This window comes from Wyeomyia smithii, chromosome 3 (genome assembly GCF_029784165.1).
Source record: "Wyeomyia smithii strain HCP4-BCI-WySm-NY-G18 chromosome 3, ASM2978416v1, whole genome shotgun sequence".
Taxonomy (NCBI): domain Eukaryota; kingdom Metazoa; phylum Arthropoda; class Insecta; order Diptera; family Culicidae; genus Wyeomyia; species Wyeomyia smithii.
In genome coordinates, this window is record NC_073696.1 from 76758936 (window position 1) to 76831024 (window position 72089).

At 37.9% G+C, this 72089-nt stretch overlaps 1 protein-coding gene across 1 annotated transcript; it reads right to left on the bottom strand.

Moving 5' to 3' along the window:
* Positions 1 to 33298: 33298 nt before the first annotated feature.
* Positions 33299 to 35712, bottom strand: LOC129732939 (uncharacterized). Its single transcript, XM_055694412.1, has 2 exons — positions 34408 to 35712; positions 33299 to 34172 (listed from the first exon to the last, which is right to left on the bottom strand). Exon 1 carries the CDS (start codon positions 35702 to 35704, stop codon positions 34685 to 34687), a length of 1020 nt encoding a protein of 339 aa, XP_055550387.1. The 5' UTR covers positions 35705 to 35712; the 3' UTR covers positions 33299 to 34172; positions 34408 to 34684.
* Between the last annotated feature and the right edge of the window lie 36377 nt (positions 35713 to 72089).

Genomic DNA, 72089 nt, shown 5'->3' on the forward strand with positions numbered 1-72089 from the left:
CGTCGAAAACCTTAGGGCATGAAGCCTCAGAAGGCTTTCCTTTCAAAATATTATTTATCATTTACCACTGTATATTCTAGATCCCAAAGCTGTTGGACACGCTGGACTCACAACCCTCCTCCTTTTCTTTGAAAGTCATCAGTGTACATAGAATAGGTGTACCAGTTTTTAAGGGGTTATATACCTTTTTGGTCGAGAAAAATAAGGGAAGTTTGAATCTATTTTTAAGTGCATAGCATCATTTTCATTTCATCAAAGGGGTATTTTTCTGAAAGTACAGTTTATCAACAACAAAAAAATACGTTTGATTTTGAGATATACTAATTATTACTGGAGTAATGGCCGTTTCCCCGAAACGCTATTTTTTGCAGAGGCTTGCGGTGATCCTGATAGAGACTTAGCGGGTCAACCGAAATCAAAAAACTCATATTATTTCATTAGTTTAGAAGTGTGCCGGGTCCTTGAACGATCGCTTTTATGAGTATTTTGTTTTCAGTGCAAACGAGAACGTTTTTCACAAAAAATGCACGTTTTGAGCGCTAAAAATTGCATTAAAAATTTTTTTGCGGCAAAATATAACTGTATGTTTCAAAAAGCGATCGTTCAAGGACCGGCGAATTTAATAACGAAAATTTAAAAAAAAGATGAAGGAAATCGGTTCAGTAGTTTTTCCGCAATCAGGATCACGGCTTATGCTTATGTTTAGCTTATGCGGCCGTGGCGAGGCGCGCTGCAAATCGCTCTAACTTTCTTCCTATTGCTCAGATCTTTATGAAAATTTGTGAAAATGTTCTCAAGAGGTTGTATTTGAAGGTAATACAATAAAATTATTTTCGGTTTTTTGAAAACTAAAAAGGTATATAACCCTTTAATACATTCCATTAGGCGTCGTACACAAATTACGTAACGCTAAAAATTTAGATTTCAAACCCCCTCCCCCTTCCTATGTAACGATAAGTAACGTTCGATATGACTCCCCCCGTCAAATTACGTAACGCTGAACAACCTGACCCCCCTCAAAATTTTCAATTTTAGCCAACATCGTAGTTACGTAACTGTCCCTACTGAGCATGAGCATGAGCATGAGCATGATTGACCGCCCGCGGTTGCTACTCCGTTATTGCCAGATCAGCTGTAATAACACAGAGAACCAGCGGATGATGTTTGGGATTAACATTCATCCTCAATGTGTTAAAACTGGTGACCTTAATCTTTATATTAGGCAATACCAGCGCCGGCCGCATCCGAATGCAGGTCAAAGAAGGAGTATGTATAGGAACATGTTGACGTGATACTCGCTTTGTTGGAAGCCGAGAACACCTCTGCACTTCCACGAGAAATCACTGGGATGTTGGAGGTGAGGGAAGGGTTTGCAGCTGGGTTCGTTTTGGTAAACGATGCGCTGATTTTGAGCACCGGGTTCATAACAACTAATATCGCGCCTATGAAATAATTATATTAAAACGGGTTCCGAACTCATCCTGTTTGATGATGTAACACTGAAAAAACGAAACGCACGCGACCTATAATTGAACGCACACTGGACCTATAATTGAGTTGATCCCGGACCTACAATTGAATTGAGACAACTCAAATGTTCGGACATCTCCTTACGAGGTCATAATGTAACTGTAGCCGTATGTAACCGTGAAACCGAAACGTATCTTTCATTGATTTATATTAGTCAACTATATAATGTTACTAAAGCTACGAATCACGAAAGTTGTATCCACGTTAATGCCCCCTTTTGGCTACCAACAACTATTACGCGTTGATGATCAATCTGTAGAAAATACGATCTCATGGATGGTATCGACGCGGAGTATCCAGATATTTGGTCACCAGCACATCTGGCTTTATGCCTAATAAATTTCTCGTATACTGTTCGTCTATTTTAAAAAAAAACTATTTCATGATTTGAGACCGATTTAAACACGAAAGACCATGGAAAAATGTGTCTGGTTTACTTGGAAGAAATACAAAATTTATAATTTCGTTCATGGAATCTAATTAAACCAACAAGTAATAAGTATGTTGTTGGGGCCACGTACACGTGTGCGTGGTTTGTATCATAAAATATACAATTTCTATATAGCGCTTGAACGAGTCCGTTGATACGATGAGTCACCTGTGACACCTATTAAGTATGAAAACTGGCAGAGTTGCATGCATTCAAAGCCTTATAACTTGAAAAATGCAAATATACAACCATACATAATACAAACAGTGTTTATTTAAAGGGCCAAATCAATCACAATCCGAGTATACATGAGCTAGTTTCATTTCCACCTATAAGATTACAATATGGTGAACTGAGAGAAAAGTTTATTTGTAACGATGTTTGGTTATAATTTCGGCTGAGCAGTCTTGAATAAGTAGAACGATCTGGTTTTTTACTGTCCGACGTTTCGTCACTGATCAGTGACGTCGGACAGTAAAAAACCAGATCGTTCTACTTATTCAAGACTGCTCAGCCGAAATTATAACCAAACATCGTACAATTCCCAACAGTCGAACTCTCATACAACAATCATTTATTTGTAACAATATTTGCGCAAAAGCTAGAAAAATCATAAATTGCAAAACGGTAACGATCATATATTTCCTAACCTCGCGCGCGGTAAATAAATATTTGACTATATAGTTAGACAATCGATATATAAGTGGAGCGGAATATTTAGCTGACCGATTCTGGCTCATTCATATTTACTAACGTTCTGCTTATCACGTTCAAAGATTTTTAGCACGCGCTCATTACGGAAAATAGTACATTTCGGTAAGCCGAGCTCGAGCGATTGATCGAACGGCTCAAGAGAATGAACCACGGTTCTTTGCGCGCTAAAACGGATGGTTCGCCCGAGACCGAAGTTTACCGAAACAGCACGATCCATCAATCTCGCGAATAATTGTTAACTATGAGGCGTTTATTGAGACGGTGAGTGACCGGTTCAGAGCCGCTTTCGGTAAAGAACTGTTTTGCCCACTTCTACTTCAGATTGCATGTAAAAGAACACAAACACCGATACTTATCTTCCAATTCCCTTCACATCTGTTAATCGTTGGGCCAGTAATTTGATACACATTATCCAGATATGCACACTACCACCACGAAACTGCGAAACAAAGAGCCGCGAGACAATTACACAATCTAAAGTTTTCTGAACAATTTAACCAATTCCGCTAGAACAATCATAATTTCACCGATAAAACGCACTAAATCGATTTCACTACACTCGATTCCCGTTTCGTCCAATTTTTCTCCCGAAAACTAGGTATATGAATTTTTCATCATCTCTCGACGTTCAATTTTCCAACTTGTTCAACTCTTTCTACACACACAACACACAGTGATGAGAAGCAAACTAAAACCAGCTGCAAGCGACGGTGGCGTAGTACCACTCTATATGCTATTGCAGCCATTTTGTCAATCCGTAGTTACGTAACTGTCCCTACTACCCAATAAGTAACGCAGGCTCAAACTCCCCCCCCCCCCCCCTTCAAGCGTTACGTAATTTGTGTACGACGCCTAAGTAATATCAGTCAATGTAAGTTTCCATTTAGAAACTGTTAATCTAAAGCTCTCAAACATTTAGTCTTTAATGAAACCATAGCTAGAACAACTGTATTTATTTCAACAATGCAAGTAATTGGGTGTACACTGAAAAAAATGTCTCTAAACTGAATTGGACACCTTTGCAGTTTGATGCAAAACAAATCGCATTGTCTTCTTAAATGCTTCCAAATGGTCTGTGAAATCCGTAATGGCAGCTGACCTTCAACGACAACGTCTTGAGCGACACTGTTATAAAATGCAAGAGTACCGTGAACCGATGAGAAGCACATGAATAGAGTGCACTTCTGCTACCGTCTGCTGTGGTGACATTGGGCCACGGGGCACACTGTGTCAGCCCCATACAAAAGCTTAGGCAAAACATAAGAATTTTTTTTCCGGAATTAGATTCGAAATCGATATTTTACAGAAACTAGAATGCCAACCGACCAAGAATCAAGCATAGGTTGTAAAGAATTCACATGTTTTAGTACATCGTGTGGTGGGAGAAGTTGGGGTTTATCATTTGATATAATAAACAAAAATATTTCGATCATCTTTACCACCCTGCAAAATGCAGGTTCTCCCAAATAATAATGATATGATGCATGTAATCACTTCAATATGAGTTATATTAAAGGAAAAAACCTAAGTTAATCCACATAGCGGTCAGACCCAGCCTTTCTCATTCAAACTTTTATTTGTAAAAATAGAGTTACATGAACGCTTGAAGCGTTCATGCAAATCTATTGAATGTATATTCACTCTTGAGGTTCTAAAATCTTGATGTTGTAATCTATACATATAAAAGTGTTGTCCGGTCTGTCAGTCTGTTTGATCCATATAGGCTCGAAAACTACCGAACCGATCGATGTGAAAATTTGTATGTAGGGGTTTTTGGTCCCGATAAAGGTTCCTATGATAGTATGAGACCCCTCCTTCTTCTGAAAAGGAGGGGTCCAATACAAATGAAACATACATTTCTGCACAACTCAAGAACAAACCAAGCAAATGAAACCGAATTTGGCATGTGGATGTTTTAAGGGGTAAAAAATATGTCCATAATGGTTCGGAATGGAATAGAAGCACATGTGTCTGCACAAATTTCTGCACATCTCGCGAACTAATCAACTAAATGGAACCATATTTGGCAGGTGAATGTTTTTAGTGGTAACAAATAATACACAGCTGCTGAAATCGACCACAGACCCCATTTTGGATTCTAGGTTGGCGACTTCCGGTTCCTGGGAAACAGCGGAAAATGATCGAATTACACCCAATATGGGTGTTTTTTCAACCAGAATGACGCTCAGAGGCCAGAAATTATATTAAATAACATTTTTAAATCCAAGATGGCGACTTCCGGTATGTGAAAAACAGCCTAAAATAACCAAATACCATCCAATATGAGTATCTCTGAAACCAGAATGATGCAATGAGCTAACAATTGACCTCAGGCATCATTTTGAATCGCTAAATGGCAACTTATAGGAAACAGTCGATAATGACCAAATAATACTCAATTTGGATATTTCCGTAATCGATGATGCATAGAAACCAAACATTGACCCTTGACACCATTTTGAATTTAAAGACGACCACTTTTAGTTTCTGGAAAACAACCAAAATAACTAAATACCTACCAATATCGGTATTTCCGGTGTCAGATTGATGCCAGAAAATCTGCTGAAAATGACCGAATACCACCCAATATGAATATATACAGAACTAGGGCGCCAAAAGCCAAAAGTCGAAGATTTTGTCATTTCGATAAAACCATTCATTTCAAACGATTTGTCTTTTGACTTTGATCATATCCTATGGCCGATCCGTCGTGCATTGGCAGACTTTAAACACATCGCAAGGAATCAATGAATTTGGAACGTTCAAAAAGTACAAAACCACATTTAAATTATGTTGAGACCACATATATCAATTAAAGCAAGTATAGTTTTAAATAGCCTTTGAATTTCTTTTCTTTCCATAACTTTTAAGCTACATATCAAATTGTTATGAAGTTTGTTATTTGTAAGTTTGAGAGATGGCTTGTTCGTATGATACTAGTTATGTTCGAGTAAGTCATGTAATCTTTGAAATAATAGACTTTTGTTGTTTTATTAACAATTTAATACATAACGGTTGCTTAAGTTCGATTATAATTAAATGAAATGGGAACGTATAGGGCAGCCAAACTTTGAAACCACGTGTTTAATTATAATTCATCAGTTAACCCTTAACTAGCCCGCTCATCTGATAATAATATTGATCTAATCGGTTGTGTAGTTTCTGAGATAATGAGGTTTCGTGATTTTCACATTTCGGTACATTACAGACGAAGTTACAGTTCGATTACAGTAAAATTCAATAGGGTGTTTCGAGGTAGCTAGACTTATTAATTGACACTAATTTTGTGGAAATCGGGTCAGCCATCTCTTAGGAAAGTGAGTGAGTCCAAGTAGTCTTCGGAATATGTTACTTTTCATAGCTGGATTTTACATTTTTAAACATAACAGGCAAACTAAGAGTCCGATTGCAAAACAAATCGATAGGGTCTTATGGGGCAATTAGACCTTCCATTTGACACTGATTTTATGAAAATCGGTGCAGCCATCTCTGAGAAACATGAAAAAATCCGATTACAATAAAATTCAATTGGGTCTTATGGGACAACAAGAGCTTTCATTTGCAATTAATTTCATAAAAATCAGTCCAGCCATCTCTGAGAAAAGTGAGTGAGAATAAAAATCTGCACATACACACACACATACACACACACACATACACACACACATACATACAGAAAATGCTCAGCTCGTCGAGCTGAGTCGAGTGATATATGCCATTCGGCCCTTTGGAGCACTTTTATACTTTCGGCTTTGCAAGTTATTGCTATACCTTTCTAGGAGAAAGGCAAAAACATAGATAGCTAAGTATATTCTACCATGCCACGATTGAGCACAACGTTTCACACAGATAAAAAAAACACAATTTTTCACTAATTTCAAACATTTGAAAAAGTGGTTTTCCAGAGAGTACCATCTCTATATTCTTCTCAAATTTCAAGATTTAAGTCAATTTTCAAAAAACCCAACTTTAACTGTCGCTTCAAAAGTTATTTGATTTTTGGTACAGCATGTTTTTACGTATAAATCATGCGTTTCGCGACAACTTTATATGACGACATCACATTTCCACAAATTCGTGAAGCACACAGCCAAAAATCCAGCAGAATTGAAACCATGCAAGATATTGAACGTTATGTTGGTTACATCTGACCCCCTTTTGTCCTGTTTAAGAACAAACTTCGATTCAACTGATACCCGCAAAACATAAAAAAAACTGTCGTGAAATTCCTTCACGTTGAAAATGATTTAAATTCATCTATTTGAATTCAATCTCTTTTGTTATATATCATGAATCATGATCAATACGTTTAGAATGTGTTTGTGTATGCGTGTGAAAAGAGTGACGTAAACTATTTTGTGCATGACGATAAACCACGATCCAAACACATAAACGATCCTAACAACTGATCTAAGGACACCAATCGCTCAGACTTGAACTTGAGTAGAAAAAAAAATCACTTTCAAAATTGAGCGATCTAGATCAAATAGTCATCTAGACATGTTGTATATGAATGTACAAGGAATCCGATCGAAAAATTTTCCTAAAAATGCCAAATATCCTAAACTCGAATTTAAGAAGACAGAAATTGTATTTTCTTAAAGTAAAGATTTCTGGATAAAAAAAGTCCTTTAGATCCAAACAGGATGTGCAAAAAGGTAAATCATATACAGTTGATCAACTTTGCATGACACTTGAGACCTCTATAATATGAACATAAAACTTGAACCTCTATAACATTAACATAAATAGTTATTAGGCTTATTCTTCGGAACAAAGTGATTTAGATAAGTAAAAACTGATCTGGACCAAACATTGAAGATAAATCACAATTATGTGAACAACTTTGTCGAAGACACCAATATGCTCTGAACTGAAATTTAGGAGTTATGGGGTTTTGTTTTGTGAATAATGAAAATAGTTATATTTCGTCAACGGTCAATCCTACAATTATATTTTTTTCGACAACTTTATGTCAATTGATGATATGAACAACTTTTCCGAACAAACAAAATGGCTAGCACCATTTGTTTAGAAGATACTTGTCAGCACCATTGTGGTCCCCGTGGCTCTGTGGTTAGCGATGTCGGTCGGCTAGCTCTCCCACACGGTTGTGATATCGGGTTCGATTCTCGATCGAGTCGAGGATCTTTTCGAGCTAGAAATTTTCTCGACTCAGCACTGGGATACGGCGTATCGTTGTACTTATCCTACACAGGCCAAATGTGCCAAAAATAATATCGATAACGAATTTCCTCAACTAATAATCTAGTTGATCGAGACCGCTATTAGCCCCCAGGCTAAGCGTGCGAGCACCATCTGTAGGAAGAAAATTAAATCTACCTGAATAAATTTTTCATACAGATATTTTTTTGCTGACATTGCCCAAGACATGAACACTGTGGATAAAACAATTTAGGAGTTATGAAGTTTTGTCGTACCAACAGACCAATTTGCCCCACTATGCGGGGGTAAGATTGAGCCAGTGATGCCACATTTTCATCTGTATTTTGGAGCTCAAAAAATCTTGTCACCTTGGTAAAATTTCAGAAAATTTGTATAAAAATCTGCATATGTACTGGGCATATCCTTCTCGAAAAAAAAAAATGCAAAATAGCTTGTTTAACATTTTTTCCGTGACTCATTCATGCACACGTTTATGTGTAGCATGTGAATTTAATAAAACCTCCGACACGCCCAACCGCATTTGAGTTAATTTATGTTTTTCAATTATATAAAGAAGTTTAATTTGCGACCCCATGAAAACCGAAAAAAACTGTATAAATCTGTATTATTTCCAGAAAATCTGTATTCTGTATATGCAGATATCTGTATAAAAAATACGCAAAAAATCTGTATGAATGTAGATAAATCTGAATATGTGGTATCACTGGATTGAGCCAAAACGCGAAACGTTTGCAAGTGAATTAACTTGAGATTTCTATCAGTCATGATTTTCGTGCTTCATTTTATAAAAATAAATAAATAAATAAAGGTACGAGGTGGCCTGCAAGGTGTAATGTAATGTAGAACCGGAGGGAGTGTAGAGAATAAGCTACAAATTTTTTTTTTTGTGTACAAAAACCCTGAAAATAGTTGATATTCGAGTAAAAAAGATAACTCAATTGCCAAAGATTTGTGATTGTTGCGGTGTATGAAAAGAGACTGTTTTAGTGGCTAAGACAAAAAATAGTTCAAATCTGACAGCCAAATTTAAATTGTACTCTCTGACTTTACTGTCATTCGACTGCACATAATTTACAGCTAATAGTTGAACACTTTAACTCCTCCTCAGAAACCAGAACCAACTAAAATTATGTTTTTAAATCGCTATGTAAATTCAAAGCTAGGAAGTTCTCATTTTGAGAATACCAATCAGTTTGGAAATGTTACCACTTCGCAAAGTCATCTTCGGAATTATGTGGAATTAGTTTAGAATGGTTTTCGCACGGTCAATTATATGTGGCATGTTTACGTATTGGGATGCCTCCAGCTTTATTATTTTTGAATAATTCTCCTTCTTCCATTAAATAATATTCGAGAAAACGCAAATATCAGACAAATAATAACATATGGAACCGTGAATGTTAAAAATTATTTGATTAAAGAGAAACATGGGTGAGACAAAATCTGCCGGGTCAGCTAGTATTCTATAAATGTTTTTAGCTTCTTCCGTAACATTAAAATTTTAATATTTTAACGTACACTGCTTTTTATAAATTTTACAAATTTACTTTTACTACCGTCCTAGTTTCAGCTATGAAATTTTAATGGTCATTTTCCGTAAGTACCCCACAAACTCAAAAATTTACCCTACCGCACGTTTGTGATATTTCTGCGAAAATAGTAACACAAAATTCCCGTACGCACGGTCTCTCGTCTGTCATCTATGAGCGAAAGGTCCGGTGTTCAGGTGAGTTAAGCGGCGACTATTCAATACCCTCGATTTTTTAACTCATCTAGGTTACTCGCGTACCGCTGTGTTCCTCGTGATATTACTGATCAGTCATTTTTTGACGTGGGACTACGTCTTTGTTTTCTATACTGGTATGCATTCTGTAAAATTGCAAATGAAACTGGCAAATGTTGCGTCAGATTTCAAACGATAATAACAGCATAACCACATGATGGATAACAATAACCAATATGTTATTGGATAGATAAAATGTTGAACAATTTTGTAATACGCTAGTTATCATCATTTTTTCATTGCAAAGCGGTCAAAATCGATAAAAAGTGTCAAGGACAATTTGCGCGAACAATGACCCAATCACATGCGTGTATTCCTAGCACAGACGACATGAATAGACACCAAACATTCCCTGCGATATTCTCTGTATCAATATAAAAAAAAAAACAGAGTCTCCTCGTCCCAATAGGTCAAGTTATGTTCGCTTCCATGAAAAAAAGGCAAAGCAAAGCCTTGGTGCTACACTCCGACTCGGAACTTGACCTACTGTTTATTATACACAGACTTCGCAGCCGACTGTTTAGTGTACAGGACAATTGCGGGGCTAGCGCTACGATCCTACTGACACTGACACAGTCTCTCCCGAGCTTAGACTCGAACCTACGACGACTGACTTGTTAGGCCAGCATCGTTCCTCAGGACCATCTGCGAGATGAAAGCTTCCATGAACCTAGACTAATTTGATGTCTCGAAGGTAAAGCTTTTTTGTAAAGTTTGAAACAACCCCTTTTCTTAAACAATTTCTAATCCTGCTGTTAGAGCGTAATAGAAACTGATGTCTTGAATGAAAACATGCTGGTAAAAGCAACAGTACCGTAGAGTATATGTGTAGCAGGGCGCCGCTAGTTTCTCGTCGTCTATCATTACAGCGGGCACGACTGCTATTCGCGTGCAATCAAAACTGCAATGCTGCTACTGATGGTGATTGAAAGTTTATCTCATGAATATGATTACCATAAAAATAAATCGTGGCCGACATAGTATCGAACGTGTAAGTTCCTAAAAATACTAATTTATAGAAGAGTAAGAGCCGGCGAGTGCTCGTGAATGTTTTTGTCCATTTACTAAGATCTATTCAGAATCTTTTTTTTTTACATTTCAACATTGTTAGATTTTTTTTAAAATTTTTAACTTTATAAATAAAATAATAATCTTTTATTTTTTTAAATTTTATCTCTCAGATGGTCTCGAGGAACGATGCTGGCCTAACAAGCCAGTTGTCGTAGGTTCGAGTTTCGGCACGGGAGAGACTGTTAGTGTCTGTAGGATCGTAGCGCTAGCCCCGCAAATGTCCTGTACATTGACTAGTCGGCTGCGAAGTCTGTGTATAAATAAACAGAAGGTCAAGTTCTGAATCGGAATGTAGCACCAAGGCTTTGCTTTGCTTTCAATAATCTTTCATTAGCTGTCTTTGTAGTACAGTGAATGTAATTATTGGCAAATGAAACAAACTTGTGAAGCAAAAAACAAAAATTAATCTTTAGAAACTTTAACATCGTTGTAACTTTTAAATGTTGTTTGCACAAAAAACACTACAGGCACAACATCACCAAGTGTAAATGACAATCTTTCGAGTGTAATTGAATATATTTCTGAAAAAATGAAGGGGAGGCTGTGACCTAAAATATGTAAATCACTGTACAAACGAATTTATTATGTCTATAATTACAGTTATTACAGTGTTTAGTCCCACGTCACCATTTCATACAACACTAGGACTGTATATTTTAATGTTTGTGTGCATGCACAAAAATGAGCAGGTGCTTGATTTTCCGAATGAACCTAGATACACTTAACAGAAGGTTCTGTTCTGGTATAATTTACAGACTCGGTTGAAGACCACTGCTCATACAGGTTCTAACTATTTCAAACAATGTAAATTGAAGTGAAAATTATGCTTCTGGTTGATCCATCATCAATGGACTTTTGCTCAATACTTTGTGAGTCGAGCGACGACAAAATTGAAAGGCGTGTCATGCCGTGGGAGGTTCTCGTCAGCTGTGGATAGTAATAAACGAAGAATGTTATTCTTTTTTGGCGCATATACGCATAATCGAGGCAATGCTCTTAACCGACTATGCAGGGCTTCCAATTACCTACGATTATGTGTGCCTTTCATTCGTTTACTGATGAAATAGTTTCGTCTCGGTATCCTAATGGGTTTCTGGTGCAATGTATTTCGCCTGCCACTTTGGTCGTATTATTTGTAGCTTCGCGGTATTCACTGTCGCGTTAAAGTTATGGTGAAGTTGCCTTTGCTTTTTAGTCACGTGTGCAGTCTTGAACTGCGTCGCTTCGCCTTCCTCGTAATCTTCTTCGTTGTCGTGAAAATTGTTCGCTTGGATCTAATCATCCCTCTCTTGAGTAATTCCCCTAACCTCTTTTCGGCCGTCGACATCCAACCGTTCAACTTCCTTGTAATTGACTCCTCCTTTTTAGTCATACACTGTGTTTCCATGGACCCACTCAGCATCCTTGTCCACCTCACGCCATTCCGAACGAACTTCTAAACCTAAGAATTCTCCTAGTCTTCAACTTACATACGTTTCGTGTTTTCTGTTTCTTTTTGTTAAAGAAAATTATTTTTCTACCCACTAAGATCAACTTTGACCTAATTTTTTCTCTAAGACATAAATATATTTAACTCTAACTTCCGTGTGCAGTTTTTTACAGTATTATACTTTAAGGTGCCAAAGCTATCTACAATATTTCACTTCGAAAAAAAGATTAAAGCTTTTCAACCAATTCTGGTGTTCCTTGTCACCAACATTTTTTCAGAGACTTAAATGAGTTTTCTCGTAAATATAATGTTAAAGTGAAGAACCCGGCGGTCAATTACTATGCGACATTTTGACGTAAGTTGACGTATTTCTACACTGGCTGGAGGCACCAAATTTCACAGGAATGGTTCAAAAGCTTAAATCTTTATTTTCATTCGAGTTTGCAAACTATAATTTTTCCAAACAAATTTACTAACTATGTATAGAGAATAGATATATTTTTAATTTTATTCTCAATTTTTCTCCAGCGTTTTGGTTAATTGCGACATTTAATATATACAATAAAGTACTATTACTTCGCGTCCTACATATTCCTAAAAAAGATGAAATGTTGTGCTTAGGTAAAAACTTTCATGACTCTGTAGCATAAAATAAATTAGTTTTTATCACAATTTTTAAAGACTGAATTTGCTTGCTTTTTGTTGAAATTGCTTGCTTTTTGTTGAAATGAAAAAAAAAACAATTGTAAACTTTTAGCTTAAGAATCTTTTAAATTCTTGGTGCAGGGAAATTATTTTGAATTACTCACTATCCAGAAAATATTGAATCTTTGTAATGTTTAGCGCTCCAGTAGCAAATTTTGTATTTCTTGATGTTATTTTTTTCCACAATTTAATTTTAATTTAATTATTATGCTCTAAGGATTTTTATGAATTCCCGAAACACCGTAAGTGTTCTGAGATGAAATTGGCTATTTCCGATTTTTAAAAGCAGTTTTTTCGCTTAAAATGAAGATCATGAAGATGATAACTAAATTCTTCCATCCAGTTGGTAAGAAAAAGGCAGATTTTTCTCATAGAAAATTGCTGACTGATGATTCTACCTTCATCGTAATGCATGCTTGGAATTCTGTACTTCAACTTTTTACGACCCAGAAGACTTTCTAAAACTTTTCTCAATAAAATGGATTAACAAATTATAACGTTCGTTTTCTAAATTTATTGCGTCAGTCGCGTGTCTTTTCCATTTACGTTGTCGAATGTTTTCATTATCAGCGCAATAATAATTTAATTATTGAAAGCGGTTTGCATTAATTTTGTTTGCCCTTAGAAGGATCGAAGGCCTATATTAGTTTATCTACCAAATAAAAAAAAAGCAAAATATAATATTGGAATATTTTATATAATTTGATTTTGTTTCTCGAATTTTTGATGTATTCTACTTTATTTATTTATTTTTTTCTGTGAGAGATCTACTGCCTTCCAAAGTGGAATCACCAGACTTGCCGGATGTGCTTCTCCGGTTACTTTCTCCATTTCCGACGATTGACTTGCTTTCGAGCGTCGACTTTCTGCTACCTTTTGTTACTGACTTTAGGCTGCAGCCCCAGACAAAATAATCCTATGCGGGCGGGCCACTGTTGGATGGTGATACAGCATGGAACTCTTTCATGTTTGCGCGTCATCACGACGAACTTGTTTGTTTCTGCGTTTGCACATCAATCTTTTTCTATCAGCGCTCCCACACATTTGTCAACAAAGCACTGGACCGTTACTATGCCAATTTTAGGAGTGCTGTCACTAATCTGATAAAAGCGACGTTACTAATAGGTAGCACTAACGTCATGATAGCAAGTTAAACACCTTCTAAGCACCGTGAAATTTCAATCGGGTTATTTCAATTTTTTAGTTGAATTAAACTGATCAGTATACTTTCATTTCTACTCAAATCTATTTATGTGACTTTGTACAAAGTTTAGAATTAATGTCGTGAAGGTTTCTAATTTGAGGCTCAATAAAAAAGCGGGAATCTAAATGGTAATTCAACTAAAGCTTCACTCGCAAGTTTAACTTTTTCCATTTCGTATCAAACCGAAGCAACGCAAAGCAAGTGAGCAACCGCCTGCAAATTAGCTCGGTTAATTATACACTTAGTGCTCTCGATTCTGACAACTCTTTTAGTATTCTAGTGTTGAAAGCGAACGCCTTCTTGAATAGTTTAGTCGGCAGTGAAAGCTCGTGAACACAGAGAGTTGCACGATGATGTTGTTGGCGGTGTCCCAGAACATGTAAAAAAAACACCCAGCCGCACAGTTAATGTTGGCTCGGAATAATTCATCCGCGTAATATTTTATCCGGTCCAATGTGGGCGGGTGGATGTTTTGTTCGGCATGTAGATAAAGATAAATTCTGCCGCTCACTATGCCCGCTATATGTGAGGAAACGGCGGTAGGATGTGGCAACGGAGAACGGTAGAATAGACTGAAATTACCGACTACCGCATGCAAATATGGGCAACCTAGCCGACCGAGTGGAAGCAAAACTTGGTTTTCATGAAATTTCGGAGTGCTGCTCGGTAAAACCAGTCTACTATTCTGGCCACAGAACTGAGGAATAAAACTTGTCTGTTCGTGCATGAATAAGTTATGGCAGCACATGATCATATATTATCTTATTATGGCGCCGAAATGGCAATCTGGTTAATGTTTTTTTAAAGTTTAGCGAAACGGAAGAGAGTTTTTCGGGATGTTTTATTTCGTATTTCGTAATCCTTCGGTTTTGTTTACACCGTACCATTGAGCAATAAAATCTGTTTTTCTGCTGATGCGCTCTCGTAACTTGGCTGGAATGATGTTGAAAATTCTGTGTATCGCGGAAATTATGATTCATGTTGAATTTTGGAATAAAGGATTTTTTCTCTTCTTTTAACGTTTTTTGGTTTAAACAACTAATTTCGAAATTGTTAAAAACATTCAAATCGGTGATTATAATGTATTATGCATTGATAGAGACAAATGTGCACCCACAAATAATAGTGCGGCTCCATTAGTTTAAATTGGATGGAGAAGCTCAGTCTATAATCCGAACTGCGTGGCGTTCCAAGGGAATTGGATATTACAATTCAGAATTAATTTGCGTACATGGGCGTTACGTCAATCCAATTTGGTTGGCAGCGATGTTGAATAGCTTTTAACGCCAAATTAAAAGCAAAAAAAGTTCAGTCTGCGATTCAAACACATCGAGCCTACAAAATTTTAAAATGTCCTCCGCATCAAAGTTCGAATTTCCTATCAATTATATTTTTTATATTATTGCATACGGTAAAACCCAAATTTTAAGAACAATATGTCAAAATTTGTGTTACTAATGGCTTATTCATGTTATCTGGAAGATTGCAGATTGCTTTCAATAGTTTATGTATATTTTTAAACTAAATACACTAAACGCCCCCCTTTTTATGAAAATAAGATAGGCCGTATATTATTGTATTGTTTAGTTTATAGCTATCGGAACGTGGATCATCATTTTTTGCCATCGGATTTCATTGTGAATTGTTGGGCGTTTAAGCTTCATGATGAATACTCTATCCGTCAATCAGAAAGATAGCATTGTTGTCTTGGTTTAAGTTTACAACCAATAATATAAATTGTAATTACGAGTAAGGAAATTCCCCCATGAATAACAATAATTACAAATCCCGACAAAGGAATTGAATGTCGCGGTTGGGGTGCCAAGCGGGTAAAAAGTTCAGTTTAATTATATTTATCAATCACCACACAGCAGGGCATCAGGGATGATTTCGATCTGAATTCACAATTATGGGAAGCCGGTGATAGGAAAAATACACTAGAGTGACACGGCGGTGACGGCGACGGCGGCACAATACAATCGAAGCTGATGGAAAAGTTCAGTTCGTCTCTTTTGTCAAACGCCGAAAGTGGTCATGATTAATGAAATGTTTTCAACAGACTCTGGCTGTTTCGCAAATGTTTTGTTCGGTGGTAACATAGATTAATCGGTATAGCAGTGCAATGGTACAGGAAGCCAACTTTCTACCATAGGAAATGAACGAAATGAAAAGTTCACATGTAACATAAAGCTTACATTAATGTGAATTCGAAGTTAGGCATGAAATGGATTGAAATGTATTATCCAAACTACGTGGCGTTCCTAGGAAATTGGGTATTACGATTCAGAATTAATTTGCGTACATGGGCGTTACGTCAATCCAATTTGGTGGCAGCAATGTTGAATAGCTTATAACGTCAATTAAAAAGAGACAAGTTCAGTCTGCGATTCAAACGCATCGAGCCTATAAAATTTTAAAATGTCTTTCGCACGAGAGATCGAATTTCCTATCAATTATATTTTTGATATTATTGCATACGGTAAAACCCGAAGAAAAATATGTCAAAATTTGTGTTGTTAATGACTTTTAATGGTTAAAAAAGAAGTGAGAACAGATTGCTTTCAATGGTTTATATATATTATCGTGCTTGGTTTGTGATTGAAATGGTTTTAAACTATTCGAAACAGTATGGAAGCACAAGTGAGAATGAGAAGAACTACAAGACCTCTTATGACTATTTCATGTGTAATTTGAGTGATTATGATGATAACTATGACAGTTACATTATAAATTCATGATAAACTCAAAATCCACTTTCCTATTATATCTCATCAAATCCGAAAAGAAATCTAAATCTTCTTTTCAATGTTCTTTTCTAATCGAAGAGCTGAGTAGCATATCTAAGAATGTGAATATTCACAGCAAATGGGAACAGTCACTACTTCATGAGCTTATTACATTTTTCAGTCCTATGACTTACATTTCTAGTTATCAAGTAGGCAATGTATGTAATTTTTTGTCGAGGATGCTAAAAATGAACACAGGCTGAGGTTGTGATTTAGGCACACTTGGGTGTGGCTCCAACAGCATTCTTCCTATCTGGTGATCTGTCAGACCAAACCGGTATTGAATATAAATAAGCTGGTTGTGCATCTCTAATCAGCCGTTTAAAAGAGAATAAACCAGAAAAAATAAACTGTTATATATCATCCCCTACAACATTGTTATTGTTCAATGGTTGAGGCAGGTTGCAAAAATCAACATGTTATAACTTTTATTTTTTTAAACACTTGTGCATGACCTCGATAGCATTCTTATTGTCTGTTGGTTTAAAACGGTCCCAAATCATGAAGTTGAATAAAATTGTGCTCTATTGAAATAAACCGCACACACTTGGGCGTGGCCCCAACAGCATTATAACTGTCTAATGGTTTATTGGTCCAAACCAAAATTAAATATAAATAAGCTAATTTTGCATCTCTAATTAGCTGGTTAAAAGAGAATGAACCTAAAAAATCTTTCAAAAACGGGTATAAGTTATATTTAACCTCGCTTCACTTCATAGGCTCCTTGATAAAACATACGACGAATGCCTAGAATATGCGAAAAAGATCATCATCGGGGACGCATACGCATAGAGTGAACGGGTGCAGTTCTTTTACCCCTATTGGCGGTATCTGCTCTCAGATAGACCATATTTTAGTCCGATGCCCAAACGATACATATCATCATCTCGTGGTAGGAACCATTCTCGCCCGGCTGTCCTACGTATACATGTCGAGCGCTTCGTGGAGGTTCCGGTTGGACATCTAGAGCTTGTCAGCTAACGAAGTTGTTGCTGAATACACTTGGAAAATTGATGAGATTGATGGAGAGCTGTGCAATATAACGAGAGATTAATTAGTTCAAAAATTGCTGTCGCGGTAAGACAATCCTTTTCAGAAGAAGTTTCTATAAAGTGTTGAACGGAAACAGTAAGCGGACTATGCCAATTCTTGCCTTGTGCAGCAAAAGAGATGGGAACCTGATAACTTGATGAAACACTGGTGGCCTTGCGATATTTTAAGGTATTTATAATAATTTCAAGGTATTGATAAACGGTGAAGAGGATCGAGCCATCGATAGAAACAGGAGAGAAACAGAGGACCTTGGATAAGCTGTGATTTCGCCAAGTTTGAACGAAGTCAGTGAAGCTTGTAAAGAGCTAAATAACCACAAAGCAGTTGGAAATGACGGTTTCCCAGCCGAACTTTTCAAAGCTGGAAGTGAGCAGCTGTTACGTGCAATTCATCGGCTGATCTCAAAACTTTGGGTCAAAGACAAACTAACAGCGGACTGGTTGGACGAACTTTTTTGCCTAGTCTATAAAATGGGCCCCCGATTCGATTGCAGTAATTACCGATACATAGCCTTGGTGCTACATTCCGATTCGGAAATCGACTTTCTGTTTACTATACATAGACTTCGCAACCAACTGTTTAGTGTACAGGACAATTGCGGGACTAGCGCTACGATCCTACTAATACTAACCGTCTTCTCCCGAGCCGAGACTCGAACCTTCGACGACTCGTTTGTGAGGCCAGAATCGTACCTCGGGACCAGCTGCGAGATTTTTTTTTTGAAAAACTATATCGAGACAAAACACTCCACAACTCTGCTCATAAGATTCTCTCCCTTATCCTGTTTTATAGACTGAGACCGTTGCAGGAAGCCTTTTTTGAAGACTACCGTTACAATTTCCGCAAAGGGTGATATGCAGCAGACCAAATGTTCACCTTGCGTGAAAATCTTGACATGTTCAGAGAAGTAAACTTGCAGACTCATCATCTGGTTATTTATTTCAAAATGGCATACGATTTAGTTAAGCGCAGTGAGGGACAGCAAATTACACAGGTCGATTAAAACGAAAAAATACTGCCCCAAAGCTCAAAAACCTTGCCCTGGAAATATTATAGCTTTTTAACCAATGTGAATGTGACTTTTGGCGCCCCTAGACATTGTCAAAACGATTTAATTTAATGTCAAAGTGTCGCATAGAAATTGCTTGCCGAGTTCGTCGCTTTGACGTATTTTTTACGAAAAAACTCATTTAAGTCTTTAAAACATGTTGGACAGCTAGGGGCACCAAAATTCACAGGAATGGTTAAAAAGCTATAACACAGTGCAACATTTTTTTGGCCTTGGCTTCTATGTATGATTTTTTGGTGTATTTTGGCGCAAAACAAATTTCTCCGAGTTTGAACACATTCCACTTCAAGGGGCAACAATGTGGCGCCACTCTTGATATTACAATAAACAGATTTCAAATAAGTTAATCTAACTTCGAGATAAATCTATTTTAGTATTGTAGGAGAATCAGGGCAAAATTGACATTTTGCTGACATTTAACGTTGATCACACTTCTACCAATCGATTCCTGAAACTTTTTTACTTAATATAAGCTAGATTTCATTATCGATTGCGGGAGAATTTTCTCGCAAGATGCATGAAAAACGCCGTAGTAGTGCGCGGTTATAACCAATCATGTTGGTGTCTTCTACAAAAAGTGCGCAAATCCAATTTCCGCACTTTTTGTGAAAGATATTACCGCGATTGGACTTACCCGCGCACTTCTACAAAAAATTTTTTTTATTCCTCATATATACTCGATATTATTTCGCTTCGTGAAATATACTAAAACCATGACAAAACCGTTTTCGTAGAATCACCGTTTTGAGCTCAGTTTTTGTCCGATTTAAGATCTGTTTTTTTAAAGATGGGTAAGAATATGCTAATATGTAGACAAACTCTTAGAATTTTGATATTTGGCTTTAAAACAAAATGGCGTCGAAAAAACATCGAAAATTTTCGATTTTTAAAAAAATTCAAAATAATGCCACTGTTGTTCCTTAAGGTGAAATGTGTTCAAACTCAGGGAAATTTGTTTTTGCGTTAAAATACATGAAAAATCATACATAGAAGCCAAGTCAGAAAAAAAGTAAATTTTTGTTGCAGTGTAATCTTTCATTTCATTCTAGTTTGAGCTTTGGAGCTACACCTGTTCCAATACAACTAACTAAGCTGCAGGGCGGCTTCGAAGCCGCAAAGTTACAGAGTTCACTTTGACTAGCGGGTGGTCGTGGGTTCGAATCTTAGTAGAATCAGGCCATTTGGCTGTCAAAGGTCTTTTTTTCTGTGTGGACCCATCACTGCGACCAGAGCTTTGATCTATTGTGATATTGCCCAGGTGTTTTCTGTACTCCGCACTCCATATTATTAGCAGTAACACTATTGACGTATATTAACGTAAGTGATACGCTTATCATTCATATCAGTGCTTGTGTGTAAGTTTTTTTTACCTTTCCGTTTCAAGCTTAGTGCTCTACTATACCGAGCCTCTGTACATCCTAACAATATCGCCTAGTTACAATTCCCTGGAGAAACCTTTAAATGTTACTCACATCAATTTTATTATAATAGGGACTTATTTTTGTTAGGAAGAGAGTCAACTGTAGCTTCATTGTTTTATTTAAAAAAATTCATAACTTTTGAACCAGTTGATCGATTTTCGTTCTTTTTGGATCAAATTAAAGGTTATTACGTCTAGTTATAAGAAAAAATACTAAAAAATAGCTCTGGGTGCATTTATATGCATAATGTATAAAATTATAGAAATTTTTGTCTTGTTTTTAAATTGAATTTACTCAAATTTAAAAAATAACATATTGTTAAAAATTCCTCCATTCATAGATCCAAATATGCCCTCCAAAATGAGACCAAGAGATATTTTTTATGTTTGCCCCAAAAAGAATGACATGCAAATGAAAAACGCATATTTTTGATGAAAAATATTAATAACTTTGAGTAAAATTGAGATATTTACGATGTCAGCATTGCAAATTGTTTCTCTTAAAAAGTTCTAAAAGTCGTTCAAAGACAGTTTTGAGATGAATCTTGAAATAAAAAAGTTAGAGCGTAAAATGTGTTTTTCTCAATATATATTTTATAAATATAAAATTGTTTTCAAAGATAGAGAAAAACTTTTTTCACAATATTACTTAAAATTAATGGAGCTATAACATTGTAGAACAAATTTTTCTTCTATCTTCAAAGATAAAAAAGTTAGATACTTTTTTGCTTTGAAAATGTTGGTCACCCTAATTTTTGATAATTTTTCAATAAGCGCTTTATCATATGTAACAACTTTGTAGAAGAAATTTTTTCTCTAAAATGTTGCTATAGAGCTCTAGACCCAAATTTCCCCCCAAATTTGGTTTCTGGTCCATTGTGCAGTGATGAGTCCACACAGAAAAAAAATATACTAAGCTGCAGAACTAACAACATGTGCCAGGATAGCTGGTGTTGTTCCACATTTGTGTACCCTTGTACTCTAGTGGCGTATGACAACGATGTTAGCGGCGAACAAGGCCAATTGCGGTTTATATAGCCAACTTAGGTTTCGCCTCATGCATTTCACACGAAATTTGGCTATGAGTTTTTTTCTAGGGTTTGCAATCCCGGGAACTATTTCCCGGGAAATAGCTTTTCCCGGGATTCCCGGATCTTGGGAACAGAAATATTGATTCCCGGGATTCCCGAGTTCTGCGAAAAATTTTGTATGATTCACTATAGTTTCTTATGCAATATTGCAATAAAATTAAATACATCAAACTGGTGCGACCTGAAATAAATCATTTAATAAAACTCAAAGTCAGTGTAGTATTTCAACGTAAAAATCATCTTTGCATGTTAATTAGTAAGCCTTCAAATGCTCTTTCTAAGACTGACTTATTTTGAGTCGTATTGAACTGATTATTTAGTATTCTATCGTTTCCTTCCGGTTTGTCTCGGTCACAGAAAACCACCGAACGGCGAAATAACGAAATAACGTAGTTAATTGAACAAAAATCTTCCTTGAAATCTTACGTTCTAATCAATAATGATATAAACTCCAAAAGGGTTTAAAATGTTGTTCTGTCAATGAAAACTATATTTGAGACGTAGTTTATTTAAAATAAATCACAATGGCATAGCAAATATATTTAAATGAATATAAAGCGAATAGGTTTGCTACCGCTCAAAGGCCCCAACACAATGGTTACGTTTGCGTTGCGTTGACGTTAATTTGACAGAAAAGGTATGGGCTAACTGTCAAATTGACGCAAACGCAGCCGCAACGTATCCACTGTGTTTAGGCCTTAACACTCAGTTTTCTCTTCAACAAACTGAAAGAATTGGACAGCAGTTTTCAATTAAGTGTAGCAAAAGCTGTAATCAAAAAGCAAAAGTATCCTAGAATTCAAACATTAGCGATGATTCAGCAGACTTGAGCAAAGTTTTGCAGAAAGAAATAAAATTTCTGAGCTTAACGGAAAATTGTCAGCGGATCTGAAGCGATTGTTTGACGACATGAATACCCTTAATTCTCCTCTTCTGCAAATATATGCTACAAAAATCGATCACGAATTTTCTATGTTAACTTGAAAATTTTTGTATTTCATTTGTTTTCTTTTGTTTTTCATGCGGATTGAGAATGGAATTTAAAAAAATTTTTTGTTACCTCTTACTGATGAACTTCATTTAAAATATCATTTTGCTAAAGAATTTGTCAGTTCCCGGTTCCCGGGAATTCCCGGGAAATGCGATTTTTTATTCCCGTTTCCCGGGAAATCGATTCCCGGGAATATTGCAAACCCTACACAGTAAAGAAAATTTACTTTACTTTAAATGCACATAAATGGAGCATTGGAAACCACGTAATATTCCGTGTGGCATTATATTCACATGCAAAGTAAATGAATATATTGTGAATTTGCATACATATTTATATTCGAAGCTTTAAGTTTATATCAATTAACGTACAAATTTACATGTCTTAAAACGATTCTGTATTGTACATTATTTACGGTGTGAAATTGTATATGTTTTTCACTTTATGTGCTAGAAATCGTTATGTGCTTTCATTTGTATTAGTTGTAAATTTCATTTTTTGGTACTGTGTAGTTTTGTCGAGTAATAAGGCCGATCGGCGAACACTCGGAGTCTTGTACCGTTGGATCCTGTAGTAAAAACTTGACGGAAAATAAGAAAATGAAGCGCATACAAGCATACCAACATGCAGATATCATCAAGCTATTAAAATAGAGCACGCTACAGTAGGCTGGTCACATGTCACGAATGTCGGAGGAGTGACTAAAGAAGATAATATACAACAGAGAGCCCGACAGAGGTCGGCGACTCCGTGGTAAGACCCCGTACTCGTTGGATGGATGGTGTGGATGAGGATGCCCGATCGGCGGGTGCTAGGAGCAATTAAAGAAAGTTAGTCGAAGATCGAGTGATGTGGAGACGTATTTTGGATTCGGCCGTTATACTAATTAAAGAAAGTAGGATCGCATCTCTGATCAAAGTGAATCTTGATTAAATGTACCCTACTCTTCTAACAAAAATTTCCATCATGTGACCTTCGTGGAGATGCAGAGGTTAAAACGGTCTCCAAACAGCAAAAATCATGCTAACATCGTATCCTTCTTCTCACTTGTACAATCAAACTGGTCGGTCAGTACTTGCCCCATTCAGTTGATTTATTGTGCAATTTTACTGATTCTGATCATGGAGTAGTAACCATTTATATGTGCAGTCAGGCAAGCTAATTTAAGTGATGGCGATCAACAGCTACAATTCCAATAATCAAACAATTTTTTTTAACTTTAAATTATATAGAATAAATTCAAAAGTTTTTACAACGCGATATTCATGGCTAATAAAAACTAAACAAAAAATCAGTTTGTCGCTTCATCTGCAAAAATAGTATTGTATACCGCCAATAACACTTAAACTACTTATAACATAATTTAATCACGCGGAAAAGGAAGTGGTAGGCATTAGAGGGTGTAAGTGGAAGGCAGCCAGCGGATGATGGAAGGTAGTGAAACGCGTGAAAGCTGCCTGTTTCGTTGAACTTAGATCCAATTCTGAGTAGCAGCTGCAGGTAGTACTGGCAGCAAAAGGTCATCGATCCTATTCCAGATGTTAACCGGATCCTTTATCAATAATCTAATCAAGTGGTCAGTTGAACGGTTACCAGTTTTTATGAGTGAAGTTATGTAGCAATGAAGAGTGGGTAAAATGTGCCCCCGAATGATAAAGAGAAAATCGCTTCTTCGCGTTTTATTTATTATGAATGATGATATGAAATTATGCTAAATTATACTAAATTTTTTTAGTATGAAAAAAAAAATTAAAACTTATACAAAAATGGAAAAGTAAATTAATTTTTTATATTTTGAGTGAGCTCTGGAAAATGCTTTTGATTGGAGACGTTAACTACCGTCGAATAATGTTTTTAATGTTGTTTAAAAAGTGAATGAAATGTCGTGGTGGTGTCTTTTACCTTACTAGATCATTTGATTTTCAAACAAAAAATCTCATGATTTTTTCAGTAAATCTAATATTTTATTTATTTTACAATACCAAACCTGTGTTTATGAGCTAAAATCATCAGCAAATAAAATAGTTGCTCGTTTTTTCGCCAACCAATAAATAGCAGTGAAACAATCAGATGCGGTTTATTACTTACGCTATGACACTGAAGAAATCGTCGAATAAAAATAAGTTAATAAGTTCATATCAACCGATTCCGAAGGATTTTCGTTATTGAGAATTCCACTACAGAGGAATCATAAACCGCAATGTGCGTACGTGTTGTGACCGGAGCTAGAAGAAGTATATAGGTAACCAGTCGGTAGGTACGTTCGCTTCTGGTGTGCATCGATTTGCGGTTCACCGAAACATTGGAAGTCTGTCGATGATGTTGTGATTTCACTTTAATGGATTTTTTTTTCACAGATATTGTTGTCTGCGGTTGAAAAAGCTTTTTTGAGGAAGCGTCTTGTACCGCCGATGACAATAAGGTTAGCATCTCCCCGCGCGCTGCAATCAGCAGAAACGACTGTTAAAAATGACTGCTCAGTTGCTTGAGCATATTTTACACTCACGGGAGATACTGAATAATTAATTTTCGCTTTCAGAAGCTTTCGCTCCACTTCTAGTGTTTGCCTCTTAAAACTTTAATTCCTTTTAATTACAGCAATTAACATTTATCTCTATTCCCAACCAGACGCTTAAATATTTAACTGAAATGCGGTATGAAAACGTTTGTAGGAAAGATATTGTGTGCTTTTGGAGCAGCGTACTACCGGTTTACCAATATAAATCCAGACAGTCATTACCAGCAGAAAGATTAGGCTTCGGTTAGATACAAAAAAACGCCTGTGTAATCCACCATCTGAAATAACGCCATTAGAAAAGAATTAATTCTTTGTTATTTAGTTTCTCGTTAGCCACCTGGGTGCGTTCCACACGGCTTTGCTTCAAGTTGTACTTTAATCCGAGAGTCAGTAAGAGTTGCAAGATATGGAAGTACTTTGGCCATAGCATCTCTAACCGGGATTAGATTAAATTAAAAGAAGATTGGTTGAATTTGCACGAAGTAAAACAAATTAGTAAAACAAAATTTGCGAAATTTAATAATTTTAGGATAAAATTTTAGAATGCCATGCTTATAAATAAAAAATCAATTTTAATTTTAATAGTTATGTTTTGCTCAAGAAATAATACAATCACTTCACGAGAAAAACAGTGTCAAACATCAGAACCAACACCGAATCCACGGCCGTTGGGATGAACTTTTTTTCCTGTTACCGATAAATACCTACCTGGAGCCGTCTGTGTTTGATCTTTCCCAGCCGCAGTAGCGCCGGCCGGGTTGTAATTTCTAATCTCAGACATTTTCTGCCAGAAAGGCAACAAGAAAACAAAAACAAATAAACGAAAAGGTACACTATAGAATATAATTAAATTATAAAACCCATGGCTAGTATTTAACCTGATTCGGTTAGAATGTGCAAGGTGAGCTTACCCAGGCTGCTCAGCTTGATGAAATTTCTGATTATGTGTACCTATCTGATTTAACCGGTTGGATTAGAGAGTGTCCGAAAAATAAAGTGCTGCAAGTTTGTCATAACTGTTGTTATGCTAACTATGAGCTTCATAACAAATTATGATGTACCAATTTTTCAAGTTTGTTTTGAGTCGTTCCACTGCAAATGATGAAACATACAAATAATTTCCGATCCTCTATGATTCAGCTGAAAATTTACCTGGTGATTCGGTTAACTTGCACTGATTTTACTTTTACTTAGTTCACTATTTTAGTAGTATCTTATTTTATAGAATGGTGTTGGTGTATACGAAGCAGTACCTTAGAACATGCATTGAGCTAAGCTAGAATGATTTTCACTAAAATTTTAATTGTGCAAAATTATTCTAGTTTTCAAAATATTTTTCTCATGAACAGACTAGTCATCGTGTTGGATTTCAGGCCATGTAGTTTTGTTTTAAGGTTTAGAGGCCATGTAGTTGTGTTTTCACAGCAGGTTCTTATGTTTATTTTGATGCCTAGCCAACGCAATGCATCATAAAAAAATCCGTATTCCTTCATTTGCCCCCTCCAGTGGTAAACCTGCACTAATACCACCATCAAAGCTACCATTATTTTGCACCACCATCCCATCTGCCATGAATTAATTATCATGTTATACTTGACCCGAGACCAGCATGCAACAGTAAACATAACCATTGACTTGGCTCATAAAATACATCATCTTACGTTTGGTTCAATTGAAAATCCCCCCCTTTATGTACACAAACGACATAATTCATTGCTAATTCAATCGGATTTACAATGGCAACAGAGCAGAGAAGCAAAAGCATCATCTGCTCAAACGCCGGCTAAGTATGACTCATTTATCAGTCTCGAAGTGGGGTGCACCAGGGTAGGAAATCAAATACATCAGTTCAATGTTTGAATTCCTTCTTACGCTTGAGGATGCATCTACTGTGATAGTCGTCCCCGTTTGACCTAATAACTCCGTTGCTCTGCAATGGTCAGTTGTCGTTCGTTTGGCTTTTTGCTTTATACAGCTGGACGTCTGTCATGAACAAACTTTCATTCGCCTCTATGCTAGATGAAGAAACATGCATACATCAGGAGATTCCAACGATTGTGGAGTCATATCAATTTATTTCTTTACGCAAAATCTGCATCAATCACAGTAATAACATTTTCGCATAAAGGCATTCCAACGCGATTGACATTATTGGAATGTTTGTCATGACTCTGATGGAGATTATCCACCGGGGTATTGGGGATTCAACTTCAGCATTTGTTGTATCCGAGTGTAAACGACGCCCTTTTTCAGAACTTGGCCAATCTTCACCGTTGGCCCATAGCTTTCCGGACTTACCCTTCGAACCGACTTCTCAAGGACTTAGCTCATGGACAGATCCCCCACGGTCAATAGAAATTCGGATACGTAAAGACAAGAGGTCTGACTCGGTTAGTTGCTCTTTTACGACTAACTGTATTATAACTAATGAGTATATATTTAATTTGATACTGTCTCTTTGTATGGGTAATACCAAAGCCTGCTGCCCGATAGCACAAGCTCCAAGAATTGTTTATACGAGGAAAAACCTCGAAATAAAAATTATCAAATAAAAAAGTGATGTAAGCATAAAAACTTGATTTTTCCGTGAAAAAGGATTTTTTTTGGTTAGCATTGAAACACATATGGCTTTACTGGGGTGTTTCAGCAAGGGACATATTACCGACAGGGTAATAATTTCACGGAAAACCAACTTTTTTATTTGTTGTACCTACCGTTTAATCAACGATGATGGGACAACCATACGACAAAAGTCGAAAATCAATAGTTGTGCTTGAAAGCAAAACCATGAAAGCGTTAAACATGAAGAAAGTTACAATCCCCCCTGCTAGGATTGGTATACGTAAGTGCAAAGAAAATCCATGATCGATCGTAGACTGTAACAGAGACGGCGTAAATCAGACGCCGAAAGGTGAGGGTGTGCGAAACTCTCCTATATATCATGCAAACTCAATTTGAAAAGTTTTACCTCTTAACGAAAAAAAAACGAATGAAATTGTATCCGGCTGATATGAGCGTGCCGGCTGGTGGTGTACGGCTGTACATACCAGTCAGAAGAGGCTGGAAGAACCGCATGTCTGGTGAGAACAAGGTTACAGTAACTCAATCAAAATAAGTGGTATCCTGAGTCAAACACAAACAACCAGCATGAAGCGGAGAATATTAAAATATTCTATAGAAAAGTTGCATGTGATAGACAAATATAAGTCGTAATCAATGCATTGATGTAATTAATGTTAAAATATGCCACATATTTGAACTTGATATTGACGATAGCATATTTCGTAGTTGCTCTTCCGTGATGGATCTGAGTGAAGTGAATATGTTCAAAAACCACCGTAAGACGACTAAAATGGGGTTATTCACCATCTTCAATGCACAACAATTCAATAGTCTCCGCTTTGTATATAACAAAAGAAGAAAGTGTCGTTATTGCCAGAGACAGTGTTTACTAGGGTGGGGAAAAATGATCGATTTTCCGGAACCAAGTTTTTTTGGTTTCTTTTGGGGCCCCACACAACCCTAAACTTACCGGGAGTCGATTGGTTTTGTCTCCGCTTGGCGCATTGCATTTAAATTTTGTATGAAAATGTATATGGGAAAACCCACTTTTATGCATTTACCTTTCTAGAAAGCTCAATATTGCTCTAACGATGCACTACATTATGTTAAAATATAGTATTTTAGTTGCCGAACAACGTTGCAGAAGACACTGAAGAGCTAGAATGTCCCTAGGAAGAGCTATAGCTGTTCAAAGTTGAGTATGTCGATTTAAATGCAGAAAATCTTGTTTTCTTCCAACATTACCAATGCAGCGGTGTCAGTAGGATTCCCATCAGACCTAACCCTAATCAGACCTCAGTAACCTGTGGTAACGAGTTTATACACTCAACTGGATCAAGCAAACAAATTTAGGTCAATATTCTAGGCGTAGAAAGTATCTACAACGTGTTTCAAAGGTTACTTCTGATGGAAATCTGACTGATGCGGTACACTGGCAGTGTTGGCAGAAAAAATGATTTGCAACATAAATTTCGACATACTCAACTTTGAACAGCTCCAGTATTTTTTTGGGACACCCTAGCTCTTTAGTGTCTTCGGCCAAGTTGTTAGGCATCAAAAAACCTACAATTTGAAGTTATGAAACCTATGGTTTGAGCTTTTTAGAATGGAAAATGCATAAAAGTTGGTTTTTCCATACAAATCTTCATATAAATTTGAAATGCAATGCGCCAAGCGGAGACAAAACCAATCGACTTCCTATAAATTTAGGATTGTTTGGGGCCCCAAATAGAAAAAAAAACTTGGTTCTGGCTTTCTGCTATCAAGTTTCGTTTTTTCCATATAACGATTCCCCACCCTAGTGTTTACCTTTGCATCTCTAACGACTGGGACGAAAAGGAAGGTACTCTTGTCACCATGGCAAGTAACGGTTATTTTATGCTTTTATTCATTCCTCTACGCTTAATTACTCTACTGCTCTTCTTTACCGACCCTTGTTAGCTGTTCCTGCCAAGTCGCAATGGTCGGAAAATCGAGATTTTTGGCCAAAATTATTTTTTTGGTGTCAAATTGTTAGTTTTCTACTGTAGATGATTATCATTTGAGAAAAGTTTTGTAGTGGCAAGGGCTTGTCCATAAACCACGTAATTTGAGGCAAATCTTATTATTTTTCGAAATAATAAAAAAAATCTTCAGTGTATACAAACGAGTAATTTTACTAATTTTACGTTTTCTCGATGTGTTTTAGACCAAATTCGATGAATTTCGTTGATAAATCACCCTAAAATTCAAAATTCACAGAAAAAATGAAAATCTTTTAATCATCTTTTTCTAGAAAAACGCAAATTTTCCGCAAACTTTTAACATTGATTCTTAAAGAGCACAAGCAGGGTTTTCAGGCACACTACCAGGAGCTGTGCTTACACGTGCTTACATTTAATGATTTTAAAGGTCAAAATTATGAATATTTCGCATATTTTCTACGTGGCCTGCGGTAGAATCTGTAGGGTTAAAATCAATTACTCTTTCAAGTTTATGAAGCTTATATAACAATATCGCACGCTTAGCCTTGGGGCTAATAGCGGTCTCGATCAACTAGATTATAGTTGAAGGAATTCGTTATCGATATTGTTTTTGGCACATTTTGCATGTGTAGGATAAGTACAACGATACACCGTGCCCCAGTGGTGAGTCGAGAAAATTTCAAGCTCGAAAAGTTCATTGACTCGATCGGGAATCGAACCCGATATCACAACCGTGTGGGGGAGCTAGCCGACCGACATCGTTAACCACAGAGTCACGGGGACCACTTATATAATAAGCTTCTAATTGTATGTAACATAGCATAACAGCTTCAGTAAGATTTTATATATTCCAACATATTCAGTAAACCTTGTCGTGAACCGATTGTGACTTTGAACTTTCGTGTCGTAGGCCTTTCCTGACCAAAGCTTCGCTCCATTGCTGCTGCTGCTGGATAGACATCAGTAGCGTCCCACGCTTTTCGTTTTTTTTCGCTGCATCCTGGTTGTCGGGTTTCCTCGCTGGCAAAGAAGCAGATTTCGGCTTCTTTGCTTTCTCGCCGCTTCCCATCGCCAAAGATCGTCCTTGGTTCTTCTCCATGGTGTGGTGCCGTTGAAATTCGTCACAAGAATGAGCCCCAGTAAGGCTAACACACGCTTATATAGCATTCCCCGCTTGCTTCATCACATGAACGAATATTTTCCCCTCAACAAGAATTCCCCTCAAACGAATGACAGTCCTATTAGAATATAATATTCCACTTGAACTTGCAAAGAGAACGGAAAGAGGATTTCTTTTTAGGGGAGTAAATGCTTACGTGTAATATCCTGTTTTATTTTCATTCATTTAGTTTATTTATTATTTTTTTATTACTCCTGTGTTCTTGTCTCCCACATTCCCCGCTAACTCTACTCTCAACAAAAAACTGTGTACAAAAATTCGTCATTAAAGCGTGTTGGTTTTTTTAAATTTTCTCGTTTTCGTAAAACTCTTGAATTTGAGTTTTGCTTCGTTGATGGAACCGCAAAAAAATCGGTATTACCAGGCAGTTTGAACTCTGTTCTTGAAGTGTCCTCCTTTTCTTCTATTCCGTAAGGGTTCTCCAAAAGCTCATTATATCCATCATCTGAACTGTCTGTTGATAGCGGAACTTTTCTAACGTCCTGGACATTTCTGGAATATTGTACTCCTCCACTATTAACAATAACAACTCTTGCACCCTCTCTTGCTACCACAGTGAAACGGTCGTTAGAGAATGTTGGATCAACCTTAGATTTTTTCTGTTGAGCCATAAACACTACATCGCCGACGACGATATCAGATTCCTTTGCTCCTCTAACTTTATCTGCGTAGCGTTTGCTAGTTAGCTTTGCTAAACTATCTCGTTCTTGTATGTCCATTCTATCTAATTGTTTACTTTCCGAATTACTCCAAAGGCTAGGGAAAGTACCACGGTACTTCCAACCAACTAACAACTCAAAAGGTGTTATATTGAGACGTGAATGAGGTATAACAGTATTATGATGATGAACGTATCGGTACAGTGCAAGTTTCCAGTCTTCCCCTTCGATTTTTGATGCAGCAACTGCTTTAATTATGCTTTGGTTCTGTCGTTCCACAATTCCGTTTGTCTGAGGACAAAGCGGAATTGATTTCCGGACTCTTATACCTTTGTTTTCCCAAAATTCGATAAACGCTGCACTTTGGAATGGAGGTCCATTGTCGCTTTGAAGAATGGCTGGGCACCCCCATGTTTGAAATATTTGACTCAAAGCTTTGTTAGTAGAAAAAGCATCCGTTTGGCTCATTTCAACAAGCGATAGATATCGTGAATAAGTATCGACTACCACCAAAAATGTACCAGCTCCCGGAATAGTTAGAAAATCTATTTGAATGATTTCCCAAGGAGATTCTGGTAACACTCTACTAGATAACGGTAAAGGAGGGTTTTTGCGGGCCAACATAGCGCACGTTTCACAGTTTTTAACAAAATGAATCACGTCAGTCGACATTCCGGGCCACCAAAAAAAGCCACGCATGATTCGTTTCATTGCCGTCTCTCCGACGTGTCCTCCGTGGGCCGATGTCATTGCCTTTTTCCTGAGCGCTCTGGGCAGTACTGTTCTATCGCTTTTGAATATAAGATGCCCCAAAATATAAAGTTCTTTCTTTTGTGCTTCGAATTTACGTAAAGACTCCGGCCATTTATTAGATTCAACCGCTTCCTTCACTTCTAGTAGTTCACTATCATTTTCAGTTGCCTTCTCAATTTCGTCCAATGAAATCTCCATGCAACCAGAATCTAGCATGTAAAGAAAGTTATTGGAATCATCGTCTTCAAACGGAACTGCTTCTTGTGTCACACAAACTAATCTTGAGAGCGCGTCAGCTACATTTTGATCTCCTGGTATTCGTTTGATAGTAAAATTATAGGGCTGGAGCCTAAGTGCCCAAGATTCAGCTCGAGAAACGGCCCTTTTACCGAGGCGGTGGTTAGTACTGAATATGAATTCGTTCGCTTCAGAGTCGGTTCGTATGATGAATGATCGTCCCAAAAGGTAGTACGAAAAGCGCTCAACCGCCCATACTACCGCTAAGGCCTCTTTCTGGGTTTGTGGATAGCGTTGTTCAGTGATTGTAAGTGTTTTTGAAGCGCAAGCAATAATTCGAGGTTCTGCTGTTTTGTTGTATTGTATAATCACTGCGCCCAAAGCAGCTGGTGAAGCGTCCACGAATAGCTCAAGTGTGTCTTCAATACTATAGTAGCCTAACCGTTTGATAACGTCTAGCGCATTGTTACGCAAGAATTCAAATTCCGCTTCCTCTTCAGTTGACCAGTAGAATTGGTTAGATTTAGCCAGAGTTCTGAGTCGTTCTGTTTTATCCGCCCGATTCATTATAAATTTATCAGTAAATGTAATAAGACCTAAGAAGCTCTTAACCTCTGAACAGTTAGTAGGTCTTCTGAAGCTCCTAATAGCATCTCTTTTATCTGTTTCGACCATCCATCCTTCAGGTGTAAGTATAAACCCCAAAAATTTAACAGACTGGCTGCCGAAAACGCATTTCGCTTCATTGAGTTGGACGTTATGGCTACGGAGACGCGAGAGCACTGCAGCGAGGTTGGAGTCGTGTTCTTCTTTGGTCTTTCCATAGACCAATATGTCGTCCAAATAATTTTTAGTCCCTTTACAACCATCCAAGATAATTTTTTCCAACGATTCTTGGAAAATATCCGGGGCATTGGATAACCCAAACGGAAGTCTTACGCAACGGAATACACCAAATTCAGTGTAAAAATTAGTGAGGGGACGCGATTCAGCATCGAGCTCAATGTGATAGAATGCGTTTGAAAGATCAATCGTTGAAAACCAACACGCACCATTCAATTCCGCTAGAATTGTGTCAAGAGTCGGCATCACAAATGGAGTCCTGAATATGTACTCGTTAGGTCCTCTCAAGTCAATAACAAGCCGGAAGTCATCCTTACCCTTCGGTACGATGAGAACCGATGAGCAGAAGGAATTTTCCATGTTACCGCATACAGGTTCGATGATTTCTGCTGAAACTAATTGATCGAGCCTTTTCTGGACTAAAGGTTTCATAGCGGGAGGAATGTTGGTAAAAATGTTTCTACACGGGGCGATATCTCTATTATAACTTATTTTCACTGCCGGAATATTAAATTTTGGAAACGGTATACTTCCATTGACAAATGAGATTTCCGCTGATCGAGAACTCGAACCCATAAGAACTCTATCTGTTGAAACTGGAACATTCAATCCGAGCATAAGTATACTATATCTTGTGGCTGTTGGTCTACCTATAAGAGCTTGTTTCTCGTCAACCACATAAAATTTTTCCATTAAAACTGGTCTATCCTCCGAAACGTAGAGGTATGCTTCAAATGTAGCTTTTACTGCAATCTCCCCGGTTGAAGCATAAGCTCTGAGAGATCTATCTGCTTTTTTCTGTAAATTGAACACCCTCTCAGCATACTTTGCATCACTGAGCAGTATTTGGAATAGCTCCTCAGTAAAGGTATTGACTTGAGCACCGGAGTCAATCAAAAACACACATTGCAGTTCTGCAACTTTCGCCATTATTATCCCTTCGTCGTTAGGCTTCATAGTGGATAACACGTTAACAGACAGTTTTTGTTCGATCTGTAATATGTGAACATTTTAGTAGTTGACTCTAGAACTATATATATTTTGCAATCCAGATGAAATGGTTGAACTCGTTTAGCTTTCTTTCTGTCTAAGATATAAAAATCGTTCTATAAGCTAACATCCATATATTTATTTGCGATAGTCAAATTATAACTTGTTGAAAAAAAAAACATTAGGAGGCAACCATGTTATCTAGCCTTTAATATTAAACTTCTGGTTCTTTACTTACATTCTCGGAAATATTCGTTTCTAACTCCATTTTCTCTACAGCAGCTACAATTTGAGAACTCTTCTCTGTTTCCTCTAATATCCGATTTCCTGTGATCTGTCTTTGTGTCGAGACACGGCAAACCTTTTGGAAGTGGCCCACTTTACCACAAATTCTGCACATTTTGTCTATAGCTGGGCAATCCGATGAAAAGTGGTATACATTACCACATCTCCAACATTTCCCTTCTCGAAAATTGGAGCTCGTTCCACGTTGTCCCGATCCCTGGCGCTGATTATTACGCCACCCAGCTTGATCCATATACCGCGAGTTGTTGGAAGATCGAAATCCAGTTGACGTCTGCTGAGCATTTCTCTTCTGCTGATACGGATGAAATCGATTGCGAGACGATTGATTCCGAGGATAGTCTGCTCTGACAGGAGCGATAACGGTCGGCTCTGACTGCAAGTGTTTTTTTTCTAAAATATTCTTCGTTCAAGCGGATCGTCTCTATTTCACGTACGTTATCCACTAAATCAGTAACAGACCCTCCTCTGTTTAGTATTTTCAGTGCTGCAGTACGAACCTCACGATTTTGTGCCTGCCCCGCGATTGTACCTATTATTTCTTCGGTCTCCTTACATTCGTTAAATTCACAAAGCCTGGCTAAATTTGTAACTTTGTTGACAAATTGCAAATCTGATTCGTCTGGTTTTTGTGTGATCAAAGTGAGTTTTCGCCGCTGCAGCATAATATCCGAACTCGACCCAAAATATACTTTTAAACGGTGCATCGCGTTGGAAAAAGGTTTATTTTCCTCGCTGGGGGAATCTTCTGTAGACTTTGTGTTTTTAAAAATTCCGAGCAACCGGGAGCCAGCTTTAACCCGAAATAGTATAAACTGAGTCGCTTCATCTTCGATTCCTGCCAGCTTCATCGAATCTATCAAGAGGTCTTTCCATGTATCAAACGACTGTCTAGTAATTTCACCGTCGTTTGTCAACGGAACGCATTCTGGAACATTTAATGAAGACACGGAAAGTTGATTCACCGATGTTACAAATCGGGATTCTTCGGGATTGAGTAAAATTTCGGTGCGTTGGGTACTCGATGACCTCGGTGCTTGGCCACTAAAGTCGACACTTCCCTCATCGTTAGTGTTGTTCGCCTTTTCCATGCTCGCTTTCAATGCTTCGTTTTGTGCACGCTCTTGCTTCAGAGCCTGTTCCAATGCTAGCATACGAGTTTTTGTATCCTCCAGTTCTTTTAATAAATTTTCCACATCTTTAGATTTCTTTGACGCTTCTTTCTTCGTCATTTTTTCTTTTGGAGGTTTGTTTCTGAAAGATAAAACAGTTTCAACAGAATGTTTATGCCCATTACAAAAAAAAATTAAATCAGCTGATATTATTATTGGTTGATGAGAAATTTATCTTCTTCATCACTTCAACAAAAAAATGTCTTTGATGAGAACCTCTTTATTCATCCAACTTTATCTATCGTCAATACACTTGACCGCTTCTTTATCGGTACAAGCAAAAACAAAATCATTCTTCATCGCCCTTCCGTCGAAAAAATCAAAATCAAAATATGTATGGCACCTTTCTATTAGTCCATGCAATTTTCTCTCCATCGTTCTTCCATCAACAAGCTTTTGTGAAGAACATGCGTCCAAAACCGGTTTTTCATCGGTTCATGCAACAATCATCATGCTAATCGCTCTTCCGTCGATAAAATACCAAAAATGACACAATATGTATTCTCTAAATTGCATCAGCGCTTACAACTTTTCTCTTCATCGTCCTTCCGTCGAGAAGATTACTTTTTTCCTTACATATGTTTGTGTAAAACCGCCATACCATCGGTTTATACCAGAACTATCACTCTTCATCGCCCTTCCGTCGAGAAGAAAAAAACTATACCGTCTTTCCATAGGTCTAAACAATAATTATTTTAACTTCTACTCTACGCCCTTCCGTCGAGAGAGAAAAAATACAAAATATGCTTACGCTTCACCGCCCTTCCGTCGGTTGAAGCTGTTGCACAAATGCACACTAGACCGTCTTTCCATCGGTCCAAACAATAATTATTCTAACTTCTACTCATCGCCCTTCCGTCGAGAGAGAAAAAATACAAAATATGCTTACGCTTCACCGCCCTTCCGTCGGTTGAAGCTGTTGCACAAAATGCACACCTTATCGTTTTTCTCGAAAAAAAAACACAATTTCAAACTTACCGTGTGGGAACGTGATCTGCGCCATTGTCGTGAACCGATTGTGACTTTGAACTTTCGTGTCGTAGGCCTTTCCTGACCAAAGCTTCGCTCCATTGCTGCTGCTGCTGGATAGACATCAGTAGCGTCCCACGCTTTTCGTTTTTTTTTCGCTGCATCCTGGTTGTCGGGTTTCCTCGCTGGCAAAGAAGCAGATTTCGGCTTCTTTGCTTTCTCGCCGCTTCCCATCGCCAAAGATCGTCCTTGGTTCTTCTCCATGGTGTGGTGCCGTTGAAATTCGTCACAAGAATGAGCCCCAGTAAGGCTAACACACGCTTATATAGCATTCCCCGCTTGCTTCATCACATGAACGAATATTTTCCCCTCAACAAGAATTCCCCTCAAACGAATGACAGTCCTATTAGAATATAATATTCCACTTCAACTTGCAAAGAGAACGGAAAGAGGATTTCTTTTTAGGGGAGTAAATGCTTACGTGTAATATCCTGTTTTATTTTCATTCATTTAGTTTATTTATTATTTTTTTATTACTCCTGTGTTCTTGTCTCCCACAAACCTCTTTCCCTTAATTTTTGAGAAAGGTAACTTTGAAGGCGTTTTTCAATATTAACTGCGCTATGTATCAATATTTGATTGAGAAATGACGAAAATATAGATCAAAAACTACAAATGATGTGCTCAAAACATCCTGAATAGGAAATTCGCATTTTGGCACTTTTAGCCACTCCTTAATAATCATCTTATGTGCAAGTATCGGCAATTACAATTGCCTGGAGAGGTTTATATATTTCATTCAACTATGTGTTGGGCCTGATTTTTTTAATTTTAAGCGTGAAGGAAGGGTCAATGTGGGGAATGGAAGGGAGCCTGAGAATAAATGCATGAGTATAAGTATCTCTGACACCGAACGGTCTGATTCTACTGAGATTTAAATTCATTCGCTCTGTAATCTTAAGACTACGAGCTCCTCTCAGTTATAAGATGCCAGATATTATTTTGCCACAAACTAGGTTAAGAGGGTGGACAGAAAATATTGGACGGAACAGATTTTTTTCATAGTTTAATTTGGCAACTTACAGTAATTTCACAACTGACTCTGATTACCAGAGAATTTTTCATGAATCAATCAAAATCAATCCTATAGTTGCAAGTTATAGCGAAACTGGGGGGCTCAATTCGGATAACACTGGTTGGTTAACAGCCCGAGGTGAATTCCCCTCTGCGCGTTTGTACGTGAACGGAGGTCAGGTTGTGTCACATCACAATAAAGATACTCTCTCGTAGCTTTTTAGCAGGCATAATCTGTATGATTTTCACATCATTTAATCATCGTTTCTCATAGTAATAGTGGGTGGTCTCTGTTACAGCCGATTACCGCTTAATTAGATGCTTTGAAATAAGCATTATATTTTATATACCGATTTCCGATGAATTCCAACCATTCAATTTGTAAATTTGCCACCTATTCAAAGCTTTTAGGGTAAATTATATAATTTATTTAGACGCTGTAAAATAACAATAAATGCTTACTTGGACTAACAGGCGTTAATCAATGTTTTCCTAATAGATTAGAATTTAAAATTGTTCGCCAGATTTACCAGGAAAATTTGCTACAATATCTTTGTACGAATGTGGAAATGGTTTTTTTGAGAAAACTAAGATTACAATGATGTTTCATCGGTGGTTACCAGGGCTGTCATTCGCACACTCATTGCGCTCAGTGTGTAAATTTTACGTCAAGGCACAACGAAAACGGTACCTACACATTTTGACAACCAACTGGCACAAAGAGAAAGAGCGAAAACGAAATGACTATGAAAGATATCAGCAAGTGAGAAATATTTCAAGAGAGGGAGAACGGAACAACACTTAGTGCTGCTTTTTGTGACACATTGCGTGAGAACAAAGAGCTTCAGTTTCAGCAGTTTGCGTTGCGTTGCGGGTAGAAAAAATAGCAGAGAAAAGGAACCAAGAAAGGACCATACACATTTTTGAGAATTCATTTAAACACGATTCTCAATGGCGTGGACGTGTTTCTTAGGACGCACGTCTAGACATGTTTCTGTCCCGGTATTCGTATACAATCGCTACATGCATTCACTACTCATACCGTTCATTAGGGTGATAATGACTTGTATGAAAAAAAAATTGTCCCTCGTCGCATTTAGAAGTTCGTTCAGTCGAAAAGTGAAACTTTAACCGATCGATTTTTTCATATGTTGTTTTTGGATAACACCAGATCTCGATGTTTCATGCATTTTTAAGACATTAGGCATCAGAATTTTTTGATATTCACAAATTTATGAACTATTTGTGCATTTTTTTCATTGGTCACAAAATAATGCTTTCGTGTTCCCGAAGTCAGATTAAGCTGAAGTTTAGTATGGGAACTTTTTTCGAAGACGAAACTATTGAGCCCTACTTCTAAACGAAATTCGAAAAGTTGATTTTTATTGCTACCCTTGTTCATGTACGAGACATATTGCGGCTATCTCCGGGAAGAAACCATTTTTAGTTTTGAAACAAAACCCATTGAGCAGCACTGGAAATTAGCTCCTTAATTATTTCAGTAGGAGTCAAATTAAGTGCAAAAACCAAAAAAAATTAATACAATAATCGTTCGTTTGTCAAATCCGATAATCATTGCCCCAAGCAACACACAAAGTAAGACACAATGTGTGGTGTCGCTCATTTTGGCAAATGCCCAAAGTGTACTCAGTCGTAGTTTTTTGGTGCGAAAGAAATACAAAAGATCGAATGGGGAGAAGAGAACACAAACGAAATACTGGGAGTGGCACGCACGGTTTGATGGCAAATGTGTTGTGTATAAATTTGTGCGGTTCTGTCTGCACTGAGGTGAATTCCAGCCCTGGTGGTTACTTAGGAAAATTCTACAAAATTAAGAATGTTTCCCATGAAACGCTTTCAGGGGCAATTCGCAGAAAAACAGCGGGTTTGTTTCGACTCTTCAAAGACATACGAGGTCACACTTGTTGTTATTGTAATTACTTCCACTTTTTTCCTGTCAAGCTTTTACCTTTCTATAGTACTCCGTTGAAGTTCGACGCAAACAACTTTCCAAAAGTCAAAACTAAGCGTTCGTTCGTGACAGGAAATTCGTCTTGTGAAATCCACTGCACTAACTCGGATTCTTTCTGGCTCGTCGGAGAAGGACCAGTCTCGTGCTTTTTCGTACCATTCCCAAACCTAATTATGGAGTGAGGAATATTGTATTGCTTACAAGCCATCTTAATTGGAACACAGTCTTTTATCGCTTAAAGGCACTGACTAATGTCCGGCTTGGTGTACTCTTTGCAGGTTGACATAATTTAACATTTTTTCCATAATTATTTCACCGTGTATTACAGGTATTACAGAACCAATTCGAGGATGACAGAAACTACGCACTGCACAATAACCGTTGAAATTCGCTTGGTTGCCTTTCGTTTGTGCACTCCTATGACGGATGACACCTAAAAACTTGTGATTTTTAAAAAAAAAAATGGTAAATGAAGTTAAAGAATAACTGACTTATTTTTTATAAATATACATTCATTATGAGCGAAAGAAATATGCTGAATATTTGAGAAAGGTCCGTTACCGGCCTTCCGACGAAGCTTTTTTATGATGCCGGAACAAGAGTGGTGCACGTCCTTTACGTCAGCTTTTCGATTGCATCTCTTGATTCTACCTATCAACTGTTTGCAGTTCATTGATCTCCAGTTATGTTTGCACCGAAGAAACTTTTAATCCCAAACAAATTTCCGATTATTCGACACTGAGGTAGATTCGTTGGATTGCGTGTTTGCCATACAAATGAAGTCGAGTTGTAATTCAGGAAAGTTTGACTTTTTTTTGACGTATTGTGATGATGTTTTATCTGGTCAGAACACATACCTTTCTTCGGTTTGGTGTTTTTGAAGAAATGGAATTAAACTTTTGCTCAAACATTCGTTTTGGTATACTTGTTGATTGCTAGCCAAACCACCAGGTTTGAACTATGATTTCAACAGGAAAGAAAAAGTCCTTTTTTGTCCACTCGAACTGTACAATACGCTCACGGAATGCTATTTGTTTCGACGCCATTTTGAGAGAGAAATTACATATACCTACTCTTATTTCTCTCCCAGCATTTCTGTAGTGGAGTAAGAGAGCCTCAAAAGAATTCTAAATTTTTAGTTGCCACCCGTTAGTCAGTGAAAAGTAGGGATGTCCAAAATTATCAAGCGTTGATTTTTCTTTTTTTTTTCCTTAGTTGACCCTATGAATATTCAATGTTATGTTTCATATAAATTTCTATATTCTGTTTGTTAAATATATTCATTATTTTTGTTATAAACCAAGAAATACAAAATTAATCCATCTAGCGGTGAGACCCAGCCTTGCTCTTTCGAACTTATTATTTGTTTAAATAGATTTACATGAATCCTTCAATTAATAGAAGAAAAAAAAACACCTTGATAATTTCTGCAGCACATATTTTTCACTCTAAATAACGAATTTCTGGTAGTCGAAAGCATAACTATACCGAACATTTTGGAAGTAACGTGAAATAAATATGTTCTAAATATATGATGCGATTTTTTTTGTTCCTGGTATAATCGAAACGTCACATATATAGGTCGGATTATATGTCATATTAGATTCAACTTTTTTTAGTAGAAAAATTTTCCTTGATGAACAACAGCCTAAAAAGACCAAATAATTTTCAATATGAGAATTTATGGAACAGTATGATACCCAGAGGCCAAAAATCAACTTCAGACGCCGTTTTAAATTTTTGGATAGTAGTTTCCAGTTTCATTAACCGATGTGCGTTTTTCAAGAACCGAGATAATGCTTAGAGGCCGGGAATCAAGTTCATACTTCATTTTCAAATGCAATTTTGCGACTTATGGTTTCTGGAAACAACTGCCAAATTCAACCCAATAAAGGTATATTCACTCTTTGGGTTCTAGAATATTGATGTTGTATCTGAAGCAATAATTGAAGTATAAAATGTGAAATTGGATTTGTAGTCACGGGCAATACCAAAAGCGTTCAAATAGTAGGTACAATATATTTTGATCAATCAATTTCGTTTCTTTTCATAACTTTTGAACCACGTATCAAATTGTTATGGAATTTGTTATTTGTACGTTTGAGAGACAGTCCGTAGTTATGTTCAAATAAGTCGTGTAATCTTTGAATCAATAGACTTTCGTCGATTTCAGAATTTATTGCACAACGGTTGAAATAAAAGTCTGATTCAAATTAAATGAAATGGCAACCAAACCTTTCACTTGACACTGAGATTGTGGAAATTAGTTCAGCCATCTTTGGGAAAACGAATGAATTTGCAAAATCATCGGAACATGTTTCTTTTCACAACTTTTGAACCACATGCCTAATCATTATAAACCCGATCAGTAAGACAAAACAAAAATATAATAGAGGCTGTTAGTTTGTTATGTGAAAAACCTTTCAGGTTGTGTTTTAAATTTGATACCGTTAGGTGTTAAAATAACAGAAATCATAACAAAAAATATTCTACTAATGTCAAACCCATATCAAACTTTGTTACTAGCGTATCAGCTTTCTAACAAAATTAGATAGCATATAGAACACTATAATAACAACCATTGTTATAAACAACAGGTTTGATAAAGACGAAAAAAATGTCAGATTTGTCTCAGAACAACATCATTTCCGGATTTGTGTTTATAACTCTTTCAGATACAATTTTGTTATCAAAAGCATATGGGAAAATACAAAATCGTATCAAATTATGTAATTTGTATCTCGTGTTGATAGAGTTTTGTAATCATTCAGTTATGCTCTTCTGATCGGGAAGTTCTTTAGTTAACCCTTAACTAGTCCGTTAATTTGATATCAATATTGTTTGAATCGGTTGTGTGGTTTGTGAGATAATGAAGTTTCGTGATTTTCACATTTTGATACATTACAGACAAAGTCTATAGTACACGTTCCTTTCCATAACTTTTGAACCACATGTTCAATCTTTATAAAATTCAAAAGTTAAGGATATTTTAGGTAGCCCGTTCTTTTAAAACCAATTCTGTTCAAATAGGTTTTGTAGCTTTTTAGTTAATGATGTTTCGTGATTTTTACATTTTGATTCATAACCTCTGAACTAAAAATCTTATTACAATGAAATTTGATAGGGTCTTATGGGGCAATAAGATCTTTCATTTGCAATTAACTTCATGAAAATCGGTCCAGCCATCTCTGAGAAAAGTGAGTGAGAATAAAATTCTGCACATACACACACATACAGAAAATGCTCAGCTCGTCGAACTGAGTCGAGTGATATATGCGATTCAGCCCTTTGGAGCCCTTTATATCTTCAGTTTTGCAAGTGATTGCTATACCTTTCTAGGAGAATGGCAAAAAACTAATCCGTCAATTTCATAAAGATTGATATCAAAATAAAGGACGCATGAATTTTAAAAATCCGATTACAATAAAATTCAATAGGGTCTTATGGGACCAACAACAAGACCTTTCATTTGTAATTAATTTCATAAAAATCGATCCAGCCATCTCTGGGAAAAGTGAGTGAGAATAAAAATCTGCACATTCACACACATACAAAAAATGCTCAGCTCGTCGAGCTGAGTCGAGTGATATATGCCATTCGGCCCTTTGGAGCACTTTTATGCTTTCGGTTTTGCACCTTTCTAGGAGAAAGGCTGTTATGTTTTGCCTATCTTAGCGGAGAATTACAGTGGTCAACAACTGTTTAAAACAGGTTCGGGGTGATTGAAATATCCAGAATTTCCTCGATTAGAAGAGAAAAAGATAGTAAACAAAGTTATGTACTTATGGTTGTATTTCACCTTATGCATTCTAAGTATTTCGTCTCAATACGCAGGTGGCTCCTAAAGCTGCTTAAAATATGTTCCCCACCTTAGTTATTCAACCATTCCTATGAATTTTGGTGCCTCTAGCCATTACCATAACGCGTCAACTCACGTGAGAGTGTCTCTGAATATCTCTGAGAAAATGCTAATGGCTAGGAACACCAAAATTCACAGGAATGCTTAAATAGTGGGCTGTCCCAAAAAAAATCGATGTTGAAAAAGTCAAGGTGCTCAGCCCTAAATTGAAAGATAATGTTATTTATAGCATTTTTATAGAACATTTCGGCTTTCTGAAAAATCGTTTTCAGGTTGCCCAAACGTGATTTATGGAAAAATGACTTTTTCAAGCTACAAAACCACTCTTTTGCACTTTTTTCAAATCTGTTCGATTCCTAAATTTTTCCATATATTTTTTTATTTTTTTGCGGTTGTTTTTGAATATTTTGCATGGTTTGGTTCAGCATTGCATTCAATTATTTGACACACAGAGCCCATTGAACATCACAAAAAAGTGAATTTTTCTCATAATTTTAAGATAAAACCCTTCAAAACACATATAAAAAAAAATTTGTGATCAAGAACTGAAATTTTTACTGCAAAGCAGGATTCAAGACGAAAATTTACATGAAAAAAGATCCTTGATCTTATCGGGGGGCTGAGATATTGGCGTTTTTACATGTGATGATGTCAAAAATGCCATTAAAGCTCAATATCTCCATTGCACAGTGTTTTATTTTGCCGTTTGTGCGTATAATTTCCTAAATAGTGATTCAAATGATGATTATAGCCATAAGATATGTTCGGAGAAGTTTCGGGATATCCAAAAATGCATCTTTTAATGTAGAAAGATGGGTGATCAATCCACCTATGAGTAAGATAAAAAATTTACTTTTTAATCAGAATAAGATAGATGCAAGGTGTCTTCGACAAAGTTTTAGGTTATTTTAAAACAAGAAACTTTACCAAAGACATCATGTTTCTACCACTTACGTATTACGAGTAACATTGAGTTTTCTATTAGAAGGTACTAAAATTCACAATTTCCGTTATAACTTTTTTCGCAGATTTTTCCGCATTTTCCAACCTTCTACTAAGTTATCAGCCATCCAAAAATGCATTTGTTTTCTGAACATTGTTATATTTTATCTCCTAAAATATAACAATTATTTAACTTATTTGTTAAAATGCATAGTTTTCCATCGCATAGAAAAATGCCAATTTCTCAGCTCCCCGATAAGATATCAAGTATCATTTTCCATGTAAATTTTTGTCTTAAGTCCCGCTTTGCAATGAAAATTTCAGATCTTGATCACGAAAATTTTTTATATGTGTTTTGAAGGGTTTTATCTTAAAATTATGAGAAAAATTTTTTTTTTGTGATGTTTATTGGGCTCTGGGAGTCACAAAACTGAATGCAATGCTGACCTGAACCATGCAAAATATTCAAAAACAACCCCACAAAAATAAAAAAATATATGGAAAAATTAAGGAATCGAACCGAATTGAAAAAAGTGCAAAAGAGTGGGTTTGTAGCTTAAAAAAGTCATTTTTCCATAAATCACGTTTGGGCAACCTGAAAACATTTTCTTAAAAAGCTATAAAAGCTATGCTATAAATAACATTATCTTTCAATTTAGGGCTGAGCACCTTGACTTTTTCAACATCGATTTTTTTGGGACACCCTAGAATAGCTATATTCTTTCATTTTTTCCGGTTCGAGCTTATAGAGTGCCCCTGTGTTGACCAGTGTTACATACTCCCTTTTAGTAAATTGTTCTCGAGTCTTTTTTTTTTCCCACGGAAAATACTCAGTTTGCTGGGAGAGTCGAATACGTATGCAAAGTTGCATTTAAATAAAAAATGCTCGATTAAATTTTTGCTTATTTCCAGATTGTTTGGCATGGTTTTGCTCTGTAGCGAAAATACGAAAATGTGCTTATAATGTTACTACCATTAGATTAAAAAAAATTAATTTTTTTCGTGGTATATTACTTGACACATCTTTTCAATAATCTAATCACCAGCTCGCTTCTATAGCTGAGAACAGGATCCTATAGTACAAAGCCGTACGAGCTCTCACTTTTTTTGAATTCATGTATTGTCGCTTTCTCTAAAAAGATCTTGAACAAAAATGTCACAATCAATAGGAGATGTATTTCTTGACCCATTCCATATTATAATAAGCATATCTTTTGAATTGCCAAGCAGTGAAAAAATATGAACTTATAATCGATTGGAAAAGCAGCGGCTAACCGAGCACAAACTCGCTTTCTGTACGTGATGTTTATATTTTAGATCCATGTTGTAAGTGTCTCTGCTTTTTTCAAGTTATGTCATTTTCCTAGTTTCGCAAAGTACAAAGGATTTTTTTCAATGGAGCTCTCAACCACGCAACAAAATACGTTGTATCACTTCTATTTCAAGCAGTAAATGTGGAGCTGACGATTGAAAAATGTACTAACTGAGGAAATAGTTAATTAGAAATTTACCAAAAATATAGTCCAGCAGTTGAAACTCGAACCCACAACTTCAAATCTCCGGTCAGATGCGTTTTCTATATTTATTTCCCCAGTTAGTACATTTTTCAATCGTCAGCTCCACATTTACTGCTTAAAATAGAAATAAAAATAGCTTGACTTGCATTATAGTCATTGGAAATGAGAAAGATAAATATTTCATGACGGACTAACACGTCAAGATGTTGCCGCTGGTAGAGACGGCAACAGGCTGGCGCTTTTTGATCTCTTACTGATGCAGTAAACCCCACTGCGACGTGAGAGTTACGAAACAACAGCCACCCACCAAACAATATTCTATACTGAGTGAATGATGACGTGCGATAAAGTGTGCAAGCGATACAAAATAGCTATTTAGCGAGGCCGACTTATACGTCTTGCGGTGGTGTAATCGGAAACGCATCTGACCGGAGAATAGAAGTTGTGGGTTCGAGTCCCGCCTGCTGGACTATATTTTTCGTAAACTTCTAATTAACTTTTTTCCCAGTTAGTACATTTTTCAATTGTCAGCTCCACATTTACGGCTTGAAATAAAAATAAAAAAAACTTGACTTGCATTATAGTCATTAAAAATAAGAAAAATATACGTTGTATTACACTTACCACTTAAAAAAGTAGCATTGGTGTGTCAATACGGTCAAATGCTTTGCTAAAGTCTGTGTAAAGAACATTCGTTATTTGTTGTATTCATTGAATTATCGACAAATTCGAGTAGATTGGTGAATGTTGTGCGTCCTTTGAAAAAACCGTGTTTTTGTCTGTTATTTTGATGTAAACAAATCTTTTGGAGTTGATAATTGCTTAGAAAGTTTGGGAAAGCAAAAGATAATAGTGGTTCTACGATGCGTGTTGCATATTAAAGTTGTGCGGCTGGGGAACAACAAAGAGATAATTGTAACGCTGAGAGAGATAATACACGCAAAAGTTGGAGGGTGCGAAATCAGTACAAGATTGTGCGTTTTTAGCGCATTTATGTTGGGCATAACGCAAATCATGCTCTTAACTCTGCTACGCAGCTCCAAACTACTGCACTAAAAAAGTTTCAACTGGTGTTAGTACCGTCATGTTGATTTGTACTGGTATTGATAATGTTTTTCAGAAGGGTGCTCGCGTTGAAACAGTGCAACCAGCAATCAATACTGATAATTTGAGTACTGACTAGATTAATGAAAATATTAATTGATCGGTCATTTGAAAACATCATTGCATCATTAATAATTAGGAGGACATTAAGTTTGTTCAAAACATTTTGCATTCATACACACAAAAGTTGAAGTTGTACAATCGTTGTGTCTTCCCGATTCGCACAAATGTTGCACAGAGATCGCACAACAAATGTGTGAAACGCATAACGCAACAGTTGTACTGCGAATACATTGACATAGAATGAAATCAGAATATGTATCACTTTATTTCTCACATCGAGTGTATTAGTGACTGCTACTCATGGAGCAGTGCAAGCAGCAAACAACAACTTGTGAACTCACTAGATTTAAATTGCTATAATACTCGATCGATTTATCTCGATAAAAAGTACCATTGAATGATTTGCAAAAAAAAAACGAAACAAAATTCTGTTCACAACATTTTGTAATCAACGCTAGCTTCACCGCAAAACCCTCCATTCCACAAAGCCACAAAAGCGTTGCTGATTTTTTATGGCAACACTTGTAAATTGTGAATAATTATTATTTGTCATTCTGTGCACGCGCTTTTTTCTCAAGCGACGCATACAATTTGCAGGTTGCTCTTTCGCTTCTCTTTCGGTTCGGATTGCGACGCGCAAGGCGATATCACGTTGCTTCACAAAATGAGCGAGACACCTGGCTGTACATACTTGATACCAGTGTTGTTAGTCTCACTCATACTGTCGGTGCGTGCTTGCTGCTATTCAGAAGAATGCATGAAGAAGAAAAAGTATCTCGAAAGCGTGTGTGCAAAAGACTTGAAAAGCGTAGCATATGTCTCGTCCTCAAGCAGAAAGGAGGAGAATGGTTTTGCTTCTCGCTCGCTTTGCAATGCTGCTTGATACCAGTTGAAACTGTTTAGGTGTAGTAGTTTGGCGCTGCCAAATACATTGGAAAAACGCTAGAGCATTAATTGCGTTATGCCCAACACGTAATCATTGTACAATTTACAATTTTGTACTGGTTTCGCACCATCCAACTTTTGCGTGTATATGACTCTGGTTTTATTCATATACATATGATTCCACGTTACTGACACCCGCGTCACTAAGTTGTGTGGGGAAACATGAATCGCTGAAGGTTGTTTTGGCTGTAGAGTATTATAAGAAATGAGCAAGTCGTTCATAAGAACCAGCGCAAGAAAATGAAGCACGATTGTTCGAGCGCCCCAAAATGATCGTTCGCCCGAAACTGAAGTTTACCGGAACATCACGATTCTCGGGTATATGATATTTATTCTGATTTCAATCTATGTCGATGTATTCTCAGTACAACTGTTGCGTTATGCATTTCGCACATTTATTGTGCGATTTCAAAGCAAAATTTGTGCGAATCGGAACGACACATTGATTATACAAGATTTGAAGTTCTACGTGTAGTGTCGCATATGACAGCTGTGCGGCTGGAGCTAGCAAAATTCTGTTCGTGCTGACGTTGGCTGATGGCAAACAAGAGAATAGAGTATTGAACCCTGCTGCGAAGTCAAATTTTCCGTTGAATGCAGTGTAATACTATTCTAAAACGAATTAATTTTTGTTTGAAATAGACCTGTGCGCCGACCATATCATCGGCGGCGGCGGCGTAGAAAAAATTTTACCTCGGCGGCGGTCAGCGCGCCGGCGTGACGCCGTTGGTATTTTTCGGTGGCGGCGGCGTGTACCGGCGTGACACTAATAACCACTTCCAAAATATTGCGTATAATGTGTACACTCTCGTGTTCGGTTTTTCCATTTCAACATGAATAAATGAAAATATGTTCATCCGGGTTGACAGGATGCCAAAAAAAGAAATAAGAATGGTTAAGAATCAAGTAGACAAACAATTTAACAACCACCAAAAAAATTACTATCGGCGTGATAAAAATTTCCTCGGTGGCGCGCCGACCCAAAATCATCGGCGGCGGCGAGCGCAAAAGTGTCGGCGGCGGCGGCGCGGCGTGGCGGCGCACAGGACTAGTTTGAAACCGGATTAGTTTTGTATATATTGCTCTTTATGCACAGTAAATCGAATTGTAGTGAACGTATCTGTAACGGATTTTGACCACAGTTGTAATTTGATAAAAATCATTCACTAACGTCTGCCAAATATATTCATAAACTTGAAAAATGCATTCATTCAGTTATCGCAGCGGTTTTCAACCTGGGGTACGCGTACCCCTGGGGGTACTCGAAAGCCTTCAGGGGGTACGCGAAAGAAAAATCAGTAATGGCGGACAAAGCAATTTTTCTCTATAATACTTCATTTGTTGATCAATCTAGCCCCTAAAACATGACTGTAGCAATCAAACAAGCTACAGTTTGATTTGGAACCTTAACTAGACTACCACAATATGATCTACCATTACTTTCTCCCACTCGGCAAGAACATTCCAAGCCAGGGGGTACAATCGTCATGAAAAATATCGCCAAGGGGTACGCGGACAAAAAAAGGTTGAGAACCGCTGAGTTATCGCAATAAGGGGGGACCCTACCCTAGGAGGTCGAAAAATCATGAATTTTCAAATTTTTTTTGGCTGTCTAGAGTTAAGTGAAGTTTTTGGCTATTTTGGCTATTGATTAAGGTATATTTGAAGATGTATTTTCCATGTCGCGAATGTAAATATAGTGAGTATTAAACTATTGACAGCTGGGAACGTGGATGCTCTCTCTAAATCAGTACCTAACTGGTGGTAAGTTTTTCTCAGCTTCTAGTAGACCGATCGGGCTGAAATTTTTTTTCAGTGTATAGAAACATATTATCTATCTTGTTACGTAGCCGTTTTTGAAAATTCCAAAAATTGCCAAAATGGCGGCCATTTTGGTAAAAAAATTGTTTTTTTTTTTCATGAAAAATCACTATTTAAAAAATCATAAAACATTGAATAAGTCAGATATCAAAAAAACGGCTACGTAACAAGTTAGATAATCCATTTTTACATGTTAAAAAAAAATTCAGCAAAATCGGTTCAGTAGATGCTGAGAAAAATATACCACCAGTTGAAAAAACATGGTTTCGAGAGAAACGCTGCTTACAGCGTAATCCTCACTATATTTGTATCCAGAACGTGCAAAATATATCTTCAAATATACCTTAATCAATAGCCACAATATCCGAACACATCACTCTACTCTAAGCATCCGAAAAAAAAAATACGAAAATTTATTATTTTTCGACTTTCCAGAGTAGGGTCTCCCCTAAATTCGTCATGATTAGATGTAGGACTAGGGTTTGCAATCCCGGGAACAATGTCCCGGGAATTAACTTTTCCCGAGATTCCCGGATCCCGGGAACAGAATCATTGATTCCCGGGATCCCGGGATTCCCGAGCTCCTCGAAAAATTTTCCATACCCCATATTCCCGGGAATATTGCAAATCCTATATAGGACATCCGCACTGACATAATGACATGTTTTGTATTGTCTGGTTTTTGCTTCAGAGGGATTTAAAACACATTATAATCTTACTTCGTGTTGTTTATTTTAGACGTATGTTTTAAGTGGATCCGCCTTTTTCAAGTTGTGTTATTGTCCCAGTTTCGAGATGCAAAGATATTTCATTTCGTATTTAATACGAATATACGAAATATGAGTCTCATATCATGGAAAGCATCAGAGATAGAGCTCATAGTCACGAACACCCTTGTAGTGAAACTTTTTCAGAGACGCAGTTCTACTTCAAAACTTTGGTTATCACTGATATGTTCGATATATTTGTTCAATATAAAATTCAAATATAAATTTTTCCCTTAACTTTCGTAATACAGATGAAACTATAATAATCAAACACTCATATCTAGATTTAAAATGAAAACTTACCTTCGGTTGATCCAAACCCGGATATCAACTCTCACCAATTGTAAGTTTTTTTTTCTAGCCTTTGGCGGCTTACTGCTTATGATGCAAACCACTTTTCATTAATTTAACATTACGTAAACACCGAAACGTGATGCGGTTAGTTAAACGTGCACATACCGAGGGGAATTCCAACGTTTTACAAAATGGTTTTACTTAATGTGTACTGCATCCTCGCCAATTGCATAGTAAAATCATTCGTCAAGCAAAATAAAAAAAAAATAATGGTTCTGTTTCACTACAAAATCAAAAGCCGATACGTGATTTACCGCCAGGCTTCGAAATGGTCACGGTAGAACCACTTTTCACTGCGATAATCGTCTTCTTCTTCCTCTGACACTACCAAGGCTCGCTGTCTGAATACATTCTTGAACAAACATGTCAAATGAGTATCGCCATCACGACGTTATTTTTCTCAAACGTATTTTGACATTTTTTCTAGAAATGAGAATTACGGACGTTGAATGCGTGTATTCTGTAAATTATTTATATCATTGATCTTGTAATAATATTTCTCAACATAAATGAACGAAGTGGACAGAAATTGGCCGAAATAAAATCGCTAAACGATTGACAGTGTGCATCTCTTTGATACGCGAGTGTCGTTTGACTTTCCTTTTCTTTCTGTGAGCTGAGCGGCGATGGTTTGGTTATTTTACATTTACGAGCAAAAGCCGACTGTGACGCACGCTAAGGAAGCGAGATCAAATGAAAATGGTGACCGTTTACAAGCCTGTTTACCGCATCTCCGCGGCATAATGATGGACTCAGTTACTGGTGTGCGTGGTAGGTGGAAAACCTGAAACCGGGGACAATTATTTATGAATCCATAAATTATCACGAATCGCATACTGGCGGATTGCGGTTTGTCCGTTAGTAGATATGTTATTCCACAGTAGAACCGGTAACGAGCTAACCTATGCAATATATTAGATGAAAAGATTGCACGACTACCGTATATGTCAAGATTGTGACACATCGTCAGAGGCTTTCCGACTCGTTGGAGTGTAGCATAATTAATTTCTCCACAAGTTCTGCACTAGTAATGCTGTTGCTGCACCTGTCAGTATAGTAACACTAGTGCAAATTCTCACCGTGACGTCCTGTCATACATTTCAATTACTGTTCCCGTAATTGTGTGTCAACTATGATGAAGAGTTGATCGGCGCGTATCGGACTGGAACATGTTATTATTCCATCTCGTGCACTACGCTCGCACTATGTCAAAAAGTTGCATAATTTAAAATGGTTCGCTGAGAATGTGAGTGGGTTTTATAAACGCTCGTAGCAGTTTCCATTTTTTATAGTGCTATATATTTTAATTTGTTCTAAACAGACCAGAAAGATTTTTATTTCCGGAACAATTTAACTTGATGGCCAATACAAACCTTCTGAGATCAGTTTCGAACTATGAAAGACAATGTACCTAAAGCTTTCTCGGGTTATACGTTCACAGTATACAATCTTGCCCGAGACTGTCATCTTCTTCTATTTTGTGCGCAAATTATTCAATTTATGACCTAACTTTCCCAGATTAAAAGTTTCTCCTTCGTTCGAGTCGACGCCAGTCTGCTGCGGGAAACTAACACAGCAAATCCAGTGCTCCACCTGTCCCGATAGCAAATATTCATCACTCCATTCGTAGTTTCTCGTTGGTGTCAACTTTCCGCTCAGATGCAGCTTCATTCGTTTACCGTTTGCCACAGTGTTCATTAGTGAATTGGAGAAAAGGATATATAGCGCGGGGCTAATTAAAAGATTTTAAGTCGGAAAGATCGCCAGGCAACAAGAAGGTAACTGCGAAATGCTAAGCCGTTACTCAACAACCTACGTGTTGCCGCCGCCGTGCTGCAATATAATGGATTGAAAGCAACTTTTCTCAGCGTGGAAAGTTTGAATCCGGGCAATTTAGAAGACGCTGCAAGTCTTTATAATAATAGTAGCGATTTACTCGTTTGTCTCCCACAATGTGACAGGAAACTTTTTAATATGTATAAAAACTTATGCATGGAGCGTTTAATTGAGGAATTACATTGTGCATTGCTGCACAGTAACAATTAGCTTGCATTAACAGACAAAGCTTTCTCAAGAGTAAAACGCGTTCGAAAGTAAATTTCACGATGCTATCACGTAACTATGAGCTCAATAGCCAAACGAACGGCAAACCTATTGAACAACTTTGTAAAACAATGAAAAGCGAGCAAACAACTCCGTGGTCTGTAGAGTGCAAACAAGTGCAATAGAGCAAGAAATCTCGAATACTCAAAACATCCATTTAAATGCCCTATTTCACCAACGCGCCATTATCGGCTTTTCCACCTAGTGCCTACGAAACGTTTTCAGCGCGAGCCCTGGAATCTGCTTCCAACAACTTAAGTGCCATTAACGAATCGAAACAAAAACAAAAAACGCAAATACCTACAATCGAACTCAATACGGAGTCTCAAGCTCGGACTACGAACATTCCGCTGAAACGGCTGTTATTGTGGAATTTGTAGAGAAAAATGAATGAGGAAAACTTTCTGTTCAATTGGCATTGCGTGTTGCTTAGTTTTCACTAGCGCTCGGTGCTCGAAGGACCATCACTCCAGCTGGTAGTAGTTAGTTTTGATGTTGTAACAGAAGGGAACTTTACCGGTATAGCATTATCAGAGCTGAAGCACTGTTTTCTCAACCACCTCCCGTCACCTAGCGGACTGTGCTGCGCTTTCACTGGCCCCCCATCAGGCAACAGCATCCACTATGGCCTAGATTGGCTGATTCCCTTACTAATAGGTTCTCGAAGAAATCGTGTACAGTGCAAACGTAGAGTAGAAATTGAAATTTAATAGGCTCTGCCACTAACTTTGCCTCTCGACATAGCAATAAGGAAACGACAACGAAGAAAAACTTTTCCCTCCACTGCAGTGAAGCTTGAAACGCACTCAACTATAGGGGAAGCGATTTCAAGGAGTCTGCCATTAAAACATGGTGCTGACAAAGTTCTATTTTGTCCAACGTGTAATAATCGCACCTTGGCTGTAGCTGATTGGTAGCGATACTATCACTGTGCTGTTATACTTGCTACTTGTTTAAAAGAAACATCGTTCGTAAGTTGGTCCATGCTTAACTATTTTTCTTTTTGCAGAATGAAAAATACAAGCTACGGAGCAACTGGTGTACAATGTTAAACAAACTGGTTGGGAACTCTTTTTTCGATTTCAATCGGTTTATTATTGATATCTAGCTATTGTATCAAATCAAGTTTTGGTAACAGATTTACAATTGTGGATTGAATTTAATGTAATGAAAAAAAAAAAAAAAGAAATGATACCTTGAAATTAGAAAAATCAAATCCTATTAGAATTTTCTTGTGTCTTCGTAATACCAAAGAGAGTTCATTAATTGATTAAGTGAAGAAGATAATATGTTTGTGACAAATCTGATGCGAGTAAAACTTTGTTTGTATATTGGCCAATTGTTTAACACTCATAATTTTTCGACGTAAGCACAGAACAGATATGCAACTTCGAACAAAACTCTGCATCAAATCGGTGCCCAAGCTTTCGCATTCATTTTTTGCTGTTCCATCCTACATTGATTTTACAGTGCATCGTTCGATCAGTTCGCTCCAATAGTTTGAGCATGCACCAAAAAATTATTTTTTTGCTTCAATGACCAGGCAAAATGGTGATCTTGAATAGTTGAATCCATTAAAATCAAGTTAAGACAGGACCGCATTCAAGAGATTTTTAAAGCGGAAATTCAGCAACAATTCACAATCAACGTCAATAGAACAAATTAAACTAAAAACCTTTCAATCATTCAAACATTGTTTAACAAATTTTCTTGAATCGTACACCTCGCGACTGTTGAAACTATTTTAACCTGTTAGTTGATTAACTTGAATATTTTCGTTGGACTTGGAAACTGAATTTCGCGACCAACGACAATATTTTTTTCTCGTACCGTTTTTTATACCTAACATTGCAAGTAATGCATATCAGACGCGCTATACACAGCACTCTTTACGATATAAGGTACAATGTAAAAAAATGATTGTCGGTAGTCAAGATATTCAGTTTTCAACTTGGGCAACAATGAAATTCATTAAAAATATATCTACATAAAAACCGTTACACGTATGCGGGTGGTACTGTGCGATTATCATGAAAAGGCACCCTCGCTATACCAGTACCGGGGAGAACAAAGAATTTTCTCGGCGAAAAAGCGGCGAGCGCTTATACAGTCCTTTTGTTGAATGAATGGAATATAAGCGTAATGAAATTTCGAGTGTAAAATGCATTCTCTCCACCGCTAGATGTCGATACTTAAAATAAAGAGATTTTGTCTCATTTTTGGTTCTTTAGTTGAACAGATGTGACGTAAGCGTAAATCAATGGTTTTTTGCCTCAAGCATAAATTAAAAGATTCAAAAAATTACCGCTTTGTTGTTCAAAGAGTCGGGAATAAATGAATGATTTTTTAAAATCCACATTTCATTATTTGTAACAAATATATTGATATACTGTCAAGCAGGTATTAACATTTGCTGTTTTTGTTGCGGATTTTATTTCATGCAAATAAAATACGTACTAAAAATAGTGAATATTCGCTTTGTCTAATGCATGTTTTATACATACACAATAACTAAATGCGTGAAAAATAGTTATGGTAAATTTTATATTCGTCTAAAACGATTTAAAAAGTTCTAAGTTTGTATATGTATTTCAAAAGTTTGTTGTAAAAATTTTTGGGGTTCGTGTATTAGGGTGGCAATGAAAATCGACTTTTAGAATTTTGTTTAGAAGTAGTGCTCAAAAGTTTCGTCTTGCGGAATAAGCCTCATCGCAAAATTTCAGCTCAATCGGACTTTGGAAACACGTGCCTCAAAGCGGTCAAAGTGTCACTTTTTTGATCAACGAAAAAAATGCACAGGAATCGTAGATATCGAATTTTTTTTTTGTGCCAAATGTCATAGAAATGCATCACGTCGACATCTGATGTTATACTGATTTTTTTTAATACGACGTGGGCCTTTTGATCCCGAAACAAAAATTTCGAAAAAATCGACTTTTCGGGACATGAAATTTTTTGAGATAAGGAAGTTCCAGAAAGTTGACTTTTTTCAATAAGTCTGAATGGGTTTTCTCAGTTTTTTATCCAAAATATTGTACGACAATCTGTATAAAATGACCGACGTTTCGGCAATTTTTGATGGCCTTTATCAAGGATGGCACTGATTATAAATTCTGCAAAATTAATTTATTTTTTATCCGACATTTTAATTCTATAAAATAATTTTCAACGATTTTACAAAAGATCGTTTATCGTTTTTTGTCTTTACGTGTATGTTCATATATTCAGCAACTCCATGCGAAAAGTCGTATCCAAAATTGTTCTGTTCTGATCATATTCAAAATGGCTATGGATGTCTTTTATTGAAAAGTAGTGAAGCCGTATTTATTATAGACCAAAAAAATTAACTATTTTCAAAATTTTAATAACTTTTGAGTCGATTAACCGATTTTGATTTTTGTTACATAAAGTTAAAGGTAATTAATAAGTCTTACGTAGAAAATATAGAACATTACTTGAAATAACAATAATTATGTGAAAATTATTGTTCAAACTGTTTTTGCCATTTTGGAGGGTTGGAGACCAGAAGATTCTATTATTTGAAATAGATTGAATTCCTTGAGGAATTTTACATATATGTAATATCGAATTTTCATGGAGGTATATTTTTTCACTCCATAAAAAATATCTTCAATGTCCATCATAACAACCATGCAATGGATTGAAAACAAAAAGCTGCAATCGTGCGAAAGGTTGAAGACCCAGGAGACCCTATCGCAACTTTCAAGACATCATAAAAACAACGGGTACTCAGCTAGTGTTCAGTCCGGGTGACAACAGTATACTATAGACAAGTAACACTAGCACCTTCTGCTGCAGTCTACGAGGCGCATCTTTTGTTTCGACAGTAGCTTGATTTAGGTGTTGTACGTGCAAATCGGGAAACTTGTGTTCTATTTTATGTTCGTGGGGAAATTGGCAATTCTGTTTTTACAATACATATATGATACTCGTTTAAAGCTCGATCAAGTCTATCTGCTACAGTTTGGTTGTGGAGTTCTAAGCCTCTTTAACCGGAATGTGTTACAAAAACTTGATTCACAATACCCAAACAGAGCGTTTCCATGCCAAATGACCAAAATTTTTAATCCAATTCAATATCCGATTCGTCATGCATTTGCAGACTTTAACAAATTGTGAGGACCATTTTTGGAAGTATGTGGAATTAATTTAGAATGTTTAAAATGATCAAATGAACTAAAAAGGGGCGGAACGAAATTTGCCGCATCAGTTACTCGAACTTAAAAAAGTCTTTAAAAAAATAACCAACACTTAGTTCGAAATATTTCAATTTTAGTTCAAAAAGTTCTCAGAAAACAGAAATAAAAAAAAATGAATCTCAGGAAAAGGTGCTCAAATATTTATTATTAACCTTAAAAATTTTTAAAACTTCTCTTGAAGGTAGAAAGAAAAATACAAAAGTTTATGCTGAAAATAATCCCTCAATTCCAGAAGGAAAAAATTGTCGAACTATTCAATTTACGCTGAAACATAAACGAATTTAACATATCCTGTATACGTCGACAATCCTCAGTATGCATTAAAAACAAAATAAACAACCGTGTCCCCAATTGCTGCCTTGAGGTACACATAATTTTTTAGTGAAAGGAGGTATCAATTGCGATCCCAATTTTACTCGCATAACTCTATCGTACAATTTTGAGCCTAGAAAACATCCATAAATTACGTAACGCAGAAAAACCAACAATTTTTGAACCCCCACCCGCCATGTGTAACGAAATGTAACGCCAGCACCTACCCCCAATAAAAGTTACGTAACGCTTTAGAAGAACTTGCTTAATAAAAATGCTCGTTTTGGAGTGTCTCTCCAGAGATTTTCTGTTACGTAATGCTGATCTTACCCCCCTCCTTTTCCCTCTATGAGCGTTACGTAATTTATGGATGCTGCCCTGACCGTTTTACGAGCTGTCGCAAAGCACTCATTCACGAAGCACCCATTGTTGATAATTAATATGTATATTTTAAAATATATAAAAAATACTCTTTCAGCGTGAAATTTGTCATGTGTTAAGTAGTTTGTCGCACAGCAGTTCATTAACAAATTCTGTTACTTCTGTAGCGCCAGAATCAAGTAACATGCAATCAAGCAATTTTTTACTATTGCTTGTAATAGTTTTGTATCATCAGTATGAACCAGAAACCAAAAACTGAAAACAGAAGAACCACAAATTGAAAAACTGGAAGTTGTCCACTAACAAATGCTCAAAACTCCGTCATTTCTCAACGCATTTGCCTTGTTCTTGTAGCATCGATTGGAAAAATAGATATGCGTCCACCAAAATTCGGCATCTTTCATTTTGTGATGCTAAATATTGTACTATTGAAAAACGTTTGGCTTTGTTGAACGCATTTTTCGACCAATCGAGTTTGGTAAACGGCTGAGCAGTGCGCACTACCAGTACAAATGTACTAGTTGGCATAGAATAAACCCAAGAGTGGTCCAAACCATAACGCCCAGCAACTCCTATCCCTAGCTCCACGTAGTTCCGATTGGGATACGAGCAACCAAGGGGAGATCGGTGACCCGGTGGGAACTTGGTCGTATGCTAACAGTGAAGGGGGAGATGTTCTCCTAGGCCCTCCTAGCTTGCCTTAGCGTCTGTTCTTCATGTTAGAAGCGGCTCAAACAACGTTTAATCTGGAGCAGACGGCTGAATCATGAGATGCGGTGTCTCGCCAGCCCAATCCAAGACGGCAGCCCCATCGCGAGACTAGACATCCGCAGCCCTAGTAAGGCAGCATGCCGAAACACTCATGATTTTTCGACGTAAGCACAGAACAGATATGCAACTTCGAACAAAACTCTGCATCAAATCGGTGCCCAAGCTTTCGCATTCATTTTTTGCTGTTCCATCCTACATTGATTTTACAGTGCATCGTTCGAACAGTTCGCTCCAATAGTTTGAGCATGCACCAAAAAATTATTTTTTTGCTTCAATGACCAGGCAAAATGGTGATCTTGAATAGTTGAATCCATCAAAATCAAGTTAAGACAGGACCGCATTCAAGAGATTTTTAAAGCGGAAATTCAGCAACAATTCACAATCAACGTCAATAGAACAAATTAAACTAAAAACCTTTCAATCATTCAAACATTGTTTAACAAATTTTCTTGAATCGTACACCTCGCGACTGTTGAACTATTTTAACCTGTTAGTTGATTAACTTGAATATTTTCGTTGGACTTGGAAACTGAATTTCGCGACCAACGACAATATTTTTTTCTCGTACCGTTTTTTATACCTAACATTGCAAGTAATGCATATCAGACGCGCTATACACAGCACTCTTTACGATATAAGGTACAATGTAAAAAAAATGATTGTCGGTAGTCAAGATATTCAGTTTTCAACTTGGGCAACAATGAAATTCATTAAAAATATATCTACATAAAAACCGTTACACGTATGCGGGTGGTACTGTGCGATTATCATGAAAAGGCACCCTCGCTATACCAGTACCGGGGAGAACAAAGAATTTTCTCGGCGAAAAAGCGGCGAGCGCTTATACAGTCCTTTTGTTGAATGAATGGAATATAAGCGTAATGAAATTTCGAGTGTAAAATGCATTCTCTCCACCGCTAGATGTCGATACTTAAAATAAAGAGATTTTGTCTCATTTTTGGTTCTTTAGTTGAACAGATGTGACGTAAGCGTAAATCAATGGTTTTTTGCCTCAAGCATAAATTAAAAGATTCAAAAAATTACCGCTTTGTTGTTCAAAGAGTCGGGAATAAATGAATGATTTTTTAAAATCCACATTTCAATATTTGTAACAAATATATTGATATATTGTCACGCAGGTATTAACATTTGCTGTTTTTGTTGCGGATTTTATTTCATGCAAATAAAATACGTACTAAAAATAGTGAATATTCGCTTTGTCTAATGCATGTTTTATACATACACAATAACTAAATGCGTGAAAAATAGTTATGGTAAATTTTATATTCGTCTAAAACGATTTAAAAAGTTCTAAGTTTGTATATGTATTTCAAAAGTTTGTTGTAAAAATTTTTGGGGTTCGTGTATTAGGGTGGCAATGAAAATCGACTTTTAGAATTTTGTTTAGAAGTAGTGCTCAGAAGTTTCGTCTTGCGGAATAAGCCTCATCGCAAAATTTCAGCTCAATCGGACTTTGGAAACACGTGCCTCAAAGCGGTCAAAGTGTCACTTTTTTGATCAACGAAAAAAATGCACAGGAATCGTAGATATCGAATTTTTTTTTTGTGCCAAATGTCATAGAAATGCATCACGTCGACATCTGATGTTATACCGATTTTTTTTAATACGACGTGGGCCTTTTGATCCCGAAACAAAAATTTCGAAAAAATCGACTTTTCGGGACATGAAATTTTTTGAGATAAGGAAGTTCCAGAAAGTTGACTTTTTTCAATAAGTCTGATTGGGTTTTCTCAGTTTTTTATCCAAAATATTGTACGACAATCTGTATAAAATGACCGACGTTTCGGCAATTTTTGATGGCCTTTATCAAGGATGGCACTGATTATAAATTCTGCAAGCATGCCGAAAAAGCAAAAAACTACGAGCAATCACAAAGTGAATACAAACCGGAACAATCGGCAATGACCTGGGCAACGAAATAAGGACGATTATTGGTAGCTCGGTACATGAAAATGTAGATCGCTAAGTAGTTCGCGTGGCGAACAGAGTTTGCTGGATCAACTAGAACCCCGCCACTTCGACATCGTTGCGCTCCAGGAGTTTAACCGGAAAGGAGAGAAGGTACGGATGATTTGTGGCCGTAGGGCACAGTACTACCAGAGCGGCGGCACAACCAATGAGCTGGGTACCGGCTTTATAGTGCAAAGCAGGATGCAGAGTCTTGTGGTCAAGTGGCAGACGCTCATCGACAGGTTGTGTTTGTTGAGAATAAAAGGCTGGTCCTACAACTACACTATCCTCAATGAGCACTACCCTCACGAAGGAAGATCCGATGTAGAGAAAGAAGTGTTCTACGCACAGCTCGAGAAACTTTAGGTTAGCTGCTCACGTAGAGACATCGAGATCTTCATCGGGTACATGAACGCTCGGTAGGGAAGACAAGCCGGAGTACTTCGCGGACATCTGAATGGTGATACAGTAAATAGAAAGTGAGCAGGAGCTGACCTAGGAGCCCCAGCAGCAGATGAGCGAGTACCAGCCTCCGATGTTCATGTAGTTCTTTGTGAAAGCTGAAGAACAACAAAGCCGCCGGCAGAGATGGACTGCCGAGCGAGCTCTTTAAACATGAGCGAGAGGCACTGCAATGGGTCATTTCCAGGATTTGGGAGGAGGAAAAATCCCCAGATGGGGGGAGTCGTCTGCCCCATATACAAGAAGGGCGACAAGCTGGAGTGCCGCAACTACCGCGGTATCTCGCTTATCAATGCCGCTTGCAAAATACTCTCACAGATCCTGTTCCGTCGTCTATAGCCTTCAATCTGGAGGTTCGTGGACCAGTACCAAGCGGGTTTGATGGGAGCTCGTGCCACCACGGACCAGACCTTCTCATCTCTACAGATATTACAGAAATGTCGAGAGTACAACGAACACATCACATCTTCGCCGACTTCACGGCGGCCTATGAGACAGTCGATCGAGAACAGCTATGGCAGATCATGCACGACAACGGTTTTCCGGATAAACTGACTTGATTGATCAAGACCACCATGGCACAAGTGATGTACTTCGTACGTGTTTCAGGGATACTCTTGAGCCCCTTTGAATCGCGCAGAGGGTTGAGACCAGTGTTATGAAAATGACTGCTTTACAATGACAGCAAATTTTTAACTGATCCGGCTCTCATTGTATTGCACAGCTCTCTCTGTTTCCCATACGTTCGGTAAACAGTCCGACAGCAACCGACGACAGCACACATGCAACTCCATACGGGCTGTGAGTTTTCATCTCCTTATGTCTGTTGGTTATTCCAAGCTGTCGTAAATGACAGCCTATAATCTTCCGACATCCTTCAGCACAAATCCGAGCGGGATGTCAGGTGATTATGATACACGACAGTAAGGCCGATGAAAGAATGAAAGAGAGATGGTGCGAAGCACGTTTTTTCTTACGTGAGGAATAATATCAACAATGGAAACGGTTTGCTTCGTATTCAATATGCCACCGGCCTGTGAAAAAGGAGAAACGAAAAAATGCGAGTCGATGACAGCCGCAGCCGATCAGCAGACTGTCACACTGAGCAAACTAGGCTGTCATGTCCGAAAGAACAAAATACATGCGCAAGAATGAACTGTCGTACGCAACACAAGACAGTTTCTTTGCCTTGTTTAAGCTGTAGCTGTATGTGAGCTCTCATGAACAGCTCATGCATGAGGCTGTTAGAGTGAAAAGAGAGAAAAGTCGTCAGTATAATGTCGCTCTCCAGTCATTCTCCTAAGCTTGGTCAGTACAAGCAAGTAAAAGGGTTTATATGCATAGGATTCTGTATAAAAAATTTCTCCATTTTTTCGATAAACACTTTTGTAACTTTCGCTTCGAGATTGTAGAGAGTTAAAAAAAAAAACTATCGTAGTTCAACGTCATCCATCCGGTGTGTCTTGGATACCACTCACCTACCAGGCCGGTGAAAAGGCGTACTTTTGACGATAAAGGGGTGCTCTACCTACAATTGTGATCCAGTCCAGCAACTTTCGACATTATTTTCTAATTACTTTGATCCAACTAAACAACGATCCTCTTCATAGTTATCAACAATTCAAACAAGGAGAGAGTTAAAAGAAATTATTATTTAACTGTACCGCTTCACACAATCCAATTGATAAACTCAATCGTGTATGTCTCATACACAACCACTTCATTCTTTTTTATTCTTGCTTATTTTCTGTTGGTTACTTTTGTGTCATTCGTTGTTTTGCTTTCGTCTCGATTAGACGCAAATTGTCCAGCTCTGCTTGATTCGCAAAATAACAATACACGAGTTATACGGGTGTTTTTTTGTCGATTAGTTCTTGTGCTGTACGATAACAATAGCCTGTGTATATCGGCAGAAACATCTTCTGCACACTGGTAGGGGCAGGCTACCCCGCCAGTGATCTGATACGCAGCTGATATATCAGCAAGAATAATTCTCCCGCACCGCTGTTACCCCGCTAGCAGCACGGACCACCATACGATCGAGCGAGTGGAAGTCAACTACAAGTGGCATCTACAAGGCCACTGTGTCACAACGCGAAGCTGGATCGTCATTGTTTGTTCTGCGTAGACACTCGATTGATCCTACTATCAGCCGTGAGGTCGTGACTTAGACGTTCGGTGAAGTATTCACTTTAGAATTTTTATCATTATTAATATTATTACTATCAATATTATTATTATTATAATAACAATTATTATTATTGTTATTATTATTATTATTATCATTATTATTAATATTATTTCTATTGTTATTATTATTAGTATGACTGCCTTTTTTTATTTGATCCATTGTAGTTTGAAATATTGTTTTTAAAATTTAATATCAACTGTTTGATCGCCCCCTCCCCACACATTCGAATATTCATCGTTTGTGTGCGGTAGAGCGTAACGCTCCCGCAAAATGGACGACATGCAGGTGCAACTTTTTCTGGATGTGGAAACAAATGGGGAAGAAATTGAAATTTCCCCCAGCAGTTCTCCCTTACCTTCCCCTGCACCACCCCCGCTACCTAGCCCCGTACCAAGGGTACCGGAAATACGGGTAAAAGCTTACCCAGATGCCGCTAGCGGTCCCTGCGTTGTTTACTTCCGGCCCATAAAAAAACCTTTGAATATAATTCAAACAGGCAAAGACCTGGCAAAACAGTTTTCGGCCGTAACCGAGATTACGAAGGTGAGGCCGAACAAACTGCGAGTTGTCGTGAGTAGCTTGAAGCAAGCAAACGAAATTGCTAGCCACGAGCTCTTTACAAGAGAGTACCGCGTGTACATCCCTGCCAAGGACGTGGAGATTGACGGTGTGGTTACCGAAGGAAGCCTTACGGTCGATGACGTTTTGCGTCACGGGGTTGGCTGCTTCAAGAACCCTCTGATTCAAAGTGTGAAGATACTGGATGTCAAGCAATTGCATTCAGTATCCATCGAAGAAGGGAAGAAAAAATTCCTCCCTTCGGATTCCTTCCGTGTAACATTCGCCGGATCCGCACTGCCGAACTACAACTCTTTGGACAGGGTTCGTCTGCCTGTACGCCTGTTCGTACCGCGGGTCATGCATTGCCAAAACTGCAAGCAGTTAGGTCATACAGCCACCTACTGCTGCAACAAGGCACGCTGCAGCAAGTGCGGAGGCAATCATGCTCAGACCGCTTGCAGTGAGGATACTGAAAAGTGTCTTTACTGCGAGGGAACTCGGCATGACCTTTCGGCGTGTCCCGCGTACAAACAGCGCGAGGAAAAAAATAAGCGTTCCCTTAAGGAACGATCAAAGCGCTCTTTTGCAGAAATGCTTAAGAGGGCTGAGCCACCCTCGACAGAAAACATCTTTTCCTTTTTGCCAACCGATGAGGGTACATCTGACGATCCCGTCGAAGGGTTTTCTTATGCCTTGCCAGAGGGATCTAGGAAGAGGAGAATGCTCAACTCTCCTAATCTTTCTCGAAAAGGTCGTAAGATATCCCCTAGCGGAATGACCAATAAGACAACACAAAAAGGAAGCGGCTAAGAAAAACCGAAGCAAGTACCCCCGGGTTTTAACTTCAAATCAAACCAGGAGTACTCACCGCTTCCTGGGGCACCAAAAACCCCTCGTGCACCCATTTCTCGATCAGAAGACATAAAAGAAACAGGGTTCATAAAATTCTCTGATATTGTGGACTGGATATTTAAAACATTCAACTTACCAGATCCCCTTCAAAACATTCTTCTTGTCCTTCTCCCTACAGTGAAAACCTTTTTGAAACAACTCACAGCAACTTGGCCCCTCATTTCAGCTATCGTATCTTTCGATGACTAATACGTCGAAAGAGGTTAGGAATTTTGTCTCTGTGTTACAGTGGAACTGCAGAAGTATCATCCTCAAATTCGATTTATTTTCACATTTGATAAACACATACAATTGTGATGCGTTCGCGCTCTGTGAAACTTTTCTCAATTCAAATGACCAACTTAATTTCCACGATTTCAACATCATTCGTCGAGATCCAGACTCACACGGTGAAGGGGTACTTTTAGGGATCAAAAAGTACTATTCTTTTTTCAGAATCGACCTCCCCTCGATCTCGAATATTGAAGTTGTTGCCATTCAAACGAATATGAATGGAAAAGACCTTTGCCTTGTTTCGTTATATATTCCCCCATCTGCGCGGATTGAACAGAATCAACTCCTTGATATAGCAGAATTGCTTCCCGCACCTTTTTTGATTCTGGGAGATTTTAACTCTCACTGTTCGCTATGGGGGTCGCTGTACGACGACAACCGATCTTCTTTAATCTGTAACTTGATCGACGACTTCAATATGACACTTTTGAACACTGGGGAAGCGACACGTGTACCTAATCCTCCAGCACGTGAAAGCGTGCTTGACCTATCCCTCTGCTCGACATCACTAGCGTTAGATTGCCAGTGGAAAGTAATCAACGATCCCCACGGTAGTGATCATCTTCCAATCGTTATATCAACTGCTAATGGTTCAACTCCGCCGAACCCAATCAATATTTCCTACGACCTTACACGTAATATTGATTGGAAGCGTTATGAGTCTTTTATAGCGGAATCTATCGAGACTCACGAGGAACTTCCTCCGGAGGAAGAATACGCGTTCTTAGCTGGCTTGATAATCGACGCCGCGACTCAAGCTCAGACGAAACCGATACCCGGGGTAACGATTAGACAGCGCCCTCCCAACAAATGGTGGGACAAAGAGTGCTCTGAGCTGTACGCGCGAAGGTCCGCGGCGTATAAGGACTACCGGGAGTACGGCACTGTCAACCTACTTCGAAAGTACGAGGCACTGGGCAGGCAGATGAAGAGCTTAGTAAAGGCGAAAAAACGCGGGTACTGGCGGCGGTTCGTAAACGCGTTGACGAGGGTGTTACCGTTGCGCAACTCTTGCCCTACAATGCCCATGTAGGAAAGTGCAAGCAAGGGAATAAGTAGTGTAGTGTAGTAGATACGATCTTGATGTATTTTTGTTTATGTTTAGGTTGCGCATGCGTTTAATTGTAATTATATTTATGTTTGTTAAAATACTAATATAAATAAAGTCAGAGTGTTAATAATTAAATGTAGGGATTAAAATTAATATTAAAACTCCAGTGGACAATAACGTCATAAATAATTAAAAAAATATTTGTACTAAAAATATAAAAATACCACCCTGCTGATGCACCGCACGAAATCTGCTGCACTATGCACGGAGAGAGTTGCAGATAGAGATGCTGATAGGTGGTAGAGAAGCTTGGAAGCCGGATACTGTCTTCTTGACCTGACCGGCGACGAGTAAAGACGTGATTACTGGGTGAAGACCCCACAAACGAGAACCAATTCTATACGAAGGAAGGCCATTGAAGTGAAATTAAGCACCAAAAAATTAGTGAGCCGGTTAACAAAAATAAGTCAGGTACGATAGAGGAACGCCGAAAAATTGTGCATTGGATATAACCCCAAGCTTCTCTCCACAAAAACCCACCAGGACCTGTTAATATAGTCTGGCTGAATCCAGGCGGAAAAGCCACCGACCGGACCCCCGGTTTGACGCAGCTTGTGAGGTCGTAGTCATCCTGGACAGGAACCACGACGGGCTGTTGTCCCCTCCACCAACGGCATCGCGACGAGCATCGCGACGAGCATTGCGGCGACCATCGCGACGAGCACCGTGCAGAGCAGCAGCGGTACCGCTAGAGCATCCAGCGCAGGCCACGTGCCTCCCACCACATTCGGACAAGCAGAGTGAGTGGTTTAAAATAAAAACTAATAAAAATATAAATTAGTTGAATTCTTGGTTCCGAAGTAGACCCGGAGCCGACCCTGAGGACCTTTGAGTCTCTCACGGCCGACAGGGAGTAAAGAAAAGAGGTCTTGGGAACCCAACCCCAAACAGTCCCCAGAGGAAAGACCAGGGACTAGGGGCTTTGGCAAAAGCCCTTCAGGCTGCGCAGTAACAATTGGCGCCCAACGATTTAGTTGAAAAGGGATCAAGAATTCAAAACGTTATTTTGAACACTGAGAGTATAGGAGGGATTAGGCACAATTTAAGCAACGCTCTGACTAAATAAACGCGAATAAGTTAGAGTGTGTAGCGGTAACAAGAAACAGACTTTTCTCTGGAACTAGCATTGTTCTAGCCATCCGCTTACTAGTGCGCGAACGCTTACTAGAGCTTCTGTTAAAACGAGGAAAAAATGAATAGTTGAACGCGAGTGAATAAACAATCATTTTTTGATTATACAACATCGGTTAATGGGTCTTGACTTTCTAAAAGGGAGAATAAATCAAATCTAGTTCGGATTTTGTGATTTTTTTTATTTATTGCATATTATTTAAATATAAAATGGATTTACAAACCTTGTATATGAATTTAGATGTGTCTCATCTTACCACAGATGAGGTTGAGCACGAACTTTTGATTCGTAACCTGCTATTAAACAGGAAGATCATGATAGTGTTAAACGTAGAAAGCTTAAAGAGAGGATAAAAGAGGAAAAGGCGATTGGACACGTCTCGACGCAGTTCGCGCGAACGTGGCGATCAGCATCTGAGGAAATTGCTTTGATAAATTCAAACCTAACAGTAATTAAAGGAATGCTAGAGCATTCCAAATTGGATGCCAGACAATTAAAAAAATTACAATCGAGAATAACACATTACCGAGTAAGAATTGCCCATTTATCGTTGGCATTGGATGCGAGGAAATATAAGTCTCACGTTAGAGCTATAGAAAGGCAAATCGCAGAAATTGTTGAACAGTATTGTAATTCTGAGTCAGCACCTTCTGAGGACGTCTTGTCTGACAAAGAGACAGAGTCTGATATTACGCAGGCATTGCAAGAAGTAAGAAATGAAATACAGGTGTTAAACGAAACGGTCACTGGACTGGCCGAAGAAGATGAAGTGGGAGAGGAAAGTGTGGGAAGATCTAGAGCAATGAAAGTAAGGAAAAAAGAGACGGAAATTTCGTTGAAGCAAACTGAGGAAATTCTAGATAAATTAGCGGAATTCGAACAAGGAAAAATCGAAAATATAGGACATTTGATAATAGCTTTCAAAGATTTTGTAATACAAACATCTGACAAAGAGAGAGCTAGAAGGGAACATGAAATGGAATTAGAAAAGGTGAGAAGGCTCGAAGCGGAAACGAATATTGAAAGGCAGAAAAAATTAGAAAAACTTCTTGTTGAAATGGGCACTAAATTGAAATTAGACTCTGACAAGAATTCGATCAACAGCAGATCGAACGACTCGGGAAATTCAAATAAAGAAAATAAAATTGATCGAATATTTCAATCAGAGCCAAAAACTGATAAGAAAACTAAACGGAAAAAAGATGAAAGAAGGGAAAACAGAACAACGTCCAGACGGTCTGATCGAACATCTACAACGGATGCTTCAGAATCGGATGTACGCAATGTAACAGAAATGAGCGAAAGCTACTCCACCGAGGACAACAGGATAAAAAAATTTAAAAGTAAGGAACGGTCGAAAATTGGTTGAATTTCTGAAAGAAATTAAAATGAGATGTAAATCAGAATATGTATCGGAACGCGAATTATTTCGATCCGCGTTTTATTTGTTCTCTGGCCGAGCCAAAGACTGGTACATGGAAGGAGTTGAAAATCGAGACTTTAGAAATTGGAGAGAACTTAAACGAGAATTAAGAAAAGAGTTTCTCCCCCCAGATATTGATTTTGAACTAGAAACTCAAGCCACTAATCGGCGTCATGCGAGAAATGAAAAGTTCATTGATTATTTCCATGACATGCAAAAGATTTTTCAATCCATGACAAGATCGATTTCGGAGAGAAGGAAGTTTCACATAATCTGGCGAAATATGCGTCACGATTATAAAAATGCACTCACGGGAAAGACTGTCAAGTCTTTGGCCAAATTGAGAAAATATGGCAGAATGGTAGATGAAAATAATAAAAATTTCTACTCCAGAGCTTCGGAAGGGGTGAATCAATATTGCTCGAATCAGGTTAATGAAATTTTAACTCCAGGAGAACAAAGAAAAAAGAACGGATCAGGCAATAATACTAAAATATTTGTTCCTACACAGAAAGAATATAATAGAAACCGGAATCAGGAAACTGAAACGCGAAACCAAAATAAACCAAAGCAAAAAACAGAAAAAGTGAATGAAACTCCAATGGAACCGTTGGAAGGTTCTAGTAATACCACACTAGAAGTACTAGTTCAACAGTACTCTCGCCCCCCGATTGGGACATGCTATAATTGCCGAATTGCAGGGCACCATTACGTTGAATGTCCCGAAACTAGGCAAAAGTTTTGTCGCTTATGTGGATTCCGAAACGTCTACACTAGCGCATGTCCGTTTTGTAGAAAAAACGCCGAGGGTTCAGTGTAGGGAGGGTAACTGAATCAAATATAAAAATTCCTTCCACAGGTGAGAGAACAGAAACCAATTTGTTGTCGTGTGGTTTCGCTCCAGTTTTAGCTAACGAATATGTCACAGAGCGGGAGGTAGAAGAAAGCTTTATCACTGTACAAGGTGATGATCGGCCGTTTGCCAAAGTTTTGATAATGGGTACAGAAGTTATAGGTCTTCTCGATAGCGGGGCCCAAAGATCTGTGTTAGGCGTGGGATCTGAAAAACTGATAAAAAAATTAAAATTAAAATTGTATCCATCCTCTGTTACCGTAAAAACGGCAGATGGCAACAATGTATCAGTTAAAGGTTATGTTCACTCACCAATTACCTTCAACAGCGAAACAAAAATCCTAGAAGTATTAATCGCACCAGAACTTCGACGACGGCTTATTTTAGGCTATGGCGATTTCTGGAAAATGTTCGGTATACAACCGACTGTAAACACGGAAGAAATAATATATAATTTAGAGGCATTAACTCACGAGGAAACGAATAACTCGAGAGAAGAGGGGTATGAGGGGTTGAGCGACGAACAGGCAGCAGAACTACAAGGCGTAATGAAATCATTCAAAGCCACCGTAGAAGGTGATGTGTTAGAGGTCACTCCAATGATTTCTCACACTATCGAATTAAAAACTGAATTTAAAAATTCGCCGCCGATTAGGATAAACCCATACCCCACTTCTCCCGAAATGCAGAAAAAAGTCAATAAAGAAATTGACAACTTACTTTTGCAAAAGGTGATCGAAAGAAGCAGAAGCGACTGGTCACTTAGCACTGTTCCTGTTGTTAAGCCCACAGGAGATGTACGGCTATGCTTAGATGCACGACGACTTAACGAAAGAACGCAAAGAGACGCTTATCCCTTACCCCACCAAGATCGTATATTGAGTAGATTGGGAGCGAGTAGATATCTGTCCACGATCGATTTAACCAAAGCTTTCTTACAGATATCACTCAACCCCGATTCTCGAAAGTATACGGCCTTCTCGGTGTTAGGTAGAGGGTTGTTCCAATTCACCCGATTGCCCTTTGGTCTTGTAAATAGTCCGGCCATTTTGGCCCGATTGATGGACGAGGTTCTGGGATACGGTGAATTGGAACCAAATGTGTTCGTCTATCTAGACGATATTGTGGTAGTTAGCGACACATTTGAAGCCCATATTAAAAGTTTGCGGGAAGTAGCTAAGCGGTTGAGAGCCGCTAATCTTTCTATTAATCTCGACAAATCTAAATTTTGCGTTTCTGAGCTACCCTACCTTGGCTATATTCTCTCCAGAGAGGGTCTTCGGCCTAATCCTGAGCGAATAGAACCCATCGTAAATTATGAGCGACCCAATTCCATTCGCGCTCTTCGTCGATTTCTAGGAATGGCGAACTACTATAGGCGGTTCATTCCGATGTTCAGTGAGATGAGTACCCCACTCACCAATCTCCTCCGCAAAAAGCCGAAAACGATCGTATGGAATGACGAAGCTGAAAGAGCTTTCATACGCATCAAAGAAAGCTTAGTTACGTCTCCCGTGCTCAGTAATCCCGATTTTGACTTGCCCTTTGAAGTGCAAACCGATGCAAGTGATAGCGCTGTTGCCGCCGTGCTAGCCCAAAAACACCGAGATGGAGAGAAAATTATTGCGTATTTTTCTCAAAAGCTTTCGCCGGCGCAACAGGCTTACGCTGCGACCGGAAAAGAGGGACTGGCTGTAATTTTAGCCATAGAAAAGTTCCGACCATACGTAGAAGGTACGCACTTTTTCGTGATAACCGATGCATCTGCAATCACCCATATTATGAAGGGGAAGTGGAGAACGTCCTCTCGGCTGAGTAGATGGAGTATTGAACTTCAAGGGTACGATTTAGAAATAAGGCATCGTCGAGGAAGAGATAACATTATCCCAGACGCTTAATCGCGGGCAGTGGAAGCTCTCGAATTTAAAGCAGGGACCGATGATAGCTGGTATGCAGGCTTGCTTAAGAGGGTTGAAGAAGCACCAGATATTAATTTGGACTATAAAATTGAGAACGGTAAACTTTATAAGTTCGTGCCGACGAAGACCGACGTTTTCGATTATCGGTATGAATGGAAGCTTTGTGTTCCTGAGAATTTTCGGAATGAAATTTTTCAGACTGAACACGATAACGCTTTTCATATTGGCTATGAAAAGCTGCTAGACAAAGTGAGGCAGCGCTATTTTTGGCCAAATATGGCAAAAGGCATAAAAAAATATGTGCGAAATTGTCAAGCATGCAAGGAATTCAAACCATCGAATGTCTCGCAGCATCCAGAAAGGGGGCAACCCAGATTAGCTACTAAACCGTTCCAAATTTTATCGATTGACTTTATTCAATCCTTACCACGTAGTAAAACTGGTAACATGCATCTGCTAGTTC

Coding starts and splice junctions, on each gene's coding strand:
- LOC129732939 (XM_055694412.1), bottom strand. CDS start 35,704: ATGACGAAGAAAGAAGCGTCAAAGAAATCTAAAGATGTGGAAAATTTA.